Here is a 72089-nt window from a genome sequence, read left to right on the forward strand (position 1 = left end):
TGTAATGAATAATAAAGAAAATAAGTAAAAATGTACCTTAAATGTGTTCTATCTCGGAAACCATTCAGAAGAGTGCATATGTCCACATGAAGTTTTCTGCTTCAAACGATCGTTCCTGTTATATCCCTGAATATTGAGCATTCATCCTGAGACAACCTGTATATTATGTTTAATTTTTTATTTTTTCATTCAAGCTGAACGGAATACTGTCTTTAGGAGTCCTCTAACGTCACACCTGAGTTTTATATGGAACTACAAAACTTATTAAAATCACAGTTCCTTAAAAATCATAATATTTTTAATATGATGTCTCTTCTTTTTCTCTCTGCATGTAGTAGGCATTTGCCTGTTACGCCCTCTTGACTGAAATTGTTGATTTCCCTTGGACTTCCTAAGTATCTTCTGTCCACTGGGTGATTACTATCACCAATGTTGGCAATCTGTCGTCTTCCATTCTTTTGAAATAATCCTGCCAGTTGTTTCTGTATTATTTAATCTGCTCATTTAAGTTTTTCACTCTCAGTTCTTTTCTGATGTCTGCATTCACTCTGCCCTCAGACAGAATGTATCCAGTCACTCTTCTTAGCAATCGGATTTCTAGTGCTTGTATTCTGACAGGCACGAGTGTTTCTGCTGTTTTTCCAGGAAAGAGCTTCAAGGTCTAGGGAGCAGTAGTTATTATTAGCAGTAGTGTATGAACAATAAGCTTGAGTATTTGGACTGCGACGCCGTCCTGTACAGTAAATGCTGAGCAGAAGGATTTTTCGACAGCTTTCTCAGCTCAAGAAAGAATTTTTCGCAACTACCGTTATTTACCTCCGCGAAATAATCAGTAAGTCTGTGTTTTGTTTACGGTTCAATGAAGGTTATCATTATAGTCAAGTACTGGTTTAGTTCTAGGTTGGGATAATGGGATCAGCTGCAGCTCCTACTTTGCCTACTCTTTCCTAGATCACACAAGCTTTTCCATAGAGCATCTGGTCTGAACGTTTTAGATTAATGTACTGGCGTGTCTTAGTTATCGCTTTTCTCAGTTTGATTGTTTCTGTTTGCTTCCTCCAAGCAATTAATTTTATTTTGAAGGGTAGGAGGTCGTTTGTGAGCCCATGTGCAGTGTGTTCGATATTTTTGGACTGTTTTAGCTCTTTCGTCAGCCAAGGTGCAGGTTTTCCCTCCAGGTTTTCAGTCTTTGGGAGAGCATATTTATTATGTAACAGGGTTAGTTTGGCAATGATGTTGCGAGCTGATATTCAGGGTACGAATTTCTTTGCTTGTGGATTTCGTAGCAAATATATGTATGGGGGCCTGACAATAGGCTGCATTATCGGTACGTGCAAGCTGAAATATTTTTTCATTTGAAAAAGAAGAAACTACACACATGAATTTCGCAAGCCGGCCGAAGTGGCCGTGCTGTTAAAGGCGCTGCAGTCTGGAACCGCAGAACCGCTACGGTCGCAGGTTCGAATCCTGCCTCGGGCATGGATGTTTGTGATGTCCTGAGGTTAGTTAGGTTTAACTAGTTCTAAGTTCTAGGGGACTAATGACCTCAGCAGTTGAGTCCCATAGTGCTCAGAGCCATTTGAACCATTTTTTTGAATTTCGCAGAGAACGGGCAGAATATTTATGTTGGTGTTCCTAGCATTATTTGTTAAGACCATAAGTCGAATCGAATTTTAAAAGGTCAGTTTTAAAACACGCTGTCCTGCCTACTTCCGGAGGTCTGTAGAGGACGTACATCAGGCAATTTTTTTAAGGGATTTGATATTTACGAACATATATTTGTCTTGTTTGTCTTCATTAGTATTGAATGAGAGTAGCTTGGTCGGTAATAAGTAAAAGTGTTTATATGCCACAACTCCACCTCCTCATCTGTCACTTCTATGGTGTCTTAGGACAGTGGAGTCAATATTTAGGGAACTGGAGAGTATACTTGGCTTGAGCCAGATGTCCAAGTTCGTTAGAAGAAAGACATGGGCGTCGACATTCTAAAATATATGGCGGAGTTCGTCGAAATGAGCTGAAAGTGATGGCCAACTATGTTCTACAGTAACAATACAAACACGCTGGTAGAAACAGTGGCTGCATGAGTGGACAAGTTTTTAGCTCCTAAAACACAGACTTCACAGTTCATTTGCACTGCTTTTTTCCAGCCTTTATCCGCACCATATTCTGTCATCTCTTGTTCACACGCTATGTAGCCGAAATTCAGATATCACATTATTCAAAATTTTTGTCTTTCAGCAGTGAAATCCTCGCATATAGTCAGGCTTGTCTTCGCGGGTTTCTTAATTGCTATGAGTTTCAGACCATTTGGTATGTGATAACAGGCTTCACGATTGTGGCTCTAGGTTTCGCTGATCACAGTGTCCTGCGTTCCACTCTGTAACTTCTGATTATAGAATTGCTGCGTGTATATTTGTTCTCACTTTAAGCTTTTACAATTTAAAATGGGTATGTTAATAGCAAATGTTTTAATTTTACCAGTGTACTTTCAGTGCTGTACAACAATATGTTATCCACATTGCCGTCGCCTAGAAGAATTACGAGCGATGTTTGGTACCATTTTACCAAAATGGAAGGAAAAGAAAAATGCCGCTAATGTCAGCAGATAATTGTCACGTCTTCTGGCTCATCATCAAACCTGAAGAGATATCTAAAAATCGAAGCATCCTACAGTACGTCTGGAACTATGTTTGTCAGGAAGCCAATCAAGATCGCCATCAGTCGGTGCAGAAATTCGAGAAGTCATTACTCGTGAACTGTAGTCTACCTCCACCTCAGGTATAGGTTTCCTCCCAAAAAGGCAAACTGAGTCTCAAGCTGTGTCCAGCCCATCACTGTCGCCAGATTCGGGGCCAAGTCCTGGTTCATTTCCTTTGTGGAGCACTCACCCTCAATCGGTTTTTATTTACAACAACCAATTAATAATGTTTTAATATTACGAGTATAAAGCCGTTCACATTAAGTAAATGTATTCCATTACGCGGTCAGCTTTTAAAAATTATTTGCAGTGAAAATTAAAAGTGACTCGGCACCCTGAACAGGCAATCTGCCTTATGTCTGACGTGTGGACGAGTGTAAATAACATTAGTTTGAGAAGAGTGAACTAAAGTCACACCTTTTAGAGTGCTCACAGTTCGAACACAGAGGGATTTGCAGAAAACATCTCAAACTGAGTAAAGTCTGTTATCCAAAACACAATATCAATTTTAAAATCACTTCCGTAATAACAGAAAATGCGTCAAATACGAAATTAACTGACATGATTTAAAACGCCCACATATCCCATGCTTTGCACAGTCTTTAAACTCCACTGCACAACACGCAATGCAAAAGTCCTTACAGAAAACCGATTTCGGTCGGTGAGGCCTGGCACAAAGTCGGCGTTGCAAAACATCTCCAAGGTGTTTTGTACGATTCAGGTCATGACACTGTGCAGGCCAGTCCATTACAGGAACGTTATTGTCCTGTAACCACTCCACCATAGGCCGTGCATTATGAACAGTGCTCGATCGTGTTGAAAGATGCAATCGCCATCCCTTAACTGCTCTTCAACAGTGCGAAGCAAGAAGGTGCTTAAAACATCAATGTAGGCCTGTACTGCGATAGTGCCACGCAAAACAACGAGTGGAAGCCCCCTCCACGAAAAACACGACCACACCTAACACTACCGCTTCCGAATTTTACTGTTGGAACTACACACGCTGTGGCAACGGCCTTGCCGCAGTGGATACATCGATTCCCGTCAGATCACCGAAGTTCAGCGCTGTCGGGCGTGGCCGGACCTTGGATGGATGACCATCCGGACCGCCATATGCTGTTGCCATTTTTCGGGTTGCACTCAGCCTCGTGATGCCAATTGAGGAGCTACTCGACCGAATAGCAGGGGCTCCGGTCAAAGAACACAATCGTAACGACCGGGAGGACGGTGTGCTGACCACACGCCCCTCCTATCCGCATCCTCATTGAGGATGACACGGCGGTCGGATGGTCCCGATAGGCCACTTGTGGCCTGATGACGGAGTGCTACTACACACGCTGGCAGATGACGTTCACTGGGCATTAGCCATACCCACACTCTGCCATTGGATCACCACATTGTGTACCGTAATTCGTGACTCCACACAAGCTTTTTCCACTGTTCGTTCGTCCAATGTTTATGCTCCGTACACCAAGCGATGCGTCGTTTGGCATTTACCAGCGTCATGTGTGGCTTTTATGAGCAGCCGCTCGACCATGAAATCCTTTTTCTCATCTCCCGCCTAACTGTCATAGTACTTGTTATGGATCCTGATGCAGTTTGGAATTCCTCTGCGATGGTCTGGATAGATGTCTACCTATTACACATTATAAGCCTCTTCAACTGTCGGCGGTCTCTGTCAGTCAAGAGACAAGGTCGGCCTGTACCCTTTTGTGCTGAACGTGGCCCTTCATTTTCCACTTCACTGTCACATCGGAAACAGTGGTCCTACATATGTTTAGGAGTGAGGAAATCTCGGGTACAGACGTATGACACAAGTGACACCAATCACCTGACCACGTTCAAAGTCCGTGAGTTCCGTGTAGCGCCCCATTCTGCTCTCTGATGATGTCTAGTAGGTGGCAGCACAATGCACCTAATATGAAAACGTATGTTTTTTTTTGGGGGGGGGGGGATGTCCGGATACTTTTGATCACATAGTGTACCTATGCAAACATAATGCCCGCACAGTCTACTTCGAATAAAAAGTAAATTCACCCAAAAATCTCTCTCATTTTATCCTCGTGATCTCTACGTGGGCGTAATGGCCACACAATCTACTACGAATAAAGAATAAATTCATCCAACAGGGTTTAGCTATGATTCGGTCATCCTTCCAAGGGTTCACATTTAAGTACCGATCATTCCCTTTACTCTTTCATATTGGCTACACCGGCTACAATCCTAGTAGCGAGTCCCTGAATTATTTCTACGTCTACTTTCATGCTTACTTGACAAGAACTGCAGTCACTGGTACCATGGCCTAGAGTCGGTCCTACCATCGTCTGCTGTTCTGCTTCGTTTGTACACTCCTGGAAATGGAAAAAAGAACACATTGACACCGGTGTGTCAGACCCACCATACTTGCTCCGGACACTGCGAGAGGGCTGTACAAGCAATGATCACACGCACGGCACAGCGGACACACCAGGAACCGCGGTGTTGGCCGTCGAATGGCGCTAGCTGCGCAGCATTTGTGCACCGCCGCCGTCAGTGTCAGCCAGTTTGCCGTGGCATACGGAGCTCCATCGCAGTCTTTAACACTGGTAGCATGCCGCGACAGCGTGGACGTGAACTGTTATGTTCAGTTGACGGACTTGAGCGAGGGCGTATAGTGGGCATGCGGGAGGCCGGGTGGACGTACCGCCGAATTGCTCAACACGTGGGGCGTGAGGTCTCCACAGTACATCGATGTTGTCGCCAGTGGTCGGCGGAAGGTGCACGTGCCCGTCGACCTGGGACCGGACCGTAGCGACGCACGGATGCACGCCAAGACCGTAGGATCCTACGCAGTGCCGTAGGGGACCGCACCGCCACTTCCCAGCAAATTAGGGACACTGTTGCTCCTGGGGTATCGGCGAGGACCATTCGCAACCGTCTCCATGAAGCTGGGCTACGGTCCCGCGCACCGTTAGGCCGTCTTCCGCTCACGCCCCAACATCGTACAGCCCGCCTCCAGTGGTGTCGCGACAGGCGTGAATGGAGGGACGAATGGAGACGTGTCATCTTCAGCGATGAGAGTCGCTTCTGCCTTGGTGCCAATGATGGTCGTATGCGTGTTTGGCGCCGTGCAGGTGAGCGCCACAATCAGGACTGCATACGACCGAGGCACACAGGGCCAACACCCGGCATCATGGTGTGGGGAGCGATCTCCTACACTGGCCGTACACCACTGGTGATCGTCGAGGGGACACTGAATAGTGCACGGTACATCCAAACCGTCATCGAACCCATCGTTCTACCATTCCTAGACCGGCAAGGGAACTTGCTGTTCCAACAGGACAATGCACGTCCGCATGTATCCCGTGCCACCCAACGTGCTCTAGAAGGTGTAAGTCAACTACCCTGGCCAGCAAGATCTCCGGATCTGTCCCCCATTGAGCATGTTTGGGACTGGATGAAGCGTCGTCTCACGCGGTCTGCACGTCCAGCACGAACGCTGGTCCAACTGAGGCGCCAGGTGGAAATGGCATGGCAAGCCGTTCCACAGGACTACATCCAGCATCTCTACGATCGTCTCCATGGGAGAATAGCAGCCTGCATTGCTGCGAAAGGTGGATATACACTGTACTAGTGCCGACATTGTGCATGCTCTGTTGCCTGTGTCTATGTGCCTGTGGTTCTGTCAGTGTGATCACGTGATGTATCTGACCCCAGGAATGTGTCAATAAAGTTTTCCCTTCCTGGGACAATGAATTCACGGTGTTCTTATTTCAATTTCCAGGAGTGTAGATACTTTATCTTTTCCCAGAACCCTTCCAACAAATGTCTCCATTCTTCTTCCCTAATACTGACTTCATGTGATGGTTCCATTTCATATCGCTTCTAAGCATTACTGTTTCTCCCACAATTTATTTATCATCGACAGACCTTCAAGGTTTTTTTCTTCTTCTCTGTGAACTCTTAATTCCCTTTCCGAATTTCTCCTGGTTGCTCAACGCGCACAATGAATGATATGGGCGTTAGGTGACCAGCAGCTTTATATGGACAGGTATAGTCCGTACCCATGGAAACGAAGTCCCTTGGAAATTTGTGACTGATTACTATAACCGTCGCAGTTGCGATGTAATACACATGATTACATGTTTCCACCGTTATCAGCCATCTGCAGATCTCTTCATCTTGATTATAGTGTATCACGTCACTTTCGTCTCCGCAAATGACTGCCTCGATTTCAGAATAATTATTTCCAATTATTTTACACACCACGACCAAGTCGATGTGATACACTGCAAGCAGGTTGAAGAGATCTGAAGATTGTTCTTAACGAAGGAAGCGGTATTACATCGCAACTCCAACTGTATAATATTAGTATTAATTAGAGTGATTTACACCTTTGTCATTTTCAAACGAAGCGTACAGAATTGGGCGTGCAGGACTGTTCATATTTTATCCATGTCAGTAGGTATCATCATTTCCATAGATCTTCAATGTGACACGAAGTGTCCACTCTATTACATTTTTAGCAAAGTCAGCGGGGAATACTGTTTAGACGGATGGCCATCCATTAGCAGATTTTCTCTTGGTGGAATCATAGAACACTGTTTACCAGCATAATACTGGTAGTAGCGAATTGTAGCGAAATGCAGCGTTGCTCGTACAACGCCGTGTGTCGCGGATTCGACTGTGAAATATTCAAAAAGTTTTACTGTTCATAAGAATGAAATGCACTTCGGCTAAGGGATGTGTTTAGTACTTCACATCTTTGCAGTGCTAGTCAGTGTGTTTCTTGAGCATTTAATGTTTACGTAGCTAGTTGGATACCATACCGTTTCGCCATACTAATGAAGAGGAGAATGCTTCGATACCATATATTCCGCGAAATATGTCATCATTGTACAACAAACAAAATTCATAGTCTTCCACAGTACACTGCATTCCAGAACTGCTTCAATAACCTTGCTTTCTGAACCTGTGTATGACTGAATATTTGTTATTAATGGGTTGAAATAGTAGCGCGATATTGAATGCCGGGTTGGATGAAAAAGAAATGGAAATTAAAATAGCTGGGATCAATCTTCAATAAGCAGATCATACCATTCTGATGGCAGAAAGTGAAGACGAGTTAAAGATCCTCTTACTGAGGGCAAAAGAAGAAAGTGCAAAGACTGGTCTAATGCTGAATGTTAAGCAAACGAAACTTATGGCAACCTACGTCTGTACACTTCACGGCACGTAGGAGGAGAAACAGTGGAGTTAGTTTCTATGTTAAACTCTCTCGGCTCTCAGATTTCTGCGGATGGTGACTGCAGCCACGAAATCATGAGACGCTTGTTACTTGGTAAAAAGGCAATGTCCAACACTGACAAAGTTTTAAGAATTGGAGACATAATTTTAACAGCAAAGGTCTGTATAGTAAGGGCGACGGTCTTTCCAGTTGTGATGTGCGGATGTGAGATCTGGTCTATAAGAAAGACTGAACGGCGTTGGATAGACACCTGCAAGTGGTGGTGTTAGAGGAAGCTTGTAACGCAGACTTTGTCAAGCACAAAACACACGTGGCAAGACCACAGCATCTGTCCAGACGTCCTCACCACAAAGGAAGAGAGAGTAATAAAATTAATCCTTTGATTCCGCGCACAGATTCGGACTCCTAGTAAAATTCCGAGTCAACTGATATCTAACTCAGACCATTCGGGTAGTTAATTAACAATTCATGAAATTTAATTATTGAACTGATATTACGAGATTAATTTTCCCAAGTCGACTGACACTACCGAGCTATTATCTACACAGAGGACCTGCAGTAGGAGGGGGCAGGATAAATTTAACAGTCACCGTCTAATTAACTTAGAAAACGCCTAAGACGACGAAATCTAGCTTGGTTTTATGGCCGTTATTTCGAATCATCGTCGAAGCCACGCAGCGGCGGAGGCACACACAGCTCTCCCGCGTTTTGAGAATTCGCGCCAGTTGAAGTCACGCAAACATATGGCCGAATCTGAGCTACTCCAAGCGGTCAGGACAGCAGGAACGGTTCCAATTCTCACCCCAGTTAAGGTGCGTTTACACCTGTGCGCCTTGCGCCTCGTCATCCTGCGACTGTGCTTGCGCCACGCGCAAGTAGGGCACGCGTGTAGGTGCATGCCTCTTCCTCAATATTCTGCATGCAGGTGATTCCATTCACACTTGTGTTCACGCTGGGTGCCTCAACTTTCGTGTGGGGCAAGTTCCACATGACGACTAGCCGCAAGGCGCACAAGTGTAACAGAGCCTACAATGAGGAGGTGCGCCCTAGCTCATCGACAAGAGTCCTTCAGTAACATGGGGAGCACCTCTCCACCACAATGCGCTGCAATTTATAGAGATGTCAACATTGCGAGTTTCAGACTACGGCAGTTACCGCTATTCACTGGGTAGTGCTTCCCATTACCTAGCGAACGACCTAGGTCAGCATTGGGAACGACCACTCGCGATGTTTAGAGTTCCTAAGCACATAACATTTACAATGGTTGTGACTGTACTATCGCTACGGCTGCGCCGCAAGATACTGGCGCTACAAATCGACGTGTAGCGTGGTAAGTTGTTTCGGCCGACTCCTGCTACTTTTATCGTAAGCTTGACCCATGGTTAGTTTCTCCTGTTATAATGATTCCCGTTATTTCATTCCTGTTCACTGTCTGGGGGCTGGCCTTTATTCTGAAGATGGTTTTGTTGTGTGAACTTACGTACTTTCAGCTTGTCAATGGCTACATTCTTTGAGTGACAATTTACGGAAACTTGCGACATAGCTACCTCTTATTTATTATCCTGACTTTCATTATCTTAGCTTCCCAACCGCCCGTTTTGTAAATCAGTTCCTTACTAGGCGATGGAACACGTGCTGTAAGGAACGAAGTCCGACGCTCAAAAGAGGTGAGTGATCTGCGAGGGAACAGTGTTAGTTGGTGGTTCTTTGTTCATCTGCTACAGTTAGATCCCGCAACAAAAAAAGTCTGCAGACTCCTAAAAAGTTCGATGGACTGCAGATAGAACGAATAGGCCCATATTCCAGCAAATAAAATGAGCATGCTGCTTTCAATGTCTGATACTGAAACAAAAACTGACATAGTTTGGGCACATCATGAGAAGACATGATTCGCTAGTAAAGACGTTAATGCTGGGGAAGATCAAAGACACAAGGAGAAGAGGGCGGCAGAGAATGAGATGGATGGATGGCATCAGACCAACTGAAAAATCTGCAGGACAAAGCGCACGCAGATGAAATCGGGTGCTTTAGTTTATAGGGTCACGGAAAGTCGGAATAGGTTAAAAGAATGGGGAGAGAGGCAGAGAAAGAGAGAGAGAGAGAGAGAGAGAGAGATTCAGTTATTAGTTATTCACGCACTAACTTATCACTGATGAAAGAAGACGGTAGCAACAAGTGTCTGTAGGAAGGCGGCGTTCTTGTATGTAGCTATTTTATGTTCAGTAGTAATTAATGACTTGGGTTGAGTAAAATAATTACAGTAAAACAGAATACAATTGATATACTGTTCTCAGAACTGAACAGTGACATAAACGACATGGATTTTCAGTATATGTAACATCTATGAAAGCCACAAAACTACGTATTCTCCAGCTACGTCTTTCAGAAGGACAATAAACCATTTATAATGTAGGTGAGGGTGATATGATTGATTATAATGTGCAACGAGTTGAACAGATGCTACTCCATCCCATAAACCAGTTCCCAGTTAACGAAACACGAGAGACTTGTGAGTCTTTGTGCCCCTACGCGCATGGATACTACTTCACGTTATAACTCACTACAAGTTCAGCATTTGGAATAACTGCAAAATAGCTGTACACATATTTAGATCACACGACTCAAATGACCTGCACGTCGTCTGTTAATCATAACAACAATGCAATGCGGAAGATTTCATTCAGAATCTGCATCGTTGCACATCTCTGAACCGCCTCACGCCGACATCAAAACATAATGCCTGTTCGAATCTCTACTGCCATATCGCCTTTTCGACTCGTGTGTGGTCCTCATTGGCTAACGTGAGCAAAAGCTCGTCAAAGGCTCAAACGCGCTTCAGCGATGTCACATATACTTCAAAGAGATGAGCTCGACTAATCGAATCTGACCGTAGGATTCCATTGCTGAATATAGCAAAGATAAATTCGCGATGCCGGAAAGCATTAATTGTGGGCGAAACGAAAGGGGAGCAGTTCTGTAAGCAACTTTGAAACTGTCATCTCTGTAGCTCAGAAATTAAAGAACGTGCCTCCCATTTCACATAGCACTATACCCACCTCATTTTCTTTTTCCAACGAGATTGTCTTCACTACTAAAAAAAGAAATACGTGACATATGTTTCGTCGTCCTTTAGAAGTGGCAAGATAATACACTCCTGGAAATTGAAATAAGAACACCGTGAATTCATTGTCCCAGGAAGGGGAAACTTTATTGACACATTCCTGGGGTCAGATACATCACATGATCACACTGACGGAACCACAGGCACATAGACACAGGCAACAGAGCATGCACAATGTCGGCACGAGTACAGTGTATATCCACCTTTCGCAGCAATGCAGGCTGCTATTCTCCCATGGAGACGATCGTAGAGATGCTGGATGTAGTCCTGTGGAACGGCTTGCCATGCCATTTCCACCTGGCGCCTCAGTTGGACCAGCGTTCGTGCTGGACGTGCAGACCGCGTGAGACGACGCTTCATCCAGTCCCAAACATGCTCAATGGGGGACAGATCCGGAGATCTTGCTGGCCAGGGTAGTTGACTTACACCTTCTAGAGCACGTTGGGTGGCACGGGATACATGCGGACGTGCATTGTCCTGTTGGAACAGCAAGTTCCCTTGCCGGTCTAGGAATGGTAGAACGATGGGTTCGATGACGGTTTGGATGTACCGTGCACTATTCAGTGTCCCCTCGACGATCACCAGTGGTGTACGGCCAGTGTAGGAGATCGCTCCCCACACCATGATGCCGGGTGTTGGCCCTGTGTGCCTCGGTCGTATGCAGTCCTGATTGTGGCGCTCACCTGCACGGCGCCAAACACGCATACGACCATCATTGGCACCAAGGCAGAAGCGACTCTCATCGCTGAAGACGACACGTCTCCATTCGTCCCTCCATTCACGCCTGTCGCGACACCACTGGAGGCGGGCTGCACGATGTTGGGGCGTGAGCGGAAGACGGCCTAACGGTGTGCGGGACCGTAGCCCAGCTTCATGGAGACGGTTGCGAATGGTCCTCGCCGATACCCCAGGAGCAACAGTGTCCCTAATTTGCTGGGAAGTGGCGGTGCGGTCCCCTACGGCACTGCGTAGGATCCTACAGTCTTGGCGTGCATCCGTGCGTCGCTGCGGTCCGGTCCCAGGTCGACGGGCACGTGTACCTTCCGCCGACCACTGGCGACAACATCGATGTACTGTGGAGACCTCACGCCCCACGTGTTGAGCAATTCGGCGGTACGTCCACCCGGCCTCCCGCATGCCCACTATACGCCCTCGCTCAAAGTCCGTCAACTGCACATACGGTTCACGTCCACGCTGTCGCGGCATGCTACCAGTGTTAAAGACTGCGATGGAGCTCCGTATGCCACGGCAAACTGGCTGACACTGACGGCGGCGGTGCACAAATGCTGCGCAGCTAGCGCCATTCGACGGCCAACACCGCGGTTCCTGGTGTGTCCGCTGTGCCGTGCGTGTGATCATTGCTTGTACAGCCCTCTCGCAGTGTCCGGAGCAAGTATGGTGGGTCTGACACACCGGTGTCAATGTGTTCTTTTTTCCATTTCCAGGAGTGTATTTATTGTTTCTGTTGTGAATGATGATGTCTAAGAAACTGAGTTTTCCACTGCTTCTGTTTCAATGGTGAACTGTATTCGTGGATGGATAGTGTTTATTCATCACGAAGTTCTTGAATGTCTGTCATTAATCCATTGGGTTGATTATCATCTACATATCTTTCCATAAAGGAAATAAACAAATAAATCCTCTGAAAATGGCACGTCAAGTGCTGAAATATATCTGGGTAGAAACAAAACTATGAAACAGTGTCTTGCATAAGCCGTTAATGCTCTCCAGTTTTTCCTAACAAGCACATAAATACATTGCCGAAAACAATTAGTACACCTGAAAAGACGACGTCGATATTGATCCGATGATGGCATATTCCATCTGGGGGATAACATATGTATTGACAATGGTTTCAACTTCGCCTGTCAACGGATAGCGTATTGGCATAGCAACCAGAGTGCCATCTGTGTCTACCCTTTAATATGGAATGCTCACAGACAGAAAGAAGGCACAATGTGGTGTGAAGTAAGCGAATAACCACTCCTACACACAACTGAGCGAGTCAAAGGGTCACTTGTAAGATGGAATGGTGCGCCCTGGTCTTCAGCGATGGAAGAAGACTCTGCCTTCACCAAGTGATGGTCGTTTGCGCGTTAAGTGCTGTCTCGTAGAGCGCATCCGTCCAAAAAACACTGGCCCCATCCCAGGCCTTATTGTCGCGGTGCGATAAACTGTAACTCTCGTTGAACTCTGGAGTTTCTGGAGGGGATGCTAATCAGCCCTCGATACGTGCAGAATATTCTTACACTCGTTCTTTCGCCATTCTTGCAACAGGAAGGTGATGTGTTGTTCCAACAGGATAATGCTCGCCCACAGACTGCCCGTGACACTCAACGTGCTCTGCAAGATTAGCTGCAATCACGATCTCCAGACTTGTCTCCAACTGAGCATGCGTGGGATATGATGGGACGAGAAGTGGCTCGTGCGACTCGTCAACCAACAACTCTTACAGAATTGCGTGAACAGATCTAGCAGGCATGGCCTAACGTATCCCAGGACAGTATTCACCAGCTGTACGATCCACTGGATGCCAGAATCAGCGCCTGCATTGCCGCCCGTGGAGGATACAACACATACTAGTATTGATGTTTCAGCATGGGTCAGTATGTGGTACCACCGAACCGCTTGTGTTATTGATCTGTAAATACACTACTGGCCATTAAAATTGCTACACCAATAAGAAATACAGATGATAAACGGGTATTCATTGGACAAATATATTATACTAGAATTGACATGTGATTACATTTACACGCAAATTGGGTGCATAGATCCTGAGATATGAGTACCCAGAACAACCACCTCTGGCCGTAATAACGGCCTTGATACGCCTGGCCGTTGAGGCAAACAGAGCTTGGATGGCGTGTGCAGGTACAGCTGCCCATCCAGCTTCAACACGATACCGCAGTTCATCATGAGTAGTGACTGGCGTATTGTGACGAGCCAGTTGCTCGGCCACCATTGACCAGACGTTTACAGTTGGTGAGAGATCTGGAGAATGTGCTGGCCAGTGCAGCAGTCGAACATTTTCTGTATCCAGAAAGGCCGGTACAGGACCTGCAACATGCGGTCGTGCGTTATCCTGCTGAAATGTAGGGTTTCGCAGGGATCGAATGAAGGGTAGAGCCACGGGTCGTAACACATCTGAACTGTAACGTCCACTGTTCAAAGTGCCGTCAATGCGAACAAGAGGTGTCCGAGACGTGTAACCAATGGCACCCCATACCATCGCGCTGGCTGATACGCCAGTATGGCGATGACGAATTCATGCTTCCAATGTGCGTTCACCGCGATGTCGCCAAACGCGGATGCGACCATCATGATGCTGTAAACAGAATCTGCATTCATTCGAAAAAATGACGTTTTGCCATTCGTGCACCCAGGTTCGTCGTTGAGTACACTATCGCAGGCGCTCTTGTCTGTGATGCAGCGTCGAAGGTAACCGCAGCCACGGTCTCCGAGCTGATAGTCCATGCTGCTGCAAACGTCGTCGAACTGTTCGTGCAGATGGTGGTTGTCTTGCAAATGTCCCCATCTGTTGACTCAGGGATCGAGACGTGACTGCACGATCCGTTACATCCATGCGAATAAGATGCCTGTCATTTCGACTACTAGTGATACGAGGCTGTTTGGTTCCAGCACGGCGTTCCGTATTACCCTCCTGAACCCACCCATTCCATTTTCTGCTAACAGTCATTGGATTTCGACCAACGCGAGCAGCAATGTCGCAATACGATAAACCGCAATCGCGATAGGCTACAATCCGATATTTATCAAAGTCGGAAACGTGATGGTACGCATTTCTGCTCCTTACACGAGGCATCACAACAACGTTTCACCAGGCAACGCCAGTGAACTGCTGTTTGTGTATGAGAAATCGGTTGGAAACTTTCCTCATGTCAGCACGTTGTAGGTGTTGCCACCGGCGCCAACCTTGTGTGAATGCTCTGAAAAGCTAATCATTTGCATATCACAGCATCTTCTTCCTGTGGGTTAAATTTCGCGTCTGTAGCACGTAATCTTCGTGGTGTAGCAATTTTAATGGCCAGTAGTGTATAATCATTTCATGTACTCTGTATGGTTCAAATGGCTCTGAGCACTATGGGACTTAACATCTGAGGTCATCAGTGCCCTAGAACCTAGAACTACTGAAACCTAACTAACCTAAGCACATCACACACATCCATGCCCGAGGTAGGATTCGAACCTGCGACCGTAGCAGTCACGCGGTTCCGGACTGACGCGCCTAGAACCGCACGGCCAGCGCGGCCGGCGTACTCTGTATGCACTGTTCCAACAATAAATCTTGAGTGAATTTGAGACCTCTAAACGAGTGTTCTAATTTCATTTTCCGTCAGTGTAAGAAAAACTGCAACATCGGCAAGATGATGTGTGTTTTAATTTTCAAATGTTGACTCTCTCTTCTTCAGGCAATAATTCTGTGCTAGAAACTGAAACGTAAACACACACAGAGCTATAATTTTAGGCTCAGTGTCCGCTGGGTACATAGAAGTAAAGGATTTACTTCTCCCCTCATATCTGTAGAAGTTCTGGAACTGTTTCTTTTCGAAATTCATCATCCTACGCGATGTTCGCTCATCTGACCCATACATTTCACAACCTAAATTTTCCGTGTACCAAATACATATTGTAAACAATTTTGGAGTATTTTATTCGCTAAGTAACAAGAACGCACACGCCCTGCCTCCTAATTCATCTCGGAGAGACTTTTCTACGGAGTTCCCCACAGATTAATCACGAAAGAGCGTCCGCTTTCTCGGAAGTTTCTTGTTCCGCCAGCGAAATTTATTTCCCCGCAGGGCGAGAAAAGAGGTGTGTGTTTTTCTGACACCTCCGCAGCACGTTGTGAGCGGGTCGCCGCTATAACTTCATAGTGCCGCACTCACAGCCACAACAGTATCGCCGAGTGAAACCATTGGACCGTGCTTTTGCCGATATCTCCAGGCTTGGCGCTAAAGGACAGTGTTTCTTCCTGCTTTAGAAGTGCCAAAATTAATATTACTTCGTTAGTTTATCTTCCAATGGTAGTAGAGATACGACAAATATTCGAGTTTTGGGCTTTTGAGTCAATCAGTGAGATGTGCCCGGCTGACTCATTCGGTAGATCACTACTCGCAGAAGACAGATAAAACATGTATCCGGGTTTGTACACTTTCCTGGTGGGCAGGAATGCATTTCACCTTCAAATACATAGTGCCAGGTTTTCCCGCTAAACATACTCACTGATAAATACAGAAACTGATGTCGATTCTCCTCCTTCATTTATATCTATACCTTGCGAACCACGAATCACCAATGTAGTACTGGAGGGAAGAGTGGGGAGACCAAGAGAAGAATACAGTAAGCAGATTCACAAGATGTAGGTTGTAGTAGTTATATGGAGATGAAGAGGCTAGCACAGGATAGAGTAGCATGGAGAACTGTTTGAAACCAGTCTTCGGACTATAGACCACGACAGCAACAGGTTGAGGAAGCTAAAACAGGTCACACCAGACGTATGCAAAAAGAGGAAATCTATCATGATGTGGTCTTCGCTGAATTATAGCAAACAGTGTGATGAAATCCCTGACGTACGCAAGTAATTTTCAAACGTTTATAGGTGCCGAATTTTGATCGACTTTTCTTTTTTTCTTAATGGGACTAAAGATATTTGTGTGGCTCTGGACAGAGCCTTTGAAAAGGACTTCAACCACATAACGTTTGTGAAAGATGGTCAGATAGTAGCAACATGACACCATCGTAAATCAGTGTCCCAGCATCAGGTAAAGAGGTCACACAAATGTATTAATATATATGTAAGCAATCGCGTAATTCAGGCACAGTTCATATGTTTACCTGTGCGCTTGAAGCCCGTCAGTATGTGGTCTGCAGTTGTAAAGTTCGTGTGTTTACCAGTATACTTGATGCCCATCGGTATGTGTTCTGCTGTTCTGATATTGACATTGTGAAACTATTCAGTTTTTCACAATGTATGCTACAGTCCAAAAGTAGATATGGTTGTCGTTCTTACGAATGTTACCAAATTTTTTTTAGCAACGGTGCGGTTGTAGATTGACATTTTATTTTTTATTATTTATTTTTTATTATTTTTCAGTCTGTTATATAAATGTAAGAATAGATCAGATGTTGTTCATGAATTGGTGTATATGAATACAACACATAACATTTCATCTTAAAATTTCAAATTTGTTTACATAACTCATCATTAGGGAGTTTAAGGGATAAAACTACATAAAACACATATTTAAAGCAGAAGTAAATATAATTTAAAAAATTTACATAATACCCTTCAGCAAGCTGATGCAGAGATATATGCTCCTCCAGAATCCAACATGCGCATGCTACTGGTGTGCTGTGCTATACCACATTATAAACTTTGTAACTGATTTCCTGATCCTCGTAGAGGCTTATCGCCTCCCTGCATCCGGTAGGTCTTTGTACCTTGAATGTCTATGCTGGATATGGTGCATCTCGTTATCATCAAGTATGGTCTATTTTTCCTTGCCTCTCGGCTATTTTAGGCTTGCAGTTTGTAAGCTGATATTTTGGCTGTTAGTAAGTTTGGCTTTTGCCACTGCTTCTTATTCCCAGGTATGTTATACACTTGTGTACTACCAAAGGTGTTGCTATCCTGGTCTGTAACATTATGTGTAATCGCACACTCCCAGGCGATGTGATCCTTTGAGCCAACTGCTCCACATCCATTACTGTATGTGGCTCTGAGCGCTATGGGACTAAACATCTGAGGTCATCAGTCCCCTAGAACTTAGAACTAACCTACGGACATCACACACATCCATGCCCGAGGCAGGATTCGAACCTGCGACCGTAGCAGCAGCGCGGTTCCAGACTGAAGCGCCTAGAACCGCTTGGTCACTCCGGCCGGCCTGTATGTGGCGCTTTGGCATATTTTCATTAAGTAGCTGAGACATGGCCCACATCCCGACAGATCGAAAGACGTACGACATTCTTGATCCTAGCTGCAGTTCCTAACAGATACGATGCCAGTGTTGTTGGCAGATATTACTCTATACCTAAGGTCATAATGTTATATCAAAATGACGAATCATTCCACACATATGTGTAGAGACGTTCTCAAGAGAACGTTTGGAGATCGTTGATCAATCGTTCGGAAAACACAAAATGGCCTGCATGTCAGGGCTTTATCTGTGGGGAGTATTAAGACATTAAGTTTGTTTCGAAATACTGGCGACTCCCAATAATTTTCGTAATGAAAATGCGTTCTAGGAGAGTCGTTCAATAAGTAATGCCCAACATTTTTTCCTCAGAACATTTTTATTGTTAGAGTCAGAATTTGGTGAGGACATACATCAACATGTCTTGTCCATGTCCTATTTTTCTACGTAGACTCCATCACGTTCTATGGCCGTACGCCAACGATGTGGAAGAGCATGTATTTTCTGCTAGAAAAAGCTCTTGTCCTGTAGGCGTAACCATGTTTTCACTCCATGACTGACACTCTCGTCGTATTGAAAGTGTGTCCCCCGTAGAGAATCTTTAAGCGGCCCAAAGAGATTGAAGTCCGAGGGTGCCAGTTTCGACTGTAGGGGGGATGAGGCAGTGATGTACAACCCAGTTTGACGATGTGTTCCCTGGTTCTCATACTTTTGTGTGGACGTGCATTATCGTGTTGGAGCAAGATTTCTGCTGGATTCTCGTCCGATCGAACACGTCGGAAACGGTTCTTGAGTTTATTCAGGGATTCACGTATGCCTCTGAATTGATGGTTGACCCCCTTGGCATCACATCCATGAGAATGACGCCATAACAATCCCAGAAGACTGTCACCATGACTTTTTCGATAGAGGGGGTTGTCTTGAATTCCTTCTTTTGTGATGAATGAGGATGATCAACTCCATGCACTCCCTTTTTGTTTCCGGCTCAAAGTGGTGCACCCACCCTTTCGTCCCTCGCAACGATCCCTGACAGAAAGGTCTCTCCATCGGTCTCAGAACGCTCCAACAATTCAGATGAAATGGCCCTTCTTTGAATCTGGTCATCCGCTGTGAGCATTCGTGGAACCCATTGAGAGCACCTCTTTGAATGTCGTAGAGTCTCGATCATTGCAGACGCACTTCCAATGCTGACCGACAACTATAGAGCCAATTGTTGAGTTGTGATGCGCCGATCGACACGAATAATGGCATCCGCACGATCCTCATGTCTGGAGCAGTGGCTGTGACATGACGTCCCGAGCGTAACTGATCATGGAGCTCTGTTTCTGCAATTCCTGTGGCTGTAACTTTCTTTACCCATCGCCCAACTGTACTTCTATCAACTGCATCATCACCATACACTGCACACAAACGTTTGTGAATGTTCACCATGTTTCTTTTTCTGCACACAAGAATTCAATTACAGCACGCTGCTTGTAACGTGAGTTGTATGTAGACGCCATTTTGACGTTGTACTGCGGCTCTCCCATAAGTCAGAACTGTTCGAAACTTCGCCGGCGCACAGAACAAACGTCAGATGTGAAGTATCAACAAGGACGTTTGTCTATGTATATTAATGACTTTTTAAAAAAATGTGGGGCATTACTTATTGAACGACCTCGTAGTAAAGAAAGGAGCCATTTGTGAGTTGCCTGTTTGGTTATGTTTGTTACAGTAAGACAGAGGTTTGAGGGACCTGTTCGCATCGCAGCGAGGCAGATTTTTTGGCGTTGTCAGTGTGTTAAAAGGCGACGCTCAACGCGTGAACGACTTCTGGTCTGACTCCAGGTAAAGTTCAGCACTTCGTTCATCACTAGGAGGGAGGGGGGACTGTGGCTGGTCCATTGCTCCAGCTGCCTTTTGCCCCAGTAATGATCCCCGGCACTTTCTGACTGGACTTGGGGTCGTCCTGGAGGGACTACAACGATTAGTACTTCCCACTCCTGCCCATATCTGAATCTGGGACTGCGAGGGCTGGAGTCTAGCGTTCTACCAGATAGACCACGACCGCCAAACTGTTTTAAGCTAGTTTTCAGCACGTGCTGACGTGCTGAAAACCAGTTAATAAATGAATGTCTTAAAAAACTTCGACATAAATTCTGTAAAGGCAAAATAATTAAGTACACGTTCGCTGAAGATGGGCACATAGTCCATTACTAGTCGACTAGCATTGCAGGATCACAGTTTAATGTAAGCCCTAGTAAGCCAATGAAAATGTGAAGTATTGGTGTATTAATAACTGGTTTAACTGCCAGAATGTTGAATGAAAGCATGCGAACGTGCATGCATTGCATTGTGTTGTGTTGGTGCCTGATGTCAGTTTGTGGGATGGAGTTTCATGCCTGTTGCACTTGGTCGGTCAATACAGGGACGGTTAACGCTGTTTATAGATGACGCTGGAGTTGTCGACTGATGATGTCCCATATGTGCTCGATTGGAGCCAGATCAGGTGATCGAACAGGCCAAGGCATTCCAACTCTGACAAAGGGCATATTATTTTTACGCAGAGCCCGTGAACGAGTATCTCGAAAACGACAAAGCTGGTCAAATGTTCATGTGCTGCTGTTGTGAGCATCTACGGAAAGAGGTAGAAAGGTAGAAGCACAGTGAAACTACGACCAGGTGCTAAGTGATTGAACGATCACGACTCTTCACAGACCGTGGGGTTCGGAGGGTGGTCTGCTCTGTAGATGGTGATCCGTGGTACGTCTGCCCGAAAGAACACAATGCTGGTGCACGTACAAGTGTTTCTGAGCAGCCGCGTGGGATTAGCCGAGCGGTGTATGGCGCTGCAGTCATGGACTGTGCGGCTGGTCCCGGCGGAGGTTCGAGTCCTCCCTATGGCATGGGTGTGTGTGTTTGTCCTTAGGATAATTTAGGCTAAGTAGTGTGTAAGCTTAGGGACTGATAACCTTAGCAGTTAAGTCCCATAAGATTTCACACACATTTGAAAATTCTTTGTTTCGGAGCACACCGCTCATCGTACATCGTTGAACTTGGAGTTCCGCAGCAAACCGCCCCCACGTGTTCACATGTTGAAACAACGGCATCGTCAATTACGATTGCAGTCGGCACAGGACCATCGGGATTCGGCCGTCGATTAATGGAAACGTGTCGGCTCCTCGAGTGACTCACGTTTTTGTTACACTAGATCGATGGTCGTTTCCACAAACGCCGTCACAGAAGTGACCCGCGGCTCGAAACGTGCAGCGCCCCACGGACACGGGCTGCTGGGAGTAGTATTATGCTGTAGAAGACATTCTCCTGCGCTTGCATGGGACCTGCCGTAGTAATCGAAGACACGCTGACAGCTACGAACCACCTGCATCCCTTCATGCTTGATCTCTTCCCCGGCGGCGATGTCGTCCTTCAACAGTACAATTGTCCGTGCCTCGGTACCAGAACCGTGCTACAGTGGTGGAAGGAGCATTATAGTGAACTCACGTTGATGTCTCGGTGACCGAAGTTATTTACGCAAATTACATAACCTGTGCGTAGACATCTAATCCACATATCACCACAAACCTAACAACAATCTGTCGGATTCCTGATAAGCAGAATCAGTGATGTATTTCGTTCCAAAGATGGACAACCAAGTTATTAGGCAGGTGATCATATGTTTTGGCTTATCACTGTATTTTCGCTTAGGGATTAGTGAATGTTTGTTGTTAAAAGCATTAGAACTCCGTTTGTGCCCATTCCTCTTCTCAACCCAAATTGGTATAGCGAAGGAAAGCGTGTCTTTTTTGTCCACCAATCTATATTTAATCATCCATTCCAACGTTTTGTGTGTGCACGTTAACAACGTTTTCGGCCCTTAAGATTCAACCTTGTTATTGTCCTTCTCTTGTTTCTTAATCATCACAGTTCTCAGTAGTTTCGTGAACGAAATAAATACGGATTAATCTCATACTGTATTCAAGAAATTAATTACTTGCTCTTTACCCATTTGTGGGAGTTGCCGAAACACTTCGTAGCAAATATTGTCAGGTCTCGGTGCTGCACGATTCGCATTTAACAGCGCTTGTCTGTTTCTTTAAGATATAGGGCTTCAAATGCTCGTGCATTGCATCCTCACACCTTTGTTGCGGTCTGGGATCTGCCGTAGAAGCAGGTTTTTGCTGTGTTCTCTCTAACACGTCCTCCGATGTGAGCCGTGTCTGTCTTGTGAAAGTCGAACAATACAGGTCTTCCCAACTTCTTCTTTGCTTTTATTGCGAAGTACGTTGGGTTTCACAATCGCACATTTAAGGGCAAGGTACTTTTCTAATTTCGTGTGTTCCTTCTATCGATTCAATACCTCAATTTGTATTTTCTTTACGTCCTGGCAACCTGCATTCCACCATGATCTTGTTTTTCGGTATTTACTTCCTAGCCTGATTGGTGATGGCCTCTCAAAAAGATAATTAGGCTGCTACAGCTCGTGCGTATTTTCAGTTGCTTCCATAATGTATTCGACATGCATCTCGTTATATAGATATATATTAACAAGTACTAGAAGACCATTCCTGGCCGGGGAAGTTTATTAGCAGCGGTAGGTTGTCCGAACCTAGTGGATATTGTAGTATGCATTATGTCATGATACGAGTTAGTTCGACTGATACTGTAGTTAGCTGCCGACTTTTGCTTGGCAAGGCAGTTTTATGCGAGTCGCCATGCCATCATTCAGCATTACTGAATTCTCTCCATCGGTTATTTCCAGCAGATATTCCCTACACTATCTGCCAGTCTATGGCACCACGCCGGGTGGTGTGTGATGAGATCTCCAAGAATCAGTTTACGGCCGTATACTTGTACTGTGTTGTAAATTGTCTCCTTACTCATACGAAAGTTGAGAGCTCTGTATACCGAAAGAGCTTATACAGATTTGAATCACTTTCGTCCAGAATACGAGTCCAGTGTCTTGCCCCTTCGCAACCTTGCTTTCTTTTCATTACAGTGTACACACCTCTGCGAAGTCATGATTTGTAATGACGTGTAAATTTTCATAGCTCTTTAATACTTCGTTCGTGGAGATACACTACTGGCATTTAAAATTGCTACACCACGAAAATGACGTGCTACAGACGCGAAATGTAACCGACAGGAAGAAGATGCTGTGATATGCAAATGATAAGCTTTTCAGACCATTCACACAAGTTTGGCGCCGGTGGCGACACCTACAACGTGCTGACGCGAGAAAAGTTTCCAACCGATTTCTCATACACAAACAGCAGTTGACCGGCGTTGCCTCATGAAACGTTGTTGTGATGCCTCGTATAAGGAGGATAAATGCGTACCATCACGTTTCCGACTTTGATAAAGGTAGGATTGTAGCCTATCGCGATTGCGGTTTATCGTATCGCGACATTGCTGCTCGCGTTGGTCGAGATCCAATGACTGTTAGCAAAATATGGAATCGGTGGGTTCAGGAGGGTAATACGGAACGCCGTGCTGGATCCCAACGACCTCGTATCACTAGCAGTCGAGATGACAGGCATCTTACCCGCATGGCTGTAACGGATCGTGCAGCCACGTCTCGAACCCTGAGTCAACAGATGGGTATGTTTGCATGACAACAACCATCTGCACGAATAGTTCGACGACGTTTGCAGCAGCATGGACTATCAGCTCGGAAACCATGGCTGCGGTTACCCTTGACGCTGCATCACAGACAGGAGCACCTGCGATGGTGTACTCAACGACGAACCTGGGTGCACGAATGGCATAACGTCATATTTCGGATGAATCCAGGTTCTGTTTACAGCATCATGGTGGTCGCATCCGTGTTTGGCGACATCGCGGTGAACGCACATTGGAAGTGTGTATTCGTCATCGCCATACTGGCGTATCACCCGGCGTGATGGTATAGGGTGCCATTGATAACACGTCTCGGTCACCTCTTGTTCGCATTGACGGCATTTTGAACAGGGGACGTTACATTTCAGATGTGTTACGACCCGTGGCTCTACCCTTCATTCGATCCCTGCGAAACCCTACATTTCAGCAGAATAATGCACGGCCGCATGTTGCAGATCCTGTATGGGCCTTTCTGGGTACAGAAAATGTTCGACTGCTGCCTTGGCCAGCACATTCTCCAATTGAAAACGTCTGGTCAATGGTGGCCGAGCAACTGGCTCGTCACAATACGCCCGTCGCTACTCTTGATGAGCTGTGGTATCGTGTTGAAGCTGCATGGGCAGCTGTACCTGTACACGCCATCCAAGCTCTGTTTGACTCAATGCCCAGGCGTATCAAGGCCGTTATTACGGCCAGAGGTGGTTGTTCTGGGTACTGACTTCTCAAGATCTATGCACTCAAATTGCGTGAAAATGTAATCACATGTCAGTTCTAGTATAATATATTTGTCCAATGAATACCCGTTTATCATCTGCATTTCTTCTTGGTGTAGCAATTTTAATGGCCAGTAGTGTATAATTTTTGGAAACAGTGTACGAAGTAGACCTCCGCTGGCAAGGTGGTTTGTGCGAGATGGACGGTAGTTTGCAGGCGCGCACGACCAGGGCGCAGAGTTGGGAAGGGCCGGCGGGGCATCTTCTGTGAATCGCATATGCGCACTGCGCGCCGCCTCAGCCCCTACGTGACACGCCCGCTAATTTATGCGTTATGTCGTTTGTTGTATAATTCACTCCGGCAGCGCGCCTGGAGGCCGCAAGCTCTATATAACTTGGGCTTCAGGCGGCGCCGAGTTTGTTTGCACTGCCGCACCCCGCTCCTGTTGCCAGCTCTGTTTGCATACGCGGGCAGAGCCCGCTCTTTTAACACTGTTATTATTTCTTGCCGGGCTCCCGGCCCTTCTTGCGGAACGCAGCGTCGCTTTCATCGGGGTAAACAGAGCCAGTTCTTCATGGCAGGAAACGAGCTCTGTTTACGCCGTTCCCAGGTTGTTGAGCGATGTAGGCTAGGCATTTCCAGGCTACTGGTCCAACGCGAGAGCGTCCGGTCCACAAGCAGTCGAGTTGAAACCTAGTCGTGGGAGAAATATTTATCTTCACGGCTATCCACCAGACGGAGAAGAGATAGGGGTAACCACCTCTAGTCTTTATTTATTTACTTCAACCTGCAAAATTAACGCATTCAGGTCCTCTCCTGCGTCTAACCATATACCCTTAGTAGCATTACAATTTGCATTGTACATGAGCAACATAAGATGAAAATAATATAATCTTCTTTTCTTTGTACCTTCGCTTCGCATAGTCACAGAGTCGGCAAGTTTATGATCGAATTTGGTATGGTTAGTGTAAGGTGTCTCCACATCCCCTTCCTACGCCCCCTCCCCCCCCCCCCCCTCCCTCACCCTGGATCGAATGCGTGTACAACTGTCTGTATTCATGCGAAAGTGAGCAATATTTTTCTATATCTTTGCGAATCGTGTAACTGAAGTGGGGCGTGGGTACCAGCCTGATATTCAGCAAGTGGGATGTCCACAATGGCCAGCACACCGAGTATTATCGTTAATTCGCTGGGCGGAAATCTGGGGCCAGAACACCTCCCCATCCCAAAACTGACGTTTTAACATGCACCGCTATCCAATAGGTGATAATAGTAATAATAATAAGAATAATAATAATGACAGTAAGCATAACAATGAAGACACAGAATTTAAAAAAAATTTCAGTCCTCTTAAAACTGTTTTAATTATGTCAACGCGTTCTTGCCAAATGCGAGTAGTAACATCTAACTGAAATATGTGGAAGGATATAAGTATAAGAATATAAGGATTCAATATGGCATAGAAGTTGACTGGTCAGCAAAAGAGGGAGAAATAATACGTTAATAACAGCGGATGAGTTGGAAGAAAGTAGGCAAGTGTGCAATCGTGTTTCGAGTTTCTGTATCTGTTGACAGTATTGGTACTTCCGTCTTTTCCTTAGCTCTTCTATTGGTGTTCAATCGTTTAGGTGGTATGTGTATGTTATTTCTCATACACCATACTGGCGCTATCGAAGTGGATAATCCATTCTTCTCTGTGGCCCTCGACACGATCGCTTATATACTGTTTTATTAGCCCCACGCATATATCAGTTTTTGTTTTGCTGTTTCTTCTTCCGCAACCTCTGTTTCAAAAATCTCATTCCTCCTATCTACAGCCTTGCTTCATTCTTGTTTTTAAGGTCCATACTTCACTGCTATATACAGGGTGGCACACGATAAGCCACCCGATTGAATTTTGATTCTACAAGTATACTATTGGGGCAATTGCTTTCAAATTGAGCACTCAACTTCGTGCAGTTCATGGAAATTACGCCAGATGTCGTTGCGAGTTCATCGCTTCCGTTGTGTGCTCGCCATTTCAGTTTGCCGCGATTGAGGACAAAGGGCGGTTGACAGTCGCAATAAAGACGGAGATTATGTTACCGTTCGCGGCGACGAACAGCATTACATTGACACAGAGAAGGTTTCGTGCTCATTTCGGCACACGGTGGGCTCCCAGCTCACAGACAATACGCAGATTACATCAAAAATTTTAAGGTACATGATCTGTTTTGGAGTGTCAGCGGCCACATACACGTACCGTACATTGGCCGCAACACATTGAAGCAGTTCGAGTGGCTTTGACTCGTAGTCCGAGTAAATCAACAAGAAGGGCCAGCGCCGAGTTGGGAATTTCACGCCGATCTGTACAAAGAATTATTCAATCCGTCCTTCGCTTGTATCCATACAAGATGACTGTGGTGCATAAGCTTACTGCGAGAGATATGGAGCGGAAACTGCAGTTTGCAAGGTGGGCAATCGAGCAAGACCAAGAGGCAGTGTTACACAACACATGGTTTTCTGACGAAGTTTATTTTTACGTGAACGGTGTTTTGAACAAACAGAACGTTTGAGTCTGGGCACGTGAACCTCCGCGAATAGTTCACACGAAAGACACCTACGGGGAGAACGTGTGCTTGTGGGTCGCGTTGTCAAGCCATAGAATGATCGTGCGTTCTTCTTCGATGTTACAGTAACCGGTGAACGCTATTTACACATGCTGCGAAACCGGTTCTTTCCCCAACTCCTGGCGTCATGTCTTCCATTGCAGACACTATGGTTCATGATGGATGGAGCACGCCCCCATACTGCCAGCAATGTGCCTGATTCCCTGCACGAAAGATTGGCCTTAGGGTATTATCAAACAGATTTCCAGAACGTTATGCAGGAGGACGAATGTGGCAGCCCCACAGCCCGAACATTAACCCATGTGACTTCTTCCTTTGGGGGTTCCTTAAAGAGAAGGTGTACCACAGAAAACCCGAAAATGCAGTGCAACTTAGGGCCATCATTGTGGAGTTATGCCGCACCATTCCAGAAGATTTGTGCCGGAGAGTCGTCATAAATGCACGTGTGCGTTTGAAGAAGTCGTAAACCAAAACGGCAGTCATATTGAACATGTCATTTATCAGGTTGTATTTTCAAGTTGTATTCTTTACTTCTACACCAATAAATTATAAATCTTGTCAACAAAAAATGTATTATTCATGAAACAAATCAGATGACTTATCGTGCGCCACCCTGTAGCAAAGTAGGACCGGCCATGGTTCTATGGAGTTTCATCGTAGTCTATCTTCCAAACTTATTTCTTTTTAATTCTACATAATGTGTCGTTGACATAATTCAGTCATTTTATTTCTACTGTCCATTCCTTCTGCAAACACGCTAAATTCCAAAGCTCCTGACAATTCCCTATGAAGTTACAGCTGAAAACTCTGATGATAGCTATACATCCGCCAGTTGAGCTCCTTGACGACAAAGACACTTGCGGAGATTTTCTAATTTCATGGGTTTGAAGCGATTGGGTTTTACTATTCGTAATAATTGCCCCAACCTCCTGCTCCTGAGTGCGTCACAAATAGTATTATACCTCTGGCTGGGGTGAACCTCTAAACAAACAGGGACCTAACACACAACATCCGCGACACTGCGAACGGGTAAGTATTTAAAAGTCTTCTGGCCCTAAACGTTCATCTGACTGCGTACATACTCATAATTTCTACAATGATTTCAGTTAAAAGATGAAAGAGTGAAAACACTTTCAAAAAGAAATAATCTTCTCCCCTACGTGATAGTTAATAAATGACTGGAAAAGTTGCACTGCACTGTAAATTAGTGAATTAATCGTTACATCATCACATTTACGGAACTTGTTGCATAAAACCTGAAATCAGACTTACATTCATTGCGCCTTCTAAATCCTGTGTTTTCTCATTTGAGAATTAGGTAATTTCAAATGCAGCCAATTTCCTGGAATGGCACAATCAAAAGCATTACGTCAGTCTTATAAGAATGCAATACTACAATATCACTTACGTCTTCTTTCTTTGAATGGCTCTTTGCAGTTCGGCCATTTGTTCACATTGCAGTCACCGCTCACGCCGCTAACGAACGGGTGGCCTCAATACCTGCGTAACGGCCGTGCTTACGTGGAAAATTTTTCAGAAACCGTAATACAATTACTGTCTTCCATTTTCAGCTTTAATTCCATCGCTCAGCGTACATGCTAATGGTATCGACCTAGTACCATTACTTAGAGAACGAAATAGAAACAGCTCATTTACAGTCGGGCAGTTACACACCGGACTCGCATTCAGTATAACAGTCGTTCAAATCCCCGGTCAGCCATCAAGATTTAGTTTCTCGTGGTTTCCCCAAACTGCTTAAGGCAGATATCGGAATGGATCCTTCCAAGACGAAATGCCGAGTTCCTTTCCCATCAGCTTGTGCCCCGTCTTTAATGACTTCATCATCGACCAAAGGATAAACCCCAATCTTCTCTCCACGAAAATGTCCACCCTTATTGGTATCGGCCGCATGTTGATCATTATGACACAAAGATCGGCCACAGTCGAAATAGAATGATAAACAACGAAGGTCTTTGGGTGGGATTGCGGCCAGGAAGTAAAGGGACACATCATCATAGAGATGACATCATCTGAGATGAGTTTTTAAATATTCTTGGGCATGAGTGACATCGTCCAAATGGTGCGATATTTCGACAAACTGGCTTGTTGCCATCTTCAGGTGGTCTTGATGACTGCTTGTCCTCCACTGGGAACAGTCTTCCATTCCCCCTCCCATCCCCTTCCTCTGCTGTCGAGGTACTGGGCGCAACTCCACAGCCGAAGTGGTGAGGGAAACGTGCTGGCAGGACCCGTACCTTGATCCTCAACCTGTAACCTCTGTTGCCGAACACTTTAAACCGATACTGGTAATTTAGTTCTAAATAACCGGTATATTTCGGTATTTGATTGGTCTCAGTTATAACAGGTGTTTCTCATTCTTTACTAATAACCAGTTAAAAAGACCGAACATCAGTTAGACATAACAGCAGAGCTAAAACTTTTTGTTTTCAATAAACCTTTAAAAAAACATGTAGTTTTTATTTGTAAAATTTCCATTGATTTGAGATACTGTTATTATATAAAATGGGAAGACGGTCAGTGCTATTTTAATAACTGCCAACAGAAACTAGCAACAAACATATGACATAAGAGTTGGTGCAGCACTGCTTAGACAATAATGTACCTCTTACAGTGTAGCGTGGCGTATTAGATGGTATGCGTGTACATACAGTGTGTCAGACTTGCCCCATCTGGTCTATATTGTAGTTATCTCGCCGTTTTCGTCGGATATCAGTTGTATTACAGAACAGAATCATCCATAGTCTGGGAGTATTTTATGAAGTGCTGTATCAGTGAAGTACAGTGTTTCATTTGCTTAAAAAAATAAAAATGGGAGGAGCCACGGAAAGTTCCCACTTCATATAAGGAGAAAGCTTAAAACATATCAGTTATTTCATAGTTTACAATAAAATAGAAAGCAGTTGATCTCCTGCCTGTGTCTACATAATATGCCTTTCTCTGTTTGTAGCCCTTGAAAATGGACAAATTAACACAAAAAAGAGTCATTCAGTTTCCAGTCGAAATAGAGGCATGTTCCTCGATTACTAATGATTTTTCAGCAGAGTTTGAAAAAATTAGCCTCGATGAGAGAATACTGGTGATTTTTTGTAGTGTTCAACCACTTATCACTTCTGGAGAAAAACAGTGAACAGTAGACAGACTCAGTTTTCTCCTGTTTGTCTATTTAATTTAATATTTAGATTCTGTGTATCTTGAAACTAAGAGAGTCACAATTTTTCAGTCTTTGTTCGATTTATAGGATTAAAAAAAACCGAAAATCAGTCATTTCAGGAACCGATTATTTTGAGCGATTTTAACAGGCAGGTTAAATTGGTGTTGAAAAAAAACCTATATAACTGAAACCGTTGTTTCATTGATAGCCGCCGACCCTACGCCAAGTTCGTTGGGCTTGTGGAGTGTAAATGCTTCTGCGAGGTGTGGTCCCAGTGGTTTAGTTGTGGCGCGAATGGGTTTTCTCTCAGACTGCCGTTTTACTTTGAGCACACTCAGGATGCGGTCCCAGGCCCGACTCGGTTGGAAAACACTGTATTTATTAATTCGTAACATGTTTTACAATACAGTCTCAGAATCTGTTCGACTGTTTCAACAACTTGGTGCCATCGTAATTTGGAGAGGGAATGCTCAGCGACGTATCTGAGACGAGCATGCATCTATAAGAAACTGTATCATCTACAACTATTCGGCGTGAACTTCACGAGACAAACATTTGTAGCTTTGTGACTGTTTCAGAACTATTGATTACAGCTTGTAAATGCATTGAAACGACGACACTTGTGTTACGATTATATAAATTGGACATGACAACAATTAGACACACAAGGGGCAGACACACTATTACCGACCAACGGACAGGTTTACGTTTTGAGAATACTTGCGGAAGCCTTTCGTATTAACTGTCTCCGTCCTACCGTGAGGCGTGGCATAAATTCAATGAATCTGCTGGGAGCGACATCTCACAGCAGTCTTGCCCAACTTCTCATTCATTGGCGGATTATAGGGCGGGATAATGTCAGCATTCTGGCCGACCAGTGCTGCAAAAGTTGTTCACTTGTGTTCATATTATTTTGTTCAATCCCCGGGCTTTAAAATCTATGAATAATTATGCTTACAGTATTTTACTTGATCTCTGAACTTCTGAAGGGGTGACGACACCACATGCTGCAGTCCGAGCCTATGAATGTCGAGGCATATTATTTAAGGAGCGTGGGCAAGTTCCTGTCAATCTCCCTCCTTGTTGTTAGATTGACGTCCAGGAAGGAATCAACAGTCGTCGCTTTCTGACCAGTCATATCCCAGACATGTTTGATATCACGTAAATAGCTGGATGGGGGAGAAGCTGTATCCATCACTCTTCGATGTAAAATTCCACATTCTCTATTACGTCTAGAACGGCAATGTCCTGCTGAAATATGCCAAGTTGTATTTTCCTGTAGTAGGCACAATCCCCCGGTATCTAAACCCTTTTCAGTGTAAAGGATGTTGTTCAGAATTTTTCTCAGTGTTCTTTCTACAAACTGAATCGCTAAGACCTGTTTTGAATTATGTTCCAGACAAGTTTCATCTTTCACGTTACGGCATCTTCAGTCAATTTACTCTGGAATAATGCAGTTTTGTTTTCATATACGATACTTACGCATCAGAAAACAGTTTGCGTCATAATTTTCACATTAATGTACTATTACTTACATTTATTCGTTTTTTCACCCGAAATATGCTTTCCCTCCCAACGTTTTCCCGTCATGATCCCTTTGTTTCGTAGTTTTCATATTTCGTGAGCTAATTGCTGTTGGACACCACTACTGGTGTAGAACGAACTGCAAATTTCTCTTAAGAGAACTGTGAGTGATTTCTGTATAACTGTATGTTTACTTGAAGTATCTTTGGTTATAAGTTCGCGCAAATGTTGCCATCCTAAGAAAGTATGTATTATTTGTTCTCTCTCTCATCTTCTGTGTCGCCGCGCGGGGTAGTGGCGCGGTCTAAGGTTCCTTGTCACGGTACGCGCCGCTCCCCCCGTCAGAGGTTCGAGTCCTCCCTCGGGCATTGGCGTCTGTGTTGTCCTTAGCGTAAGTTGGTTTAAGTTAAATTAAGTAGTGTGTAAGCCCAGGGACCGATGATCTCAGCAGCTTGGTTCCATAGAAACTTACCACAAATTTCGAAAAATTTCCCATCTTCTGTACATGTGGTGTGAGTATGTTTTTGTGTGTATGTGGGTGTGCGCATTCATGTAGCTATTTCTTTACTTTCATGCATTTATTTGTTATTTCTTTATTATTTCAGATGTGTTAACATTATTGTAAGACATTTGTGAAGATGGAATTGTGGTTTCTGTGAGAAGGGGTTGTAGGAATTTGAACGTGGTTCTAGTAGCTATTTTAGAGTGGATAAATATCCATAGGTCCTCGGATAAATGGATTTTTGGTTTAGAGGTTATTTGGAGCGGATCTGAGGTGAGTGAAGGGAAAGGGGTATGTCACAATATTCTAGCGGTCATTAATCTATGATCGCCATTTTAATATTCTTCTAATAAAGTGATTGCCATACACACTAGGTCATTCAAAAGACCTGTCTTCTTGGCTTTGGTTTTTTGTTTATGAAAGTTTCCTTTCAGTGTTTCAAGATGTCTTCTGTTGTTTGTTCTGATTATTTTCGTGTCTTATTCTCTAGAACGTGGCTGGTTATTGTTTAGATCGATTTATTAAGCTTATTCATTATGGATATTTTAGAACCCGTGACTGTTAATTGAATGTAAATAAGTTATATAAAACAGCAACCAGTACTTTTTGACAAGAAAAACATTATTATTCAAAAAGTGACTGGTCGCTGTTTCCTGTTACTTATTATATTAGACCGATTTGTTCCATACCTCCAGGCACTCATATGTTCTTTGTATTGGACATTTAACGATCAATCTTTTTGCACCCACGTACCCTCCGTCACATATGTTACGTTCTAATGGATATATACCTACTTTCTGGTATAAATCTATGTCTCTTAACAGTTTTGGAATGTATTTTTGACATAATTGTCTGTTGGGCATATGCTTTGTTTATCCCTTCTTTTTTAAAATCTTGATAATTGTACGTCACAAGTCGCTCCTTCATTATAATCATAATAATGTTAACTATTATCACCATCAGATTCATCACAATCAACCAAATTATATGCATGGATTCGGCGAAGAGTCGTCTCCACTGTGGTCTTTTCTGAAAAGCCTGTTGACGACGACTTGCAGCTCCTCTTACCTTGAACGTCAGACCGATTCATCTCTTTCTCACCAGTGCCCTTACCTATTACATTCCAAACATTGCCTGCAGTCCTTTTATATTCACTTTTCCAATATGATCAAACGTTGTCAATTTGGTTTTATCACTAATCTCATTCAGTGACTGTTGCCACCTCGCCCGCAATTCCTTGTCTCACCACTTGTTTTGGAACACAGTTCTGAGGAACTTTATTTCTCCAGCCTATTTACTGGCACACCTGCTGGTTTGACTATAATGGATGTAGTAACTGCTACGAAGAAGTTCTTGTAGGCCACTTTTACTGTTTAAAAAACACTTGTTGTTGCAGTGCGACTTTCTCACAAATTTCCAAAAAAAAGTAATCCATGCATACAATGCATACAGTATGTACAATGCAGTCCACAACATATTCCTGTTGGCATCCAGCTACATAGTGTTGGTACGCTCATACACTCCCGAGAATCTGCTGGCCATTTTAATGGCAACACAGAGAAGTTCAAAAATGGCTCTGAGCACTATGGGACTTAACAACTATGGTCATCAGTCCCCTAGAACTTAGAACTACTTAAACCTAGCTAACCTAAGGACAGCACACAACACCCAGTCATCACGAGGCAGAGAAAATCCCTGACCCCGCCGGGAATCGAACCCGGGAACCCGGGCGCGGGAAGCGAGAACGCTACCGCACGACCACGAGCTGCGGACCAACACAGAGAAGGATAGAGAATAACGAAATTTTGCTTATTTCGCACATACAGTACAGGAAGAAGAACACATGGTTTAATTTGTAAGTGATTTGGGTGTGTAAAGGGTGGGAACAAAGTACACCGAGCTTACACCTAACCCAGCTAGGATTGAACCGTCCCTTCAGTCTGCTTCATCTCTGTGCTAGAGTTCATCAGTCGTATTGGTTGGTGAGTGCGGCGATCTAATCTCTCAGCAAGATGTTTCCAATGGGTAAGAGATTTGGAGAGCCTATTGGTCAGGACAACAGACCAACACCCTCTGTAAGGACGTTGGTCAGGTCAGCAAGGCCAATTTGCAGTTTTGCGTTTTCTTCTTGAAAGATGACGTCACGAAGACCGTGAAGACAGGACGCAGCCACCGGCCTTAATTCGTCGAATTTTTATCTCTTGCTGTTAGAATTACTGGCATAAAATTAAGAAGTGGTCATGCTTTGTGCCCAGCGGCACCCCACACCGCGTGCAGGACACCAGTGCGACCCATTCTTGAGTACTGCTCGAGTGCTTGGCATCCCGACCGGATCAGCTGAAGGAAGACATCGAAGCATTTCAGAGGCAGGATGTAATATTTGTTACCGGTAATTTCGAACAACATACGGCAACTCAAATGGAAATCCCACGAGAAAAAGCAACATTCTTTTCGAGGAACACATTGAGAAAATTTAGATAACCGGCATTTGAAGCTGGCTGCAGAACGATTCTACTGCCACCAATGTACAACTCGCGCTAGGACCGTGAAGATAATGAAGTAAAGAAACGAAGGCTCATACAGGGGTGTACAGACAGTCGTCCACTCGCTCTATTTGCGAGTGGAACAGGGCAGGAAATAACTAGCAGTGATACACAGTACCTTTCACCACGCACCGTATGATGGCTTGCGGTGTTTGTACGTAGATGTAGATACTGAATCTGTATGACGCCGACAAAGGCCATCTGACTAGGTTGGTTCTCCTGAGAGTCTGCAGACGATGGATGACACGTCCATTGTTATGCTCTACGTAAAAGCCGGAAATACTTGAAAAGACGACGTGGTGCTACTACTGTGTCCAAATACACAGGATGTAAATGGCGTCAACCTACCTGGTTTCAGAGGTTGCACTAAAATTTGCGTATGCATCACGGAGGACACTTCAGGCCAGTTTGAAGTTCGTTGCATGCTGCCTTCATGATGCTCCAGTTTTAACGGGCAGCATTGTATTGTTACTACGTCACCATCAAAGGACATGTACTGTGATCGGAGTTATTGTAGATAGTCTTAACTGTGTAATACAGTTGAGCAAAAGCAGTAATATTGTGTTAGTCTCTTGTTGCAAATATGGTGCTCTCTTCGAAAATCGAGAGCATCCATCATCTACTTGAACGACTCTTTGCCTGTTTATGGACAATCTTTATTTTAGGGCTGTACACTTATCAGCCAGAACATTATGACCACCTGATTAGTAGCTTGTTTGTCCGTCTTTGGAACGAAATACATCACTGATTCTGCGTATCATGGATCCGACAGAAGGTTGGTAGGTTTGTGGACGTAGGTGACATTAGATGTCTACGCACATATCATGTAATTCGCGTAAATAACGCGCCGCTGTTTTGCGTATGCGGCGATGGCACCCGATAGCGACCCAAATGGGTTCCATAGGATTTACATCAGGCGAATTTGAGCGCTGAGACATATACGTGAGTTCACTATAATGCACCTCAAACCACTGTAACACGGTTCTGTCTTGGAGACACTAACAATTATACTGCTGAAAGATGACACCGCCGTCGGGGAAGACATCAAGCATGAAGGAATGCAGAGGGTTCGCAGTTGTCAGCATGTCTTCGATCACTACCACAGCTCCATGCAAGAGCAGGACAATCTCTCCCATAGCATAACACTGCTCCCACTCGTCTGCGTCCGTGGCGCACTACACGCTTTGAGCTGACATTCACCGTGATGACCAGGTTTGCGGAGACGACCATCGACCTGTTGTAGCAAAAATGTGATTCACTAGATGAGCTGACACGTTTCCATTGATCGATGGTCAAATCCCGATGGTCCCGTGCCCATTACAATCGTAACTGACGATGTCGTTTTGTCAACATGTGAACACGTAAGAGTGGTCTGCTGTGGGGCTCCGTGTTCAACAATGTACTATGAACGATGTGCTCGGAAACACGTGTGCGTGCACCAGCATTGTGCCCTTTCGACAGAGATGCCACAAATTACCATCTATCCTATTTCACAGAGTAGACAAGCCTCCGAACCATTTGTTCTATGAGGAGTCGTGGACGTCCAACGATTTAGCGTCTACTGGTCTTTTCACTGTCCTACCTCTTTCCGTAGATGTCCACGACAGTAGTACGTGAACATTCGATCAACTTCGCCGTTTTCGACATATTTGTTCACAGGGCCTGCATAATAATAACCTGTTCTTTGTCAAAGTCGCTTATCTCAGTGTATTTCCCCATTTCCAGCCCATATCTTCGATAGGGTGATCCCCCATCCGTGTCTGCTCCTCTTACAAACTGTTGCTACCGCGTCACATGCCAGCAACGCCAGCAGGCGGCATCCAACGCCGGAGATGGTTGTTGTTGTTGTTGTTGTTGTTGTTGTGGTCTTCAGTCCTGAGACTGGTTTGATGCAGCTCTCCATGCTACTCTATCCTGTACAAGCTTCTTTATCTCCCAGTACCTACTGCAGCTTACATCCTTCTGAATCTGTTTAGTGTATTCATCTCTTGGTCTCCCTCTACGATTTTTATCCTCCACGCTGCCCTCCAATGCTAAATTTGTGATCCCCTGATACCTCAGAATATGTCCTACCAACCGATCCCTTCTTCTAGTCAAGTTGTGCCTCAAACTTCTCTTCTCCCCAATCCTATTCAATACCTCCTCATTAGTTATGTGATCAACCCATCTAATCTTCAGCATTCTTCTGTAGCACCACATTTCGAAAGCTTCTACTCTCTTCTTGTCCAAACTATTTATCATCCACGTTTCACTTCCATGCATGGCTACACTCCACACAAATACTTTCAGAAACGACTTCCTGACACTTAAATCTATACTCGATGTTAACAAATTTCTCTTCTTCAGAAACGCTTTCCTTGCCATTGCCAGTCTACATTTTATATCCTCTCTACTTCGACCATCATCAGTTATTTTGCTCCCTAAATAGCAAAACTCATTTACTATTTTAAGTGTCGCATTTCCTAATCTAATTCCCTCAGCATCACCCGACTTAATTCGACTACATTCCATTATCCACGTTTTGCTTTTGTTGATGTTCATCCTGTATCCTCTTGTCAAGACACTGTCCATTCCGTTCAACTGCTCTTCTAAGTCCTTTGCTGTCTCTGACAGGATTACAGTATCATCGGTGAACCTCAAAGTTTTTATTTCTTCTCCATGGATTTTAATATCTACTCCGAATTTTTCTTTTGTTTCCTTTACTGCTTGCTCAATATACAGATTGAATAACATCGGGGAGAGGCTACAACCCTGTCTCACTCCCTTCCCAACCACTGCTTCCCTTTCGTGCCCCTCGACTGTTATAGCTGCCATCTGGTTTCTGTACAAATTGTAAATAGCCTTTCGCTCCCTGTATTTTACCCCTGCCACCTTCAGAATTTGGAAGAGAGTATTCCAGTCAACATTGTCAAACGCTTTCTCTAAGTCTACAAATGCTAGAAACGTAGGTTTGCCTCTCCTTAAACTTTCTTCTAAGATAAATCGTAAGGTCAGTATTGCCTCACATGTTCCAACATTTCTACGGAATCCAAACTGATCTTCCCCGAGGTCGGCTTCTACCAGCTTTTCCATTCGTCTGTAAAGAATTCGTGTTATTATTTTGCAGCTGTGACTTATTAAACTGATAGTTCGGTAATTTTCAAATCTGTCAACACCTGCTTGCTTTCGGATTTGAATTATTATATTCTTCTTGAAGTCTGAGAATATTTCGCCTGTCTCATACATCTTGCTCACCAGATGGTAGAGTTTTGTCAGGACTGGCTCTCCCAAGACCGTCAGTAGTTTTAATGGAATGTTGTCTAGTCCCGGGGCCTTGTTTCGACTCAGGTCTTTCAGTGCTCTGTCAAACTCTTCACGCAGTATCAGATCTCCTATTTCATCTTCATCTACATCATCTTCCATTTCCATAAGATTATCCTCAAGTACATCGCCCTTGTATAGACCCTCTATACACTCCTTCCACCTTTCTGCTTTCCCTTCTTTGCTTACAACTGGATTTCCATGTGAACTCTTGATATTGGTCATAATGTTTTGGCTTATCAGTGTGTGCCCTTAATAAACAAAATTTTCATGGACTAATGCCAGTCATACTTCTTTGTTAAGCCGCTTGCATTATTTTAACATTATGGATATAAGTGGTGTATTTTCTGTCGCACATGTCCCACAGAACATGCACCACTCATGTCTGTGAGTCTATGGGCGCGACGGCTGTCTGATGAAAAGGTTTCAGTGTAGTTTCACCACCATCGTCCGAACTCCTACGAGAAACATAAATCTGTGAGCACGGTTTTAATGGGTGGTAGTAGTTGTGGTGCGGCGAGAGGGAAACTGGGAGTGTGGCTCGGATGGAAAGCATGTTTGGATGGTAGAGACGATTGAGGCAACCGTCCTAGACAAACCGAGCACCCAGGTTCGAGTCCTATCACTTTCCCATCAGGTTTCTTTTCCAATAGTTTCACCTCAATTATTTAGCACACGTCCCAGCTGCTTCATTACGAATCAGAAACGTTTGAGTAGGGGGTTGGTAGTCAGGGGTCGTTGCGGTGCATCGAGCGGGAAACTGGATATTAGGGTCTTTCAAAGAGCGTGTTCAGCTGGCAACATTTCTAGAGAAGTTTTTTTTTTTTTTTTGTGGTTTTAGGGCGCACAACTTCAATGGTCATTAGCGCCCTGACTACTCTAAGAATGCACCGCGAGGCACAAGTTGACCACAACAACTAAAAGGGAAAACACGATAAAAGACAGACTGACAGGCATAGGATTAAAAAACAGCATCATCAAATGTCCTTAGCGAGGTTTGTCAAATTGATAAAACGAAGAACACGAGCAGCTGCTCGTGGGTCATCCGCTAAAATGGCATCGAAAGTATTTGGCAGGTTAAGATCGAGGCGCAGTGTGTTAAGATCTGGACAGGACATTAAAATGTGTCTAACCGTCAGCAAGTGCCCACATGGGCAGAACGGCGCCGGCGCAGCCGTCAGCAGATGGCGATGGCTGAACCGGCAGTGTCCAATTCTTAACCGGGCTAAAACGACCTCCTCCCGCCGAGAAGGGCGTGAGGAGGACGTCCAAGCCACGGGAAGAGGTTTTAAGGCCCGAAGCTTGTTGTCGGTAAGTGCAGCCCAATCGGCATGCCACAGAGATAAGATGCGCCGACAAATCACCCTGCTAAAATCGGACGAAGGGACACAACAAGAAGCTGTCCGAGGCTGGAGGACCGCAGCCTTGGCCGCGGCATCTGCAGCTTCGTTCCCAGGGATACCGACATGGCCAGGAACCCACATAAAGCTAACTGGAGAACCGACGTCCACCAGCTGCTGAAGAGAGCGTTGGATCCGGTGTACGAAGGGGTGAACCGGGTACGGATCACTGAGGCTCTGGATGGCGCTCAGGGAATCTGAGCAGATGACATAAGCAGAATGTCGGTGGCGGCAGATGTAAAGAACAGCCTGGTAGAGGGCAAAGAGCTCAGCTGTGAAGACCGAACAATGGCCATGGAGCCGGTATTTGAAACTTTGTGCCTCGACAATAAAGGAACACCCGACCCCGTCATTGGTCTTAGAGCCATCTGTATAAATGAAAGTCATGTCGATGAACTTCGAACGAAGTTCCAAAAAACGGGAGTGGTAGACCGAACTGGGAGTGACCTCTTTTGGGAGCGAGCTGAGGTCAAGGTGAACGCGGACCTGAGCCTGGAGCCAAGGTGGCGTGCGGCTCTCGCCCACTCGAAAGGTTGCAGGGAGGGAAAAAGTAAGGTGTTGAAGGAGGCGACGAAAGCGAACGCCAGGGGGTAGCAGGGCAGAGACATACAACCCGTATTGACGGTCAAGAGAGTCGTCAAAAAAGGAACGATAAGACGGATGGTCGGGCATTGACAGTAGCCGACAGGCATACCGACAAAGCAGTATATCGCGCCGGTAGGTGAGTGGCAATTCGCCAGCGTCAGCATGAAGACTCTCTACGGGACTGGTATAAAATGCTCCGATCGCAAGTCGTAAACCCCGATGTTGTATGGAGTTGAGGCGGCGTAAGATGGATGGCCGTGCAGAGGAGTATACGAAGCTCCCATAATCCAGCTTGGAGCGGACGATCGACCGATATAGACGAAGTAGGACGGTTCGATCCGCTCCCCACGACAGACCACTGAGAACACGGAGGACATTTAAAGAACGGGTACAACGGGCGGCCAAATATGACACATGTGGAGACCAGCTAAGTTTCCTGTCAAATGTAAGGCCTAAAAATTTGGTTGTCTCCACGATTGGGAGAGCAACGGGACCGAGTCTTAAGGACGGTGGGAGAAACTCTTTGTATCGCCAGAAGTTAATACAGACCGTCTTCTCGGCAGAAAAACAGAAGCCATTGGCGACACTCCAGGAGTAAAGACGGTCAAGAGAACGCTGAAGACAGCGCTCCAGGACACGTGTACACTGCGCGCTGCAATAGATGGTAAAATCGTCCACGAAAAGGGAGCCTGATACATCAGCTGGGAGGCAATCCATTATTGGATTGATCGCGATGGCGAAGAGAGCGACGCTCAAAACTGAGCCCTGTGGCACCCCATTCTCCTGGCGAAAGATGTCGGACAGGACAGAACCCACACGTACCCTGAACTGTCGATCCATTAAAAAGGAACGAATAAAAAGAGGGAGGCGACCGCGAAGGCCCCATGTATGCATGGTGCGGAGAATGCCCGCCTTCCAACAGGTGTCGTAAGCCTTCTCCAAATCAAAGAACACAGCCGCGGTCGGGCGCTTCCGCAAGAAGTTATTCATAATGAAGGTCGACAAGGTAACCAGATGGTCAACAGCAGAGCGGCGCCTACGAAATCCACATTGTACATTGGTAAGTAGGCGTCGAGACTCGAGCAGCCAAACCAATCGAGAGTTAACCATTCGCTCCATCACTTTACAGACACAGCTGGTAAGCGAGATAGGTCGATAACTGGAAGGCAAGTGCTTGTCCTTCCCCGGCTTAGGAATCGGGACAACAATAGACTCGCGCCAGCATGCGGGAACATGTCCCTCAATCCAGATGCGATTGTATGTACGAAGAAGAAAACCTTTACCCGCAGGAGAAAGGTTCTTCAGCATCTGAATATGAATAGAATCTGGCCCTGGAGCAGAGGACCGTGATCGGCCAAGTGCGTTTTCGAGTTCCCGCATGGTGAATGGGGCATTATAACTTTCACAATTCGAGGAGCGGAAGTTAAGTGGCCTAGCCTCCTCTGCCTGTTTGCGGGGGAGGAAGGCAGGGTGGTAATGAGCGGAGCTCGAAACCTCTGCGAAAAAGCGGCCGAAGGCGTTGGAGACAGCCTCAGGGGCCACAAGGACGTCATTCGCGACCTTCAAGCCAGAAACTGGTGAGTGGACCTTAGTGCCAGATAGCCGGCGCAGGCTACCCCAGACAACAGAAGAAGGAGTAAAACTGTTGAAGGTGCTTGTGAAAGCAGCCCAGCTGGCTTTCTTGCTTTCTTTGATAATACGACGACACTGAGCACGTAATCGTTTATAATTGATACAATTCGCCACTGTAGGGTGGCGTTTAAAAGTGCGTAAAGCACGTCGACGGGCACGTAAAGCGTCTCTACATGCTGCGGTCCACCAGGGGACCGGTACGCGACGTGGAGAAGAAGGAGGGTGAGGGATGGAATATTCAGCAGCAGCGAGAATGACTTCCGTGAGGTGTGCGACCTGACGATCGCAGCTTGTAAAGGTTTGATCCTGAAAGGTCGCCCTGGAAGAGAAGAGCCCCCAGTCTGCCTTGGAGATGGTCCAATTAGAGAAGCACGGAGAGGGGGTATGCTGCAGGAGATGGATAACACACGGGAAGTGGTCGCTCGAATATGTATCAGAAAGTGCATACCACTCAAACCGGCGTGCAAGTTGGGGAGTACATATAGAGAGGTCTAAATGGGAATAGGTGTGAGATGTGTCCGAAAGAAAAGTAGGGGCGCCAGTATTGAGGCAGACAAGGTCGAGCTGGTTGAAAAGGTCTGCTAACAAGGAGCCCCTCGGGCAGGATGCTGGAGAGCCCCAAAGGGGATGGTGGGCATTGAAGTCTCCAGTTAACAAAAATGGTGCAGGTAGCTGAGCAATAAGTTGCATCACGTCTGCCCTGGTAAGGGCAGATGACGATGGAGTGTAAACGGTACAAAAGGAAAACGTAAAAGTGGGGAGAGTAATGCGGATGGCAACTGCCTGCAGGCCGGTGTGCAACGTGATGGGATCGTAGTAAATATCATCCCGGACCAGCAACATAACCCCTCCATGAGCTGGGATACCTACCACAGGGGGTAGGTCAAAACGCACAGAGATGTAGTGTGCCAAGGCAATTTGATCGCATGGGCGTAGCTTCGTTTCCTGGAGGGCTACGACAAGCGGACGGTGCAAGCGGAGCAGCAACTTCAAGTCCTCTCGGTTGGAGCGAATGCTGCGAATATTCCAGTGAATAAGTGCCATCGTAAGAAAAGAAAGGTGAGAGAAGTGGTCACCTCGAAGGCCGCTTAGGGCCTGGCTTCGAGCGAGCACTGCCGCCGCTATCAGTAGGCGGACAGTCATCGTCCATTGGGTCTATAGGGTCATCGGCCATCTCGGGAGGATGGCCGGGAGGGGGAGCTTCCTCCGCCAGTGAACGGCCAGATGTACGGCGACCAGCGGTGCGGCCAGGCGAAACGGATGACGGCCTGGGGCGGCAGCCGCTGGGTGGCGCAAGAGAAGAAATGCGCCGTGGCGGGGAAGGAGAACTGTGCTTCCTATGCGCCTTTTTGGAAGGACGTGTAGTGGAAGTACCGGTCGAAGGCTGTGAGGTCGAGGTACGGAGGAAGTCTGCACGGGATGGTTCCTTCTTGAAGGCCCGTGCATCTGACTTCGGTGTCTTCGTCTTAGCAGAAGCTGAAGAAGGTGCTCGTGTCTGTGGGGTGATGGGAGGAAGAGGAGACGTCGACCGCGCGATCTTAGCACTGGCCGAACGGACGACCGTGGTGCTGAAGGTCAGATCGCATGTCTGGGTTGCTACCTCCCGGGTAGTCCGAGGAGAGGCGAGGACAGTACTGTATTTCCCCGCTGGGAGCAGCGTGGGCTTCCTACTAGCCAATAGCTTGCGAGCAGCCGAGGTGGACACTTTCTCTTTGACCCGAATTTCCTGGATACAGCGTTCTTCCTTATAGACAGGACAGTCGCGGGAGGATGCTGCATGGTCACCCTGACAGTTCACACAACGAGGAGACGGAGGTGGACAGTCACCCTCATGGGCATCCCTGCCACAGGTGACACATTTAGCCGCATTGGAACAAGACTGTCGAGTGTGATTGAAACGCTGACACTGGTAGCAGCGCGTAGGTGTCGGGATATAGGGGCGAACAGAAATAACCTCGTAGCCCGCCTTGATGCGCGATGGCAGCTTAACACTATCGAAGGTCAAGAAAATTGTCCGGGTCGGTACAAGGTCATTGTTGACCTTTTTCATGACCCTATGGACAGCCGTCACGCCCTGCTCAGCGAGGAATGATTGAAGCTCCTCGTCAGTCAATCCGTCGAGGGAGCCAGTATAGACCACACCACGAGACGAATTCAAAGTTCGGTGGGCCTCCACCCGGACAGGGAACGTGTACAGGAGGGTGGCCCGAAGCAGTTTTTGTGCCTGAAAGGCATTCTCAGTTTCTAGTAATAAGGTGCCGTTACGCAACCTGGTACAGGATTTGACAGATCCGGCTATGGCATCTACGCCCTTCTGAATAACGAAAGGGTTGACAGAGGAAAAATCCTTTCCGTCCTCAGTTCGAGAAACTACGAGGAACTGTGGGGCAGGCGGTAGTACTTTTGTCACTGTTGGCTGGTCACGTTTCCGTTTTTGGGTCGAAGTCGAAATAGATGGAGTAGAATCCATTGCGGAGGAATCCCCCATGATTGCCAGCGTCTCCGATGGCGCGCTCCTTCCTTGTGGGGAACCTCTCAGAGGGCACTCCCGCCTTAGGTGAATGTTTACATCACAGGTCACACCTCCCGAGAAACAGACGGAGGGACCAATCGGCATGGTCAGAAGGTATCAGCTCAGGCAATCACCCCTCCCCAGGCCTGGCCTTTACCAGGGGGTACGCGCGTGCCTTACATGTCTACCCAGGGCGGGGACTTACGCGTTACCCCGTCACCGGCTACGCGTGCGAACGCGTGGGTCGGCCTTCAGGCACGCACAGGGAGGAAGGAAGAAGAGGAAAAAGAAGAGAGAGAGGGAGAAAGAGGACAGACTGTCTCAAACGCCGAGGCGGAGACCAGAGAAGGCAAGGAGAAGAAGGCAATGAGAAAGCAAGGGGAAGAAGGCAATGAGAAGGCAAGGAGAAAAAGGCAATGAGAAGGCAAGGAGAAAAAGGCAATGAGAAGGCAAGGAGAAAAAGGCAATGAGAAGGCAAGGAGAAGGCAAGGGAAAGAGTAAGGAAGACAGTGAGGTGGAGAAGAGCAAAGAAAGGAACCAACAAAAGGAAGGAAGAAACGAGAAGTGAAAAAACCAAAAGGACCACGATGATAGGTCGTGGAACCGTCCGTCTCCGGACGCAGGCGCGAACTACCCCCGTGAGGGGGATGGACTCCTTTTAGTCGCCTCTTACGACAGGCAGGAATACCGCGGGCCTATTCTAATCCCCGGACCCGCAGGGGGGTTCTAGAGAAGTGGAGCGTCCGGGTTCGAGTCCAGGTCCCTTCTTTCCTTTCTGCCATGCTCTCTCCAGCTGTCAGTCATTATTTCATTCCTATCTATTTCCCATTCCGTTTCCTCTCCATTCGTTTCACTCCTAGTATTCGTATTTTAATATTGCTACACCTCTCGAGGTATGACGTCACCATCTCCAGAAATGGCAGTACATCTGTTATGATCTGCTCTGTTCCTCAGAAATAGCTGTCCTCTTGTGACGCATTCTCCTTCTTCCATCGCATGGATTTTTGCTACCGTTCACTCATCAAGAATCCTTACAACACATGGTTCTGTCTAATCAATTCCATTCTGATTCTAGTCATGTAATCGGCATAATCCGTATCACTTCAGGCAGGAGGGTTACCTTCATAGTCTCGGATGTTATTGAATTGGTCATATGTTAAAATTCAGGAGAAAGTAAGAAACACATTTTTTTCTCCAAAAACATTCCTGCCCTGAGATACAGGCCTCCAAAGATGACAGTGGGAATACCATTTTGAAGATGCGAATTTCGGAAAAAATTTTTAAACAGTTCTAGAAATTTTGTTAGATTTTTCTTTATTTGAAAGATAATTGCTTTATGATTACAATAGTGCCCTCAGTTTGGATATATCTGTCAAAGTTCTTTTACTGTCGACTTTTTAATTTCTTTTTTATAATTTACAGAATTTTTTTTGTCAAAAATGCCAATCCAGAAAAGTTAAATTTTTTCTGTTGATTAGTCCATTAGTACTATATTCTCTGTAAAGGAGAGCTTCCACTTTTAAGTTGGACAGGTTTTACTTTTTTTTTTTAAGAGTAATGTATGTCTTCACTGAAGTTGTTTCCTACTAATTTCTTTGTTACAATGTTTATTTCTACTGTCTTTGTTACAGTTATTTCTTATCACTTTCTTTGTTGCAGTTATTTCTTTCCACTTTCATTGTTGCAGATATTTCTTACAGTTTGTTGTAGTTTCTTGTCAGGTTGTCGTGGTTGTTCATTGTAGGTTTCTGTATTGTAGTTGTTCAGTGCTAATTCGTTTACTGAAAAGTCTTCTAAGAAATCTGAGACCATCCAGTGAATTCTGTGTTTTCGTGAGGAATTTGTCAGTTGACACAGTTGCAGTGTGTTTTGTGAAAAGGACTCTATGAAATGTCTTCTGTCCGGGGCCACAGGAGATTGAAGTGCGCTGACTATTTTCATATCCAGAAAACATTGATATATAAGACAAACAAAAAACAGACTTTGTTCAGGTTGGGAATAAGTGTTTTCATTTCAGGATTCTGTTTGAAAGTTAAGATGTTTCCAGTAACGACTTTTTGTGTCCTAAATGTTTTGACGGAGTAACAACAATGATAGTATCTGAACAAGGTGATGCCTCCCATGGAGCAGATGCTGCAGATTTTGCATCAGTAGAGGAAGTATTAAATACTCTGTATCAGTCAACTACAGAGGTAGGTGTTGGTCCTGTTAGGAAACAGTGGTCAGTGAAGTCGAATCGTAAGCTCTATGCAACAAGAAAGCGCAGAGAAATTGCTGAAGCTATGGATAAATACACTACAACAAAACTGACGAAACTCTTAAAAGTAGAAATTCTATCTTCAGAAGAAAATGAACCAAAGTACTCTTGCCTGGAATTTTTCACAAATATCAATTCAGCTGTTGAATACTGTGCATTCTACAACGAAAAGGTGCAATTTTTAACTATTATTCCAGAGACATTTTCAAAGAAAACAATTTTGAACCACGTTCCATGAGTATCAAAGTACATGGTATACAAATCAAGAAATGTCAGGTCTGAAAAAGGAGTCTTTCGAAGACCACATTCCTATTATGGTCATCCTGTAGAAGCAGCTCAAGCTCAAATAGAGCAGTCATTATATCTAGAAGATAATGGGACTGTTCTCGCCAGAATGCCAACAACAGCTGTAGGTCAAAAAAGTTGTGAAACTGAAGAGGTACATGACTCGCAGTGTTAAAGTAACTTCTGCAGTTTATAAGAGCAACTATACAACTTCACATATTGCAAGATCAAAATTTTATGCACTACGACCTAAGTGGGTAGTTTCACACACACCTCGAGATGTCTGTTTATGGGTGTACTGCACGAATTTTTAACTTTGTTTGGTAACTTCGAAGAACTTACTGAAGCATGTGACTCATGACACCTTGGTTGGACGTGTGAAATCATTAGTAGTCTGTAACACAAAGCGAGAGACTTGTTTGTTTCAAGAATGTGGTGACAACCACAGAAAGGGAGGACTGTCTTTACAGACATTTGGCCTGGAAGACGTAGCAGAAAGCTCGGCAGAAATTACATATGCGAATTGCAACAACACACTGCAGAAGTGAAAGGGTGTTTACAGGCTGAAGAATGATGTTTAGTGCTTCACTGTGATTTTGCTGAGAACTGGCCTGCAATTCTCCCACAAGAAGTACAAGGGTATCATTGGAGTAATGACCAGGTTTCAATTAATACAGGAGTGACATATTTTCAAAACAAGGCCACAAGTGTTGCAGTTATAAGTGATGACACAGGACATGACTCAGCACGTCCTTTGCAAACAATGCGCAAAATTCTTCAACTGCAAACAGGGGCAGAGAAGATCATTATTATTTGTAATGGTGCTCCTAGTCATTTTAAAAGTCGTTACCAGCTGTGTTTGAATTGAGTAAGTTGCTTCTGCCAACCGACTGTGTACACAGTGCTACTGGTCACGGGAAGGGGCCTTGTGACGGTGTAGGAGGCCTGCTAAAGCACTGTGCTACAAAACATAATCTCTCGAGACCAAATACAGCTGCTATTCATAATGCTGAGGATTTTACGAGAGTTGTGGATAGATTCTGGTGAATGTGATGGCTAGCTTAACTTTCTGACTACAGAACCATGTAGGATCCATTAATTAAATACGTTTTTAGGTAGCTCCAAAACACTTCTCCTAATCGCTTGCAACTGTGCCAGCTAGGTTATTTGGCATACCCCTAGGCGTGACTTACTACTTTCTCACTCCTTAGTGCTACGGCCTCTCTGACGATCACAGCCCAGTCGTGACGATCTTCTGCTCGTTTCCTCATCTTCTTACTCCCATCTTTCTCAGATCTTTTTCCATGTCCTCCAGCCAGCAAGGCTCCTGGAAATTGCCCAATGAAAACCATTACCATCACCATCGTCTTGACAGGAGGCCAAGGCTGACACCTCTTCGCCACCGAGAGGTTCCTCAATCTCTTAATTATTATTAAGAAGGCGAAGCTCTCGTTACTTTCGGCATGGTAATAACTGACACACCGTCAACAGAATCCGTGGAAGAAAATTCAAATCGACGTTTTCTGATAAGTTATTTCGCGTTCGACTTGTCAGCCTCAGCCATTTCGCCCTTCTTGACAGTACATGACGTTTCCTTCTTACTGGCGCTTTCAGTTGCGAGTCTATCTATGATGTGACTGTCTGTTAGAAACCTTCTTTTTTGGTGCCGGTTGAATTTCTGTTGTAGCCCAGCTTGGAGAAAAAGGTGATTATCTTCTGGGGTGATGTGTATTTGCTCATTTTTACAGAACTTTTTTCTTTTTTAATGAACAGTAACGGAAGGCTTAGTTGTGATAACAGACCCCTCATCTATGTCAACTAGCTCCACGGGGATATCAAAAACAAAATGGATGCCATATAATCCTAAACATCACAAACAAAAGATTGTGAAACATGTATGTAACTTCAGTTAACCACTCATTCGAAAACCGCTATCAGTAGCGCAACAATTGAATATACTAGTTCACCAGAACAAACAAATTCACAACGAAAAAATTCACTCGCAATTCAATAAAACGATAGAAAAGGAGCCCTGGATTTACGGTGGGTAGTGCACCTCTGCGTACACTCCCCACTATTAGCTCCACAGTGGCAGACAGTTCATAGCTATACATAATTATAAATTTAAATGTTGTTATACTATATATTTATTTGTGTGGAAAAGTCGAAGAACAAAAATGACTACATTAGATTTGTCAAATAATTACGAATTAAAGATCGAAGATTCCAGAACGTGACACTTATGTAACTTTGTTTACATATTGCAATTTTTGATTCAACGTCAAATTAAAACGTTTTTTTACGACGTTAGCTAAATAAAAGGTAATACTTTCAAAATCGCGTAACAAATTGTAGTCAAGAATAGACTAAATAAAATTTCGTGATTAAAGTGAGCTGTAGTTCAGACAAATTAAAGTACGAAAAGTTAGAATATTTTCCAAGAATATTTATCTTCAAAATTATGTTCTCATTTCTATTTCTACGTTTTGTGTGCAATTAATAGGATGACTAGTTTTATGGAATATTACATTTACGTTTTGTGACTGGCAGAAATGTTCATGTTAATTATAATAAAATAAGAAAAACACTGATGCTGATATTCTCCATTGTATCGTGTCCTTCCTCGAAAACTATGCATCACGTATTTCAAAACTAAAATGGAAGCAACAGTGAAAAGTGGTATTGAACAGTTCATTTTGTTTAACAGAACTAAATCTTGGTTCTTTACGAGCCTTTCAAAATAACAATTAGTTAACTCCTTCATGAATTTCACTTCCATATTTGAAAAAATTTCGGAAATATTCAAAATTATCTAAAACCTAAACTCTACAACTTTGAATTAAAATCAACATCCTGCCAGATTAATATGTTTTTGTAAATTCATCAGATAATATTTTAAATTCAATATTTCGCTGCTATGTGGACACCAGCGAGTATAACCGTGGAGGGGAAAGTACGATGCAGAGTAACACCGGATTGCTTGACGGAAAGTAGAGATAGTTGGCAATATTAAAGTCAAATATATTTAAGAGAACAGCTGCCTTTTTCATACAACAGGAGTTGGTCACAACAGGTGTGTCATTACAGTGTTCAAACTGAGACGTTTATAACTCACACTGCACAATTTTTTTCGATTATTTATTAAACATTCAAAATGATAGAGCACAGCAATCAGCCATCCTCGCCTTTTAGGATTTCTTTAAAGCTGATGATGATGATTTATTAAACAGTCAGGAAATGCATTTGCTTGTGCCGTTGCGTTTAACTGTAAAACTAAATAAATACAGAGAAAACCTATAAGGTAAAATCCTAGGTGACGTATTTTGTGTAGAAATTAAGAGCCAGTAATAAGGCGGTTAAAGAAATGTAATTCCAGAGTGTGGTCTATTGTGGCAGCAACTACATGAATATTCATAATTACCATGTGACTGTTACTGAAAGTGCAGTCAGTCGGCACCTACACGCTAATTTATTAACACCTCTGCGATTCATATATATAGGTCAAGTGTAAACATATATCTGTAATCGTGAATTTTTGTTTAGAAAGATGTGGAAAAAATACAGGCCACAAAATTCATGTAATGGCACTTCTGTTTTAATTAAAATGAAGCCCGCCGCTTTGGTGTTTGGCTACCGCACTAGGGGAGTCCAATTAACAAAAGCGCTTTACGACGCAGGGACAAAAAAAGAAACATTAGCAATGTGTTGCTATGGTCGACGGATTACGTTCTCAGTGTGACTCCCACGCAGTAGCTCTAGCGCCAGAGACTTGCACTCTCCTCTAACATGCGACGTCTCTCGACTCGAATAGATGTTTTTATTTAAACATTTGTACACAGACCCACCTCTCACGTCTAACCACACCTGCAGCGGCATCTGATTATGTTGCTCTTGGTTTGTACACAACAGCGCTCCCAATCTTGGTGGAAGAGTGATTGGGCGGGGGAGGGGTGGGGGCCAGACAGTCAGTTACCTCAGCAAGTAGTTGACAGGTTTTGTGTACGTGTTTCGGTACTGTCATAATAGACATACAGCAAAAATGAACGAAACGATTAATGTTTGGAACGTTTTAAATATTGTGGCATCCAAGAAAAGATACATGCAAGAAGAGCCTTCGACACTAAATTAGGAAAAATAATTTTCGTAATGAAAATGCATTTTACGAGAGTCGTTCAATAAGTAATGCCCAACATTTTTTTCTCAGAACATTTTTATTGTTAAGAGTCAGAATTTGGTGACAACATACGTCAACATGTCTTGTCCATGCCCTATTTTTCTACGTAGACTCCATCACGTTCTATGGCCGTACGCCAACGATGTGGAAGAGCATGTATTTTCTGCTAGAAAAAGCTCTTGTCCTGTAGGCGTAACTATGTTTTCACTGCATGACTGACACTCTCGTCGCATTCAAAGCCTCTCTATCGGTCTCAGAACGCTCCAACAATTCAGATGAAATGGCCCTTCTTTGAATCTGGTCATCCGCTGTGAGCATTCGTGGAAACCATCGAGAGCACCTCATTGAATATCCCAGAGTGTCAGAGTGCAGACCCACTTCCAATGCTGACCGACAACTGTAGAGCCAATTTTCGAGTTGCGATGTGCCGGTCGGCACGAATTATGGCATCCGCACGATTCAGCATTTCTGGAGCAGTGGCTGTGGCAGGACGTCCCGTGCGTGACTGATCATGGCGTTTTTTTCTGCATTTCCTGAGGCTGTAACTTTCTTTACCCATCGCCCAACTGTACTCCTATCAACTGCAGCATCCCCATACACTGCACACAAACCTTTTGTGAATGTTCACAATGTTTCTTTTTCTGCACACAAGAATTCAATAACAGCACGCTGCTTGTAGCGTGAGTCGTATGTAGACTGCATTTTAACGCTGTGCTAGGGCTCTCCCATTTTCAAGAGCGGTTCGAAACTTCACCGCGCACAGAACAAACAACAGATGTGAAGTAACAACAAGGACTTTTGCCGATGTATATCAATGACTTTTTTTTAAAAAATGTGGGGCATTACTTATTGAACGGCTCTCATATTATTCATAAACATCCGTCTGCTCTAGTGATCAGCCTAGGCTGCAATATTCCTGGCAAGCGACTGGTTGGAACACTCCCACAAGTGTTGCTGAATTTGAGATCGTGATTCAGGTGGCATTTGGTTGGTTCAAATGACTCTGAGCACTATGCGACTTAACTTCTGAGGTCATCAGTCGCCTAGAGCTTAGAACTACTTAAACCTAACTAACCTAAGGACATCACACACATCCATGCCCGAGACAGGATTCGAACCTGCGACCGTAGTGGTCGCTCGGTTCCCGACTGTAGCGCCTAGAACCTCACGGCCACTCCGGTCGGGGTGGCATTTGGTTTTGCAGCTCGAGAATGCGATTATGAGAAGTGTCCAAATATTGCTATCGCTAAATATTGTACTGTGATTCTGCATATTGTTTCGTGCATTTTGTTGAGGAATCTCATGTACATTTTTAAAGTCCGATAGTGCGCAAATTAAGAGAAGCACAGTCGAATGCTTTCGCCGTTCTAATCTTCTAAATACAACAGAAACACCCAATTCCTGCTCGAGCCACGAGACTTTCCTTGTAAGTGTGATTCTAAAGAGATAGCCTATTGGAACTGTTTTTCAATTATTCTGGTAAAAGTAGAGAAATTATAAAGCTTACAAAATGTCCTTCACTGTCATTCATCCCTCGCACCATCCACAAATGGAGCAGGAGGGAGGAGATGGAGTGGGAGGTCTTGCTGATGGGCGTGTTATCTTCTGCAGCTGGAGGTCTAGGTGTAGAATAACATGACCAACGTACGACATATTGGTCAGCTTACAGATCTCTGGTGAGCACTGAACACCGGTAAGACTGATGCTGCGTCAGTAAACATCTGGAAGAGATGAAATATTACCTGTACTGAGTGTCGACGTCGCTGTCCGCTTACTAATCCTGACGCACTAAGCACCGTTCGAAGATCATAATGACTGTGACCAGTCCAAATACTTAAAACTAGACAAAGAACTTCGCACAAATACACTGAAGCGCCAAAGAAACTGGCATAGGCATGCGTATTCAAATACGGAGATATATAAACAGATAGAATACGGCGCAGCGATCGACAAATGGTTCAAATGGCTCTGTGCACTATGGGACTTAACGTCTGAGGTCATCAGTCCCCTAGAACTTAGAACTACTTAAAACTAACTAACCTAAAAGCATCACACACACCCATGCCCGAGACAGGATTCGAACCTGTGACCGTAGCGGTCGCGCGGTTCCAGACTGTAGCGCCTAGAACCGCTCGCCCAGCCCGTCCGGCGCAGCGGTCGACAACGCCTATATAAGACAACAAGCGTCTGGCGTAGTTGTTTGATCGGTTACTGCTACTATAAAGCCAGGTTATTAAGATTTAAGTGAGTTTGAACGCGAGCGATGGAACGAAGCATCTCCAACTTAGCGATGAAGTGGGGATTTCCCGTACGGCCATTTCATGAGTGTGCAGTGAATATCAGGAATCCGGTAAAACATCCAATCTCCGACATTGCTGCTCCCGGAAAAAGATCCTGCAAGAACGGGAGCAACGACGACTGAAGAGAATCTTTCAACGTGAGAGAAGTGCAATCCTTCCGGAAATTGCTGCAGATTTCAATGCTGGGCCATCAACAAGTGTCAGCAAGCGTACCATTCAACGAAATATCATCGATATGGGCTTTCGGAGCCGAAGGCCCACTCTTGAACCCTTGATGACTACACGACACAAAGCTTTACGCCTCGCCTGGGCCCGTCAACACCGACATTGGACTGTTGATGACTGGAAGCATGTTGCCTGGTCGAACGACTCTCGGTTCAGATTGTATCGAGCGGATGGACGTGTAAGGTTATGGAGACAGCCTCATGAATCCATGGACCCTGCAAGTCAGCAGGGGACTGTTCAAGCTGGTGGAAGCTATGTCACGGTGCGGGGCATATGCAGTTGGAGTGATATGGGACCCCTAACACGTCTAGATACGACTCTGACAGATGACACGTACGTAAGCATCCTATCAGATCACCTGCATCTATTCATGTCCATTGTGCATTCCGACGGACTTGGACAATACCAGCAGGACAATGCGACACCCCACACGTCCAGTATTGCTAAGGAGTGGCTCCAGGAACACTCTTCTGAGTTTAAACACTTGTACTAATCACCAAACTCCCCAGGCATGTACATTATTGAGCATATATAGGATGGCTTGCAAAGTGCTGTTCAGCAGAGATCTCCACCCCCTCGTATTCTTACGGTTTATGGCGAACCCTGCAGGATTCATGTTGTCAGTTCCCTCCAGCACTGCTTCAGACATTAATTGAGTCCAGGCCACGTCGTGTTGCGGCACTTCTGCGTGCTCGCGAGGGCCCTACATGATATTAGGCAGGTGTACCAGTTTCTTTGGTTCCTCAGTGTAGATAACAATTACATAGAAAATGTGTTATGGCAAGATGTCAATGAATGGAGGTGAGTAGAAAAAGGAATTCTGTAATGTTCCGTCTAAACAAAAAATTTATCTCGGCGCCAGTTGCATTGCCGATTCATGTGGTTGGCGGTAATGTCTTCCTCGTGCAGCTAGCGTGCTCGTTCATCATCCATCTACATCTAAATTTACATTTATACTCTGCAAACCACTGTGAAGTGCATAGCAGAGGACACGTCCCATTCACTTATGTACCGCGGTAAGAACGAGTTATTTAAATGGCTCTGTGCGTAATGTAATTAGTCTAATCTTGTCTTCACGATCCTTAGTGGTCTGTAATATATACCTAGATCTGTCACATAAAATTGGTTCTACAAATTTTTGGTTCTCACGGGGTGCTTTGTGTCTATCTTCAAGCATCTGCCAGTTTAGTTCTTTCAGCATCTTGGCGACACTCTCCCATGGGTCAAACAAATCTATGACTATTTGTGCTGCCCTTCTTCGTATCCGTTCAATATCACCTATCAGTCCTATCTGGTACGGGTCCCACGCACTTAAGTAATATTCTAAGATGGGTCGCACAAGTGATTTGTAAGCAGTCTCCTTTGTAGAGTGATTGCACTTCCTCAGTATTCTTCCATTAAGCCGAAGTCTCCCACCTGCTTTACCCACGACTGAGCATATCTGACATTCCATTTCATATTCCTACAAAGTGTTACACCCAGGTATTTGTATGAGTTGGCCGATTCCAACAGTGAATCATTGATATTATAGACGTAGGATCCTATATCTATTCGTTTTGTGAAGTGCACACTTTTACATTTAAAGCAAGTTGCAATCTTTGCATCACTTTGAAACCTTATCAAGAACTGACTGAATATTTATGAAACTTCTTTCAGGCAGTACTTCGTCTGGAAAAATTCTGACGTTATTATTACTATTCACGCATGGGCCCAGTAAAATCACGCGAGGTACAATCCATCAGTGTCACTTCTGATGTGCCCAAATTTGTTTCATCCTTTCAGAATGAAGTCTATTTCTTTCATCAGACCACGGTGTTCCAGTCCGTTTTCTAATTTCCCTCTGACCAACTTACCAGGCAGAAATCTTTTGCCTGTATCTGTAACGTCTACCTGAGTTATACCGGCTATTTTAAGATCCTCCTCAATCGAAGAGATCCATTTAATTGGCTCAGTTTTGGTCTCACTTCTGTTTTCATAGAATTCTAATATTTGTTTTGTCAATCTAATTGGTGCTATTCTTTTGATGTGCCCATAAAATGTAGATCGTCTTTTCTCATGTCACCATGTATCTCTGTGTATTCTTCTATTTACTTACTACTTCACGGTTTCTCCATCAGTAATTTTGTGGCCTAATGTTGCTGGTTTGACTACAGTTCTCTAATGTCTAAGTATACTGAATTTAGAAGTGATTTTTTATTATAAATATTTTGTGTTAATCTGATTATAGTTACCATTTTTTGACAGCGATCTTCGTTTGCAGCTTTTTCAAGACCGTTTTCTCGTATGATTTCCCCCAAATATTTAAATTGAGAAACCCTTTTTATTTTTCCATATTTTGTGTTCAGATACTTTAGTGCTTGTTTGTGGCATTTCATCTATTCCGTTTTTTCGAATGATATTAAGTAGTCCTACTTTTCCGCAACTTTTTTTAAGAATTTCAATTTGTTTTTGAGTTGTGGTACTATCCCCATTTAAACCTGCCATATCATCTGCAAAGGCGAGGCAATCTAATATTACCTCTCCCTAACTTGATTGACTGATCTATATTTTGACTCAACTTTTGCTCTCGCTATCCTGTAATAACCTTTTCCAAAACATAGTTAAACAGTAATGGGGAGAGTCCATCTCCCTGTCCAACACCAGTCTTTATATCAAATGGTTCAGAAATTTCTCCCATGAATTTAACTTTAGAGCTAGTGTCAATCAACGTTTTCTTAATCAGTGTTAGAGCTATATTATCTAGTCCTTGTTCCTTTAAAATTTTGAAAAGAGATTCACGATCAAATAAGTCGTAGGCCTTTTAAAAATTCGCAAATGTACATACAATATTTTTACCGGAAATCCTTTGGTGCCTAAGGATTAGTTTTAAATCAAGAATCTGTTCCGGACAGGATCTGTTTGGTCTAAAGCCTGCTTGGTATTCACCAATTTTAAATTCTAATTGCTCTTGGGCTCTATCAAGTAAACACTACGAGAGAACATTGTATGTGACCCGGAGAAGAGAGATTGCTCGGAAATTATTGACATCGGCTTTATCCCCTTTTTTTATGCAAGGGATGAATCAGGGCAGTTCTCCAGTCCTCTGGTATTTTCTCAGTTTTCCAGATTTGTCCTGTTAGTCGAGTGATTTCTTTTATAGTGTTAGGGCCAGCTGACTTTAGTAGTTCTGCAATTATACCGTCTTCCCCGGATGCTGTATTGTTTTCAAGTCTCTTAATTTGTTTCATTATTTCGATTTCGTCAGGTTCTTTAGAGTTAGGTTTGGTATTATTAGTTTGCTGTGGTTGGAATTTATTCGCTGGTTCTGGACCGTTCAATAGTTTTTAAAAATATTTAGCACATTCCTTACAATTTTCCTGGTTTTTAAGAGCCAAACAGCCATTTTCGTTTTTGAAGCAAAGAGTCTGAGGTTGGTAAACAGTTAGTTTCGTTTTGAATGTTTTATAAAAGTTTCTTATATTGTTGTTTTGGAAGTCTTTTTCTATTTGGGCATTTTCGTAGTTTCTTTTAGTCTGTCGGATTAATTTAAATGTGTCTTTTCTTATAGCTATAAAGGTGTTGCACGTATTTTCAGTTTTGTTACTATTCCAATTTTTTAATGCCTCATGCCTATACTTAACCGCTGTTTCACAATCTGCTTTCCACCAAGGGTATTTTTGTTTCTTTCGAAGCGGAATTAAATTTTGTGCTGTTGTGATGAACTTTTCTTTCAGGCTTTGCCAGTTGTTCGATGTTTTTTGTCAAGTTCGCTTTTTAGAGTTGGGGTTATTTTAGAAGTGTCAAATTTTGCGATAACGTTTTTTTATTTTGAAGAGTTTTTGAAACTGAGGTTTTATTTTTAATCGCCTTAAATAGTGATCACACTCTATATTAGCCCATTCCTAACTTGCGCATTTAAAATTCCTTTGCAGTTAGGGTATGAAATTGCTCCACGATTGATTTGTAATTCCTCAGTAAACGCATTGGTGCCTGCCAAGATTTTTGTTTAGAAGGGTTCTTTTTAAAATGTGTTGACATGTTTTAAGGTTAAAATTTTTGCACGTTTCAACAAGTCTTTGGCCAAATTGATTTCTGCATTTATTCGCTGAAAATGCACCCACCGTTTACTAATATTTTTTTTCTCTTCACCTAATGGAGCATTAAAACGGCCCATTAAAATTTTAACATGGTTTGACAGAGTTTTCGAGATGATGCTTTCTAACGTTTTCCAAGCTTCATTAACTTCTTCAGGTTTTTTACGGTTATGCCTTATTTGCACATTTTAGAGAAATTGTCATCAATCTATTTACTATTAACGGGTTTTACTTCCGTTATTGAATTTAAAATATTTCTAGAGACTGCAAAAGCAACTCCCAGATGTGATGTATTATTAAGTATTCTTTTATCAGTTTTTGCTTTTAAAAAGACGATAGTTAAAAAATTTCATGACGTTATTGTCAGTCATTCGTGTTTCTTGAAACGCCAAAGTTTTTATCTTCTGTTCTTTTAATGTATCTCCCATTTTATGAAGTTTACCTGGTTGCAAAAGCGTTTGTTAAGTGTTGCAAAAAATGTATATGTTTGGCTTTAAGTTGACCAGACGACCCCGACTTCCTCTGTTGAATCACACTGCACGTTAACCTGGCCGCCCCAGAACTTGAAAGACCAATTGCGCCAGTATTACTGGCGGTGGATTGACCAACTGGAGTAATATTGTGATTATCGAAATGCTCCATGATGATTGCAACTGGAGTCAGGTGGGGTTGAGGAGACTCATTGAGTGAACTTACTTTAAGACTGAAAAGGTTAGTTGCAGTATATAAATTTCAGCCGCACCACTGATGAACAGACACTGACCACTTTGTCGCTTGCTACAGGACAGATGCAAAGTGGATTTGGTTTTATTTTGTCTTGGTCCGGGACTGCTTATACTGTATTCGCAGCTATCTACCGTATCTGGTGGAACGTTCGCTATCCGCCACCTGTGACCCGTCCAGTACCCTAGACAAGGCCGGTTTCTTAGACTTTTAGATAAAAGTCTTGAACCCTGGAAAAGTCTGGTGTTACTTTTAATATTGTTCGCAAGGCCATTAACATATAATATGGAAAGCAAGGGTCTCATCACAACCATCTAGGAAGCACACCCGATGTTACTTGTACATTTGTCGAAGACTCACCATCCAAGATAACATGCTGCCTCATCCATACCAAAACAACGTCAGTCACAAATTTCGCTTGCTACCTCATCCAATGCGTGTCGAGTCTACATCGAGAACACCAGAGCAAGGGCGTTTTGCATTCTCCGTTTCAACATTTGAAATTCAGTTACAACTGTGGGGTGTGATTTTCGTCGGTGTACGGCATTGTAACACCGCAGAGCAGCAGCAGGAAAGGAAGTGGGCGTATGGCATCGTTGGTCGGGAGGCCCCTATCGGGGAAGTTCGGCCGCCAAGTGCAAGCCTTACTTCATCAGAGAGTCCAATATATCCACACATGCTTGCAAAAGTATCGGACGAATCCGACTACCGTGTGTTATTTGTCGTATGTCTGGTGGAGGCCACATTAGGGGGGATATATGTGAAATATGTCAAAAAATCTTGAAATTTTTACTACCAGAGAGTTCTGTGGTGTATTAGAAATATAATTCCCCACTTTCAAAGTTTAATTCGTACTGCAAAGCCATTTTGTTTCAACCAATGCGCTGTACCTTGCCGCCTTTTCTAATCGATTCCGTTCTTGTTTGCGATAATTTATTATTTCCTGCCATCAGAGAAGACATCTTTAGAGTATAGCAGACTGTGAGCCCATTTACGATGCGATTGATTACGATTTATTAAAGAAATGCACACATGGTGGAACACAAAACCCGTAAGAAATCTTTAGTGATGTCATTTAGAAGAAGAGTCCAAAGACAAGACTGTGCTCATCCATTGTCAAAATATTTTCATATGAAGCTTGTCTGATGTTCAACGATGGTAGTATTGGAAGTACAAGGACCCTTATGAGACAAGGATTTAATGCCAGTTTGTTCACTGAAAACCTATTGAAGAAAACTGAGGATGTACGTATTGTTAGTTCTGAAATGTCAGTGAAGGATATTGCGAAAAGGGCACGCCAGAAAGTTAAGGCCAGAAAAAAAGAGCTACATGAAGACCATGCAGACCAAATGTGTCGTTACAGCCAACATTAAGATAATTGTTTCCAGCATAAATGCTAGTAAAATCATTTTCCCTGTTTGCTTCAACTTTCATTTTTCAGTGTATAAGGAACATTTTCTGTTGAACCATTGCAGATGAAAAGGTGAAATTTGCTAAAGGCTTTGCACACATTATAACACAGATTCCTGTTGTACAAAATTTGGTAATTTCCAAGATTGTTTACCTATCGAAGCAGCGGGCTCCAAACGACAGATATCGAGCGTGCGGTTCTAAATCAATCACGTAACTGTGATGGCGTGCGTTATGATAGATTATTTGTGAGATGCTAGGAAAACCCAAACAATTTATGACGGTAGTGAGTGGGATGTCTGGTATTGTAGGCGTTTCTTCGGCCGATTACCCCACGTGAAAGAATCTAATTGCATAATTATGCAATGTAGAAAATTGTTTGAATTTTTTTCGGAAATGTGACATTCTACTCATATTTTTGCGTAACACTGGCAGAGTCTACACAGCTTACGGCAAATACGGAATGCTTCCCGTAGCATAAACATCAAACGGACTTTCCCATGACGACAACGTCGACGACGAGTGAGGTAAGTAGTTTCTTTTGTAATTAAAACTCTTATTTTGTCGTTGCTGTGGTGATCACTATAAACACACTCATAACGCCCGCCACCACAGTCGCATGATCGATTTAGAATCGCACGCTCGAAATCTATCGTTTGGAGCCTGCAGTTTGGATAGGCAAACATTCTTGGAAATTACCCAAAATTTATCAAACTGCATTACTGTCAAATCTATTTAAATTTTTGTGAAATAAAAATTGCTATATATCATATACTAAAATTTTTGCAGGAATTCTAGGACTTATATTAAAAAACTGGTACACGGATTTGTTTATCTGATTACCATAATACCCTACCACATTTTGAAAGCTATAAATAAAGTCGCCTCCGAGAAAATGTTCCTCATATGATAGCATGAGTTCTAAAAGTAATCAGGATCGAACTGATCAAATTATTTGACAAAAAATCCATTTTCTAACCAATAACATAATGACAACGTATCCAAAATTTGGTTCAATCGCCCCTCAAACAATAAAAGTTACATAAGCTTATATGCACCTGTGTATTTTCCCATACGTCCCCCTTAAGTATTTGAGAAACGTAAATGAAAATTTAGTTGCTAAACGTAATTGTAAAAGTACTTCACGGTTGAATTTGCATGCATATGAAAGATATACGCGTGTAAAATCTGTTGAAAATAAAATCTTTTTGGTCCTACGCATAAATTAAAATTTACAGCAAGTTTCTATCTCCATTCGGTTGAATATTTTTTCCAAGTTCTGACTTTTGAGTGACGTTGTAGAAACAAGCAGCAGTTGGATGTTGCGGCGCGCTCCTAACTGCAGAGCAGGACCAAGTTGTGTTCGGCAGCGCGTGTGGTGCTTCCCCGAGGAGGCGCCATTTTTCGGCGCGGAGCGCGCGCTGCAGGTGTTGCCGAGTAACGACATAAACAAACCGGCGACTAATTAAGGCTGCGCTGCGCGCTTCGCCGCTGTTTCTTGCGCTCTGCTCTGCTTCTGACGTCACCGGCGCCGGGCTCGTTGCCGAGTAACGGCGCAGGAACATCTGCCGGCGCCGCGGAAACTCCGCGAAATATTGCCGATCATTACGCTCCGCGCCCTGACGAATGTTTCGCCGGCGGCTGTGTCAACAGCAAAGCGAGCGCCTCTCCACCGGGACGGAATTCGCAGCCCTTCAAAGGTAGGAGCCAAGTTCTGTTAGACACGGTGACTTCCAGACGGAAACATCGGACCACCATTAACTTGATCTAAGTAATGCGTGTCTGCCGTAAAACGTATTCCATACAGCTATGTTTCCTGCTCCGAATTAAACTTCGGTATTAGACCGGATGGCAGGATAAACAAGGGATGTGGCAACGCCTCCTCTTAATAATGTATAGTTTCGAATCATCGCAGATGTGGCGCCTGTCACGTAAAATACATGAGGCCTTCAATAAGTATTGCAACACGTCTTTTTCTGAAAACAGTTTGGTTTTACTCAGGATTCCAATACACCATATTAGTCTCCACGATTGTGGCTACAAAACCCTATTTTTCAACATAATCACCTCTCATCGCGACGGCCTTACGCCACCTTACTGGGAAGGCCTGCATTTCTGCATGGTGCCAATCTACTGCTCGACGTCGGAGACAACCTCTTGCTGCATGAATAACTTCCGCATCATCCACGTACTGCTTCCCGGGGAGTGCGTCCTTCATTGGGCCAAAGAAATGGAAGTCAGAAGCAGCGAGATTCGGGGTTGTAGGGTGGATGAGGGAGGGGTCTAGTGAAGCAGGGGATACAACCCGTCGGCTTTGACCAATAAAGTCACACATTACTCATAGATAATGATGTCTTCACTTTCAGCCATAGACAATAAAACAATTCCGTGTTCCGGATAAGCGCTATCTTTGTACATTAAAATAATATTGGGTTAATTTGGACTATTAGTTTCTTATTTAAGGAAAATTTCTTATTTTCGTTTGTAGGTATGGATTTATCCGTTCCGATGAACCTGGATGATTTGAGAGAGGCTATGGGCGTAGACATGTTGGCCACGATTTGTTTTTTACAAATGTGTGGTCTCGTTGCCGAGTATGTTCGATATCGTGAGCGCGGCGAACATATGCGCCTCACAAGTGTATCTCGTAGCAGTACTCACGACTTATTCGTAAGGCGCTGCAGCAAAGATCGGTTGTGGCTGTTCATTAGATGAGGGACGTGGTTCGAAAAATCTAAGCTCGCCTTGAGAGACATTATGAAAATCACGTACTGTTCGTGTTTGAGACATCGTGTGTGGCTGTGTGTCACGTTGCAGAGGGTTCCACTGTAATTCAGATGGTTTTTCTTCATACAGGGACTTAGGGGAAAGGGGTTATCAGCATCTCATAGTCAATCACAATATTGATTTCAGATCATTATCCACAGGGACTGCACAAATAGCATAGAGGGTTATTTGTCAGCTGTGAAATCTCTTGTACGGAAGGGGAAACGCCGGATTTCCACACTTCAAAGCCAATTAGACGAATATTCATGGAGGCGTAGTATTCCCCAAACATATTGCCCATTTAAATGTTTTGTTAAACATGTTGGGCAAATGTATGTTAGCTAATTTCACATTAGGATGGGGGTGGGGTGGGGGATCAGGGGTGAAAGTGTGTATGTGCGAGTATGTGTGTGTGTGTGTGTGTGTGTGTGAGTGTGTGTGTGTGTGTGTGTGTGTGTGTGTTTTCGTAATGTTTTGTTTGTTGTGTATGCGGGTATGTGATTTTTGTTGATGTATTTCTAGGCGAGGTTCGGTTCTTTTAAGATGTTCCCGTGTGGTAAATAGTTTTCGTGTACTCCAGTACGTAACAGAAATTTCGCAGCTGTCGTTCTTATTTCGTTCCCAGAACTAGTATCAGTACGATTTTTTCGAATCTGTACTAACAATATTAAAGGCGAAACGCCATACGCAAGTAAAATTTGTATCCCCGTCCTTCAGTTGACCTTTACACTGACACTACCCATTCTAAAACAACTACATATGTAACATCGATTAGATTTACCTATGTTTGTCAACTGGAGAGCAGGATACAAATGTTCTTTATAGCTATGTTGTTGTTGTTGTTGTGGTCTTCACTCCTGAGACTGGTTTGTTGCAGCTCTCCATGCTACTCTATCCTGTGCAAGCTTCTTCATCTCCCAGTACCTACTGCAACCTACATCTTTCTGAATCTGCTTAGTGTATTCATCTCTTTGTTTCCCTCTACGATTTTTACCCTCCGCGCTGCTCTCCAATACTTAATTGGTGATCCCTTGATGCCTCAGAACATGTCCTACCAACCGATCCCTTCTTCTAGTCAAGTTGTGCCTCAAACTTCTCTTCTCCCCAATCCTATTCAATACCTCCTCATTAGTTATGTGATCAACCCATCTTAATCTTCAGCATTCTTCTGTAGCACCACATTTCGAAAGCTTCTACTCTCTTCTTGTCCAAACTATTTACCACCCACGTTTCACTTCCATACATGGCTACACTCCATACAAATACTTTCAGAAACGACTTCCTGACACTTAAATCTATACTCGATGTTAACAAATTTCTCTTCTTCAGAAACGCTTTCCTTGCCATTGCCAGTCTACATTTTATATCCTCTCTACTTCGACCATCATCAGTTATTTTGCTCCCCAAATAGCAGAACTCCTTTACTACTTTAAGTGTCTCATTTCCTAATCCAATTCCCTCAGCATCACACGGCCTAATCCGACTACATTCCATTATCCTCGTTTTGCTTTTGTTGATGTTCATCTTATATCCTCCTTTCAAGACACTATCCATTCCGTTCAACTGCTCTTCTAAGTCCTTTGCTGTCTCTGACAGAATTACAATGTCATAGGCAAACCTCAAAGCTTTTATTTCTTCTCCATGGATTTTAATATCTATTCCAACAAAAGAATGGGATACTATTTTCACTGCTGTTATGATAACTATATCTTTCAGTTGATACTATTAGCATCGAAGGCGAAAGAGAAACTGTACCCCATAGTGAAGTACGGGATACAAATTGTATATGTGTCGTCTTATTGCCTCTTCACGTAGTTCAACTGAGATGTAGGTTGCAAATGTAACGTACGTCCATTTCCACGTTTTCGTTCAGTACGTACTTCAACTGAGATGCAGGTTGCAGATGTAACGTACGTCCATTTCCACGTTTTCGGTAGCAGTGTACATATATATAGATCAACGGAAGTATGGGACACAAATATTATGTACGTAGCTCCTTCTGCCACCGGTAGTACTACTATCTATCTAAGAACAGACTATTAGTGGTAACGGAGGCGAAAGAAACAACACATGTAAAATATGTATCCCGTGCTTCAGTTGACCTATATAGTTCATCTGAACATCAGGATATTAATGCTAACAAAAACGAAGAAATCAACGTACGTTAAACTTGTATCCCGTACTGCAGTTAACCAACACAGTTCGAATCAGGTTCGAGATACAACCCATATACACTCCTGGAAATGGAAAAAAGAACACATTGACACCGGTGTGTCAGACCCACCATACTTGCTCCGGACACTGCGAGAGAGCTGTACAAGCAATGATCACACGCACGGCACAGCGGACACACCAGGAAACGCGGTGTTGGCCGTCGAATGGCGCTAGCTGTGCAGCATTTGTGCACCGCCGCCGTCAGTGTCAGCCAGTTTGCCGTGGCATATGGAGCTCCATCGCAGTCTTTAACACTGGTAGCATGCCGCGACAGCGTGGACGTGAACCGTATGTGCAGTTGACGGACTTTGAGCGAGGGCGTATAGTGGGCATGCGGGAGGCCGGGTGGACGTACCGCCGAATTGCTCAGCACGTGGGGCGTGAGGTCTCCACAGTACATCGATGTTGTCGCCAGTGGTCGGCGGAAGGTGCACGTGCCCGTCGACCTGGGACCGGACCGCAGCGACGCACGGATGCACGCCAAGACCGTAGGATCCTACGCAGTGCCGTAGGGGACCGCACCGCCACTTCCCAGCAAATTAGGAACACTGTTGCTCCTGGGGTATCGGCGAGGACCATTCGCAACCGTCTCCATGTAGCTGGGCTACGGTCCCGCACACCGTTAGGCCGTCTTCCGCTCACGCCCCAACATCGTGCAGCCCGTCCCAGTGGTGTCGCGACAGGCGTGAATGGAGGGACGAATTGAGACGTGTCGTCTTCAGCGATGAGAGTCGCTTCTGCCTTGGTGCCAATGATGGTCGTATGCGTGTTTGGCGCCGTGCAGGTGAGCGCCACAATCAGGACTGCATACGACCGAGGCACACAGGGCCAACACCCGGCATCATGGTGTGGGGAGCGATCTCCTACACTGGCCGTACACCACTGGTGATCGTCGAGGGGACACTGAATAGTGCACGGTACATCCGAACCGTCATCGAACCCATCGTTCTACCATTCCTAGACCGGCAAGGGAACTTGCTGTTCCAACAGGACAATGCACGTCCGCATGCATCCCGTGCCACCCAACGTGCTCTAGAAGGTGTAAGTCAACTACCCTGGCCAGCAAGATCTCCGGATCTGTCCCCCATTGAGCATGTTTGGGACTGGATGAAGCGTCGTCTCACGCGGTCTGCACGTCCAGCACGAACGCTGGTCCAACTGAGGCGCCAGGTGGAAATGGCATGGCAAGCCGTTCCACAGGACTACATCCAGCATCTCTACGATCGTCTCCATGGGAGAATAGCAGCCTGCATTGCTGCGAAAGGTGGATATACACTGTACTAGTGCCGACATTGTGCATGCTCTGTTGCCTGTGTCTATGTGCCTGTGGTTCTGTCAGTGTGATCATGTGATGTATCTGACCCCAGGAATGTGTCAATAAAGTTTCCCCTTCCTGGGACAATGAATTCACGGTGTTCTTATTTCAATTTCCAGGAGTGTATATGTGACATGAGGTATTCTATGCTACCAATATTTCCATCCATTTTTTCCCCTTCATTTTCCACAGAAATAATACGATACAAACAGGCGATATCCTTAACTTGAAAATACTACTACTTGCCTTGATATGTGTCAACTGTATCTTTCGTCTCTCGTATTCCTTATCAGCGCTTTCATCTGTGTAATAAATGCTCTCTGGCCAATTCTGACATCATTGCTCAAAGCTGACGGGTTGTACCCCCTGCTTCACTAGACCCTGAGGGAGAACGGGTGCGCAGACTTGTGTGAGGCCTTACGTTGTCTCTGAGAAGTAGAATTTCAGTTGCATTTTTGTGGCGACGAACATGCTGAAGTCGTTTCTTCAATTTCCTGAGGGTGGCACAGTCTAGTTCAAGGGTGATAGTTGCACCACGAGAAAGGACATCAAACAGAATAACTCCTTCAGATTCCCAGAAGACCGGCTGAGGGTGCGGCTTTGAGAGGTGATGTGGCGCCACTCCATTGATTGCCGCTTTGTTTCCGGTTCGAAGGGATGAGCCCCATGCTTCATCGCCTTTGAGGAAGTTGGACAAAAGCTTTTCACGACCAGCCTCGTGACTTCAAGCAATTCCTCACAGATGGTCCTTCGTTGGCGTTTATGGTCTTGTGTTACGTGGCGAAGAACACAACTGGCATACACCTTTGAGTACCCGAAGTGGCGGACGAATGTGTCAGCACTGCCAACAGAGAGGTGCAATTGAGCTGCGAGGTGTTTGATTGTGATCCGTCAATCACCTCGAAGGAGTGTGTCCTCACGTTGCGACATTGCTTTTGTGCTTTTGTTCACTGCCAGGTCTCCGTAGACGTTTTACAAGCGCCTATGAATATTGCGATGCCCTGGTTTTCCGCGAGAAAAAGCTCAATGACAGCTCTCTGCTTGGGACGCACCTCTTGGGATATTATTTCGTAAAAAGTGTAGTGAGACGTTACTGAGCGATGTATGGCCTACGTTAATTTTCGGAATAGGTAGCGATTTACGATGAACTGATCAGGTGGGTCCTAACAGCGCAGAATAAATTGATGCAAGTGAAACGAGAAGGAACGGTATTTACAACAATGAGTGGCGCAGATTAATATATTTTTCACTTTAATTAACAGTCGCAGTCCTCGCATCATATTTGATAATGAATGAAACTGATAAAATTTAAATTCGTATTCCACTGAACATATGACCACCATAACTATATTTCAGTTTTCCAGATGCCCAGTGTACATTCATAGTGGTAACGCCATGGCGATGTTTATGGAACGCGAGTCTGTAAGTAGTCAACAATATCCATTGTCTAATGTTACCCCGTAAGTCACATACTTTTCTTGAAAAATTGCTTTCAGCTTGTGATGTAGGAAGATTTATGATTCCGAACAGTGCATGCACGATGCCCCACAAGGAAGTGTCAGTATTTAGGGATATGGCAGGTACGATGATTCGAACCAAAAAAGTCTACTAAGCGCGGTCTCCAAAAGTTATAAATTAAGACCTGTGAGCACTTGTTCGTAATACACATACTCCCCAAACATGCGCATTTTGTTTCAGTGCAAGACTGATACTCGCTTCATGTGATACAAAGCTGAATTCAAGGAACAAAACTGCGCCATGACTTTAAAATATGTTTCGCAGATGTAGTTTGAAAAGAATAAAGAATATAGTGCCAGACGAGTGAAGCGTGCTGTAATAAATCAACGCTGGAACTGTTACTGTCGAAGATGCAGAGTTTGATTTTAACCTGTCCGAAACGCTTGTTCTGAAATCATTATGAGTACAAACGGAAGTGGGTCTATCGAGCAGTCCGTGGAGTTGTAATCACACATGCAGTTTTTAGTGCAAATTACCTGCTCGACTTCGGAATTGTTGAATTGCCAGATACTTTTAGTTGCACTGAAATTAATATCTGAATGCATGGAGTATAACATTGTTTATTGTTGTGTAATACCAGTAGCGGTGCTGCTGTGAATGGTGCTAATTAACTGGACAAACAGTGAGGGCTAACAGCCACACATGATATTTGTTTTTGGTCTCCAATAGGCTCAGAGCCCTTCTGCATTCCTCTGTCTAATTTTCGTCTCTGGTGTTAAGTATTATATGAAAACGTATGCTTCCTTCTAATAGCTGCAGAACGGCGAGTCGAGATTTTTAGTTTTATTAAAACAAGAACACCTTGTCGATGGACGAAATCCGATACTAGTGAAATCACGATGCGTCCAACAACAACGCTGTACCAATCAATAAGCCTAACGATATGCTTGGACCTGTACACTGCGTCGCAACCGACTATTTCGTGCGGAACCTCAAAAATCTTGCTCTCCGCCTTTCTGGAGGACGAATGTTCTAATCCCCGTCTGACAACCCAGTTTTAGGTTTTCTGTGGTCCCCTTAAATTAAGGCAAATTCTGGCATTGCTCTTCGAAAAGGTTGCGGCGGATTTCTTTACTCATCCTTCCACCAGTCAGAGCTTGTCCTTCATCTCTGATGATCACGTCGTCGACCGGGGGCTAAAACATAACCTCCCCTTTCTTTGGTATCCACGTCATTTTCTTGGAACTAAATTTAAGGGGAAACTATGGAAGTACGATTGCTAGGTGGCTTTATCTATTATGGTGAGGGTGTTTCATTCCACAGATCATAGAAGCGATCGGACATTTCCCTCATTTGCTACCGAAGAAAACACTGTTATGTATCTATGTTCCTCAGCAAGACCGTGTCTCCAATCACGTCCAAGGCAATATACTCTCCATCTCAGAGCTATAGTTGAAAAATTATAACTTCTGGCACTCACCTAATCCTTCAAAATTTTCCAGGCAAGCTCAGAGGGATGTTGCTCAGCAATTTTTTTTTTTTTCCTAGGCAGGATTTCACATACGGCTGTGGGTCGAATTCAGGAAGAGAAGGTCCAGTTACATAGATGAACATAAAATGAGACAGATGATTCACCAAAAAGGCATTTCTTAAAGGGGTTGCAAACTCATTCATACAGCTAGAATGGCGTTCACACTCAGGTGTTGTTACAGGAATAGTGTCTGAAGCTCAAAGCAGTGACGGTAGATCACGAGGCTTCCTTTCATTGTTTCTATAATCCTTGTACTCCCTGGAAGCTCAATTTTCCTACTATCTCAGATTTTAAATTGTTCGCAGAGAGGAACTGTACTTTCTTCTCCATACATTATATCTTGCTTCTCGTGCCATTCAGATGGATTTGACACTGTCAGATGACAGAGAAGATCATTTAGATACTACTGTTTTGTAAATCTTCATTCATTCCACGGTAAGAAGATTGGCAGTTAGCAATCTTTATTTTAAATTTGCAGCAAGACTCATGTAATACTGTCCTGTATGAATGATTTGTATTTCATTGGGTACTGATTGAGGCACAGATTCGAATTTACTTAATTAGACATACAGCTAGTTACTTCGGCAGAATGGCCAGAATTTTGTTGCAATGAGTGCAATATTCTCACTGTTGTTTTTGCCATTTTATCTGCTGTTGGCGGTATCGTTTCCCTCTTCTGAAGATTATATCAAATGGCTCTAAGCACTATGGGACCTAACATCTGAGGTCATCAGTCCCCTAAACTAAGAACTAAACCTAACTAAACTAAGGACATCACACACATCCATGCCCGAGGCAGGATTCGAACCTGAGACCGTAGCAGCAGCGTGGTTCCGGGCTGAAGCGCCTAGAACCGCTCGGCCACCAAGGCCGGCGAAGATTATATGAAAGATCAGACAATTCTATTAATGTATTCAACATTGTTCCTAAATTTCTACAAACTCTGCACTTCCTAACCATTTCCGTAAACCAGACAATTTGGCTACTTCTTTCTGATCTCTTGTAACATCATTCTCAGCCACGTCGGTATGGGAATGTGCACTCTCAAAGTATTGCCATACAGCTTGTATAGTTCTTTCGCGTAATCAAACCCACCGAACTGTGGAAATTTTACCTACATGTAGCATTCGTACACTAAACCTTTTATCGATATGAGATGTGATATTAGTGCAAGAGACATTTATGTGAAGGATGCTTCCCATATTGAGCCGTTTATGAGATTGGAGATATACACTCCTGGAAATTGAAATAAGAACACCGTGAATTCATTGTCCCAGGAAGGGGAAACTTTATTGACACATTCCTGGGGTCAGATACATCACATGATCACACTGACAGAACCACAGGCACATAGACACAGGCAACAGAGCATGCACAATGTCGGCACTAGTACAGTGTATATCCACCTTTCGCAGCAATGCAGGCTGCTATTCTCCCATGGAGACGATCGTAGAGATGCTGGATGTAGTCCTGTGGAACGGCTTGCCATGCCATTTCCACCTGGCGCCTCAGTTGGACCAGCGTTCGTGCTGGACGTGCAGACCGCGTGAGACGACGCTTCATCCAGTCCCAAACATGCTCAATGGGGGACAGATCCGGAGATCTTGCTGGCCAGGGTAGTTGACTTACACCTTCTAGAGCACGTTGGGTGGCACGGGATGCATGCGGACGTGCATTGTCCTGTTGGAACAGCAAGTTCCCTTGCCGGTCTACGAATGGTAGAACGATGGGTTCGATGACGGTTCGGATGTACCGTGCACTATTCAGTGTCCCCTCGACGATCACCAGTGGTGTACGGCCAGTGTAGGAGATCGCTCCCCACACCATGATGCCGGGTGTTGGCCCTGTGTGCCACGGTCGTATGCAGTCCTGATTGTGGCGCTCACCTGCACGGCGCCAAACACGCATACGACCATCATTGGCACCAAGGCAGAAGCGACTCTCATCGCTGAAGACGACACGTCTCCATTCGTCCCTCCATTCACGCCTGTCGCGACACCACTGGAGGCGGGCTGCACGATGTTGGGGCGTGAGCGGAAGACAGCCTAACGGTGTGCGGGACCGTAGCCCAGCTTCATGGAGACGGTTGCGAATGGTCCTCGCCGATACCCCAGGAGCAACAGTGTCCCTAATTTGCTGGGAAGTGGCGGTGCGGTCCCCTACGGTACTGCGTAGGATCCTACGGCCTTGGCGTGCATCCGTGCGTCGCTGCGGTCCAGTCCCAGGTCGACGGGCACGTGCACCTTCCGCCGACAACTGGCGACAACATCGATGTACTGTGGAGACCTCACGCCCCACGTGTTGAGCAATTCGGCGGTACGTTCACCCGGCCTTCCGCATGCCCACTATACGCCCTCGCTCAAAGTCCGTCAACTGCACATACGGTTCACGTCCACGCTGTCGCGGCATGCTACCAGTGTTAAAGACTGCGATGGAGCTCCGTATGCCACGGCAAACTGGCTGACACTGACGGCGGCGGTGCACAAATGCTGCGCAGCTAGCGCCATTCGACGGCCAACACCGCGGTTCCTGGTGTGTCCGCTGTGCCGTGCGTGTGATCATTGCTTGTACAGTCCTCTCGCAGTGTCCGGAGCAAGTATGGTGGGTCTGACACACCGGTGTCAATGTGTTCTTTTTTCCATTTCCAGGAGTGTATATGAACTGGCATATCAGTATCAGGTCTCTGATATTATACAGTTTTGTAAACTGTCATAAAATCATGAGCAGTTGTTTCAATTTGTTCTTGTTGCGTTGCTGTAATTCCTCGTTCTAAATATTGCTTGTTGCTTAACTTCTGACGCAGATATATGTGATTTACTTACCTTATGTTCACGAATTATTTCCCTCAAACTCTGCTGTTGAGCTTTTTTTATCACTCCCATGTGATGTCCTTGATGCTTGATAGGAACAAAATTTGCTTCTGAACGTATCTTACATCCTAAATTACGTTTATTAGTGATTTTCCACGGATTGTCAGCATTAAAATAATTCTACTGATTTGGGGTCCAACAAGGAGCAAAAGTGTGGCGTTATTGAATGAACCTATTACACAATTTATTGCAGAACTTTCAGAGGCACTTTCCACTGCGGCGGGTCTTTTCACTGCACTTTCAGTATTATTAGTATCTTTATTCGAAACTTTTACAATATTAATTTCACCTTCACTGGATTCTCCACATTTATTTTGTTTTAACCATTTAGTAAACTCATTTTTCTTCTTATTTCACGACCACATACATGACAGCTGATTCCTAGCATCACTTAACCTACTACTATT

The sequence above is a fragment of the Schistocerca americana genome, chromosome 6 (genome assembly GCF_021461395.2).
Source record: "Schistocerca americana isolate TAMUIC-IGC-003095 chromosome 6, iqSchAmer2.1, whole genome shotgun sequence".
NCBI lineage: Eukaryota > Metazoa > Arthropoda > Insecta > Orthoptera > Acrididae > Schistocerca > Schistocerca americana.